This window comes from Orcinus orca, chromosome 16 (genome assembly GCF_937001465.1).
Source record: "Orcinus orca chromosome 16, mOrcOrc1.1, whole genome shotgun sequence".
NCBI classification, from domain to species: domain Eukaryota; kingdom Metazoa; phylum Chordata; class Mammalia; order Artiodactyla; family Delphinidae; genus Orcinus; species Orcinus orca.
This window is the reverse complement of record NC_064574.1, coordinates 29,764,366-29,836,454: the sequence shown is the minus strand read 5'-3', so window position 1 is coordinate 29,836,454 and position 72,089 is coordinate 29,764,366. Positions and strand designations below refer to the sequence as shown.

The 72,089-nt window shown below is 41.3% G+C and overlaps 1 protein-coding gene across 1 annotated transcript; it reads right to left on the bottom strand.

Annotated features, from left to right (window-relative positions):
- Positions 1-27,381: 27,381 nt before the first annotated feature.
- On the bottom strand, positions 27,382-66,431 carry TGM6 (transglutaminase 6). Its single transcript, XM_004285344.2, is given in 13 exon segments — positions 27,382-28,444; positions 29,629-29,750; positions 30,029-30,185; positions 44,458-44,570; positions 44,572-44,783; positions 56,958-57,206; positions 57,285-57,388; positions 61,238-61,391; positions 61,929-62,106; positions 63,568-63,711; positions 65,215-65,289; positions 65,291-65,335; positions 66,126-66,431. Coding segments are annotated over 13 exon segments (2,118 nt in total). The 3' UTR covers positions 27,382-28,185.
- Between the last annotated feature and the right edge of the window lie 5,658 nt (positions 66,432-72,089).

Genomic DNA, 72,089 nt, shown 5'->3' with positions numbered 1-72,089 from the left:
AGAATGACTATAGAAAGAAATTACTCGAGTCCCAAAATTCCATATATTCATTGTTAGTCTTGTCTCCTTTGTGGGGTTTTGTGAGCTTACTATGTACTCAGCTTTCTATTTATTTTAACATCAAAACACATTCTGAATCTTTGCAAACATTAGAATGACTTTAGTATCTCATTAAGTATCTCACTATTTACTTAGCCAGTTTTCTGTAGTTGGACATTAAGATTAGTTTTTTCATTAACAAATAATGTGATGACCATATTTTTGCATAAGGATTATTCTATATTTTGATAATTTAAAAAGGAATCTCTGAGTCAAAGGATGTCAGTGTTTTAATTAACACTTGAGTCGATTTACTCTGTTATAAAACAGGCACAGCTACACTTTTCACAACATGCTCCTTGGAACTGATGATTATCATTCAGAAGAAAAACACTTTTCTAGTTTGACAGCTGAAAAATGATATATCATTGTTTTAAAAATTTTAAAGTAGGGATGTATTTTTAAGTTATTTCCTCTTTTGTGTATTGTCTTCAAAATAAACTTCTGTGATAGACATTTTTCCATGTTATTACATAAATCTTCATAATGATGACCGAATGTACATTTAGTGAGTGTAACATAACGTGGTCATTCTTCCTATTTGGGAAATTCATAGTATCTCTGATTTTCTATGACTTCAAATCAGGCAGTAATGAATATTTTATGTAGAAATATTTTTTCTTTGGATTTTCTAAGTTTTTAGGAGCAATATTCATGATTCAAAGGCAGGCAATAGAAAGAAAGAAACTCTCACCAAATGAATCCAGGTGTATGCATAAAAGATCTCTGGAAAGCTATGTATGAGGAATTGGCCAGTTCAGTTGCCTGTGGGGAAAGGACCCCAGTTCAAGGGGAAAAGGAATGGATGGGAGAGTTTCCACTCTATTCCATTTAGAACTTTAAAAATATTGAACTGTGTGAGTGCACTACCTAGTTAAAAAAATTAAGTACATTTAAAAAATCAAAAATGGTAAAATAATGAATGTACTTAAGAAATAAATCCACCAGGAGGCAGCATTTCTCTGTCAGGAGGAAGGAACCGCAGCAAATGTGTGGGCTCAGTCTTATTCAGGGATGCTCGGATTGTGGGTTGGATTTTTTCTTCCTAACCTTCTGTATTTTCTAATTTTCTACAAACACCTATACAGAAATAAAATACACTTTAAGGAAAGAAGGAGGTGTCAAGCCCTGCCCCTCTTTAGCTGTAGGGACATACCTTTGTCCATGTTTATAAATTCCTAAAAGTAAGGTTACAAAGGGAGGGGGGGGCTACATTTAAAATGTTGATAGATCTACCAGGTAGCCTTCCAGTGGTATCACCCTACACCACTTATAATGGTGTATGCAGGTGCCAACACAGTGTATTGTTACAGTGTTAGAGCTTGTTCAATTTAATTTTAATTTAAGTTAAAAATATCTCCTTGTTTTAATTAGTATATATTTAGCTATAAGGGATGTTAGTTATGTTTTCATATATTTAAAAGCAATTTACATTTATTTTTCTGTGAACTACTTCCTTCACCCTACCGAGGGCTGGGAATTTGTCCATGTTTTTTTCCCACTGCTCTGTGCACTGAACACCTGTTGTTGAATAAATGAATGATGAGTAACTTTTCTGAGCTCACATTCCTCATCTATAAAATGGGGATGTGTCTTCTTGTTGCTTTATGGGGCGCAGGATTGAGCCTTCCGCCAAGTTCAGTTTGGATATCTGAGACTGATGACCCTATAAATGCACCACAAGTGTTTGAAAGGATTTATTATAGCCAAAATGAGGCTTTCTGGGGAGAGCAGGGCAGGGTCCCAAGCAGGCCTGAAAATGGCTTGAGAGAGTCAGGTGGGGCGACTGTCCCATTTCGCTGTGCTTGCTGGGGTGGGGGGCTGTGGTAAGGTCCTATAGAAGGGCCAAGGCATGTATGGCTTGGACATCCCACAGGTGCCAAGAGAGAGCACCCACAGCTTTCTTAAGAGCTTGAAAGCTGTCAGCAGTCAAAGAGCAAAAAAAAGTGGGCTCTGGTGTTACAGAATGAAGAACCTCATCTCACTGAAGATTAAATGAGGTAATATACACAGTAAGGTTGCTGCAGAGGAAGTGGTTAATGAATGTTTGCTATTTTTATTGTTATTCTTGAGTCTTTCAATTCTAGGTTTTTGTTTTGTTTTGTTTTTGCGGTACGCGGGCCTCTCACTGTTGTGGCCTCTCCCGTTGCGGAGCAGAGGCTCCGGACGCGCACACTCAGCGGCCATGGCTCACTGGCCCAGCCGCTCCGCGGCATGTGGGATCTTCCCGGACCGGGGCACGAACCGGTGTCTCCTGCATCGACAGGCGGACTCTCAACCACTGCGCCACCAGGGAAGCCCTCAATTCTAGTTTTGTTTTTTCTTTTGAGTATAACCTTAGAATTTTTTTTTTTCTGGAGTGAGATCTATAGTTACAGAGTTTGTTTACTCTTACGTATCACATGGCTTACTTGTCTTTGTTTCATCCCACTGAACCAGGTACAGGGCTTTGCATGAAATCAAAGAAAGGGCATGCCCGTTTCCAGAATCCTCATATTGAGGGCCATGCACAGTGCTGGGTGCTTCATATAGGTCATGTCAGGGAATGCTAGTTGACAGGAATGAAAGAGAATATTCCTGGGGTATGGGCTGGGGAGGCTGATGGGTAAAGCTGAATATGTGCATATCCACTCTTAGATATATACCCAACAGAAATGCTGACATATGCTCACAAGAAGACACGTACAGGAAAAGCATATAGTGATTCTCTTCATAATAACTGTACAAATATCCATCAACAGTACAACAAATAAATTGTAGTATATCCACACATTGGAATATTGCACTTCAAGGAGTAGGAAAGATACACACAATAACACAAATATGGATGAATCTTCTATAAAAATGTCAAGTGACAGAAGCCAAGACCAATCACAAAATACATACTGTGTTATTCCACTCATATGAAAGGCAAAAACTAATCTCTGCTTCCACAATCTAGGAGAATGGTTACATTTAGAGGGGGCACAAAGGGAGATTCTAGGTTGCTTGGTAATGTTCTATTTTTTGATTTGGGTGCTGGGTGGGTTTAGTTTGTGAAAATTCAGCAAGCTGCACATATGAATGCATTTCTGTGTGTATGTTAAGATCCTACAAAAAATTAAAAAAAATCCTTATTGGGGAAAATCTGAAAGGAAACTTGTCATGTTAACTGTGGTAGTGTCTCAATGATGAGATTCTGGCAGGTATTTTTCCCTTCTTTTCCTGTATGTTCCTAATTTACAACAATTTATTCAAAATTTTTAATTGAATGCCTACTATGTACTAGGCACTGTTCAATTCAGCTCTGCTGGATATAAAAAAGTGAACAAAATGGAATTCTCTGTACTTGATGAGCTAACATCCTAACTAAAAGGGGAAGATGGACAATAAATAATAAACATGCAAATAAATAATTGCTTTGGAGAAAGGAAATCAGGACGAGGGAGATGGTGAGTGCTACGAGTATGGTGCTATTTAATTAGGTTGGTCAGAAAAGGCCTACTGATAAAGAGCAATTTGAGCAGAAATCTGTTGGTTGTAAGGGAGCAAGTCATGCAGAAAATGTTGGGGATTGAGAAGGATTCTAGGTGGAGGGCACAGCAACTGCAAAGTCACTGAAGTGGGAATGTATTTTTCAGAGACTATCAAGAAAGTCACAGGCCACTTATCAATTGACTGCATCTCAAGTCCTTTTTGACAGCTAGCATGATTTTAAGGTTTGTCAGTGGAGGGTGCTGGAGAGACATTGCAGGAGAAGAGGGCTTTCTGTTCTGGTTCTGCTGTGCTCTCAGCCCACTTCTGCAGGGAAGATGGCTTCTTTAGCACTGCCACCTGCAGTGCACATTGGCCATCAGCACCCAGCGACCAGCAGCTTCCCCTGGCACCTATCTTGGGTGGTTCTGTACAGAATGCCTCTGGGGAGATACCTCACCATGAATAGCTTTCCCTGGCCATTGCTAGAGGGCAGATCCCCAGCAGCTTCCACTAGTGAGGACCACGGTGACTCCTCTGCCATCTGTAGAGCCACAGCATGCCCTCTCCAGCTAAGCCTGATCTCAATCTCGTTTGGGGCTGGGGGGTGGGCTCTTTTTGGGCTCTCTCAGGCCTAGGGTTAGAAGCTGCTCCTTAAATATGAAACCCCTGTATTTTTTGGTGTTCTCCAACCCCTGATTACTCCACCCCCCTGTTATGGTCTCTTTGTATGCTCTTTGTATTAAACTTTCCCCATGCACATTACTGATGGTTTCTGTCTCATGAATAGACCCTGACTGACACAGTCAGCCTGGCTCTAAAGGAGTGGGCGAGTAAGAGGATGGAGGGGATGAAGTTAGAGAGCAGCTAGGGGCCCTGAAGGACACTTGTTTTCACTCAGTGGGAGGGGATCGGAGCAAAGGAATGACAGGACATGACAGATTTTGGAAAGTTCCATCTGGTTGCTTAGAGGAGAAGGGACAACTCATTGTTTTGACTTGCATTTCTCTAATAATTAGTGATGTTGAACATCTTTTCATTTATCTGTTAGCCATCTATATGCCTTTTATTCAGGTATTCTGCCCATTAAAAATTTCTTTTTCGTATTGAGTTGTATGAACTGTTCACATATCTTGGATATTAACTCCATGTCAGTCATATCATTTGAAAATATTTTCTCCCATTCCATTGGTTGTCTTTTTGTTTTGTTGAAACCATCAACAAAACAAAAATCAAAAAGCTTTTAAAAGCAAAGGCTTTTAAGTGTAATAATGTCCCATTAGTTTATTTTTGTTTTTATTACTTTTGCCTTAGGAGACAGTTCCAAAAAATGTTGCTATGATTTTGTGTCAAAGGGTGTCCTGCCTATGTTCTCTTCTAGGAGTTTTATGGTTTCAAGTCTTACATTTACTCTTTAAACCACTTTGAATTTATTTTTGTATATGATGTAAGGAAATGTTGTAATCACATTGTTTTACATGTAGCTGTCCAGTTTTCCCAGAACCACTTATTGAAGAGACAGTCTTTTCTCCATTATATATTATTGCCTCCTTTGTTGTAGATTAATTGACCATAGGTACATGGGTTTATTTCTGGGCTCTATTTTGTTCCATTGATCTATGTGTCTGGTTTAGTGCCAGTACTATGCTGTTTTGATTATGGTAGCTTTGTAGTATAGTATGAACTCTGGGAAAGTGATATTCCAGCTTTGTTCTTTTTCTCAAGATTGCTTTGGCAATTCGGGTTATTTTTTGTGGTTCCATATGAATTTTAGGATTATTTGTTCTAGTTCTATGAAAAATTTCATGGTATTTTGATAAGGATTGCATTAAATCTGTAGATTGCTTTGTGTAGCATGGCCATTTTAACAATATTAATTCTTTGAATCTAAGGGCATGGGATATCCTCCCATTTCTTTGTATCATCTTCAATGTCTTTCATTAGTGTTTTATAGTTTTCAGAGTATAGGTCTTTCACCTCCTTGGCTAAATTTATTGCTAGGTATTTTATTCTTTTTGATGCAATTTTAAATGAAAATTTATAAAACTTTCTGATAGTTCATTATTAGTATATAGAAACAACAGATTTCTGTATATTAATCTTGTATCCTGCTACTTTGCTGAATTAATGTATTAGTTCTAATAGTTTTTGAGTGGAGACTTTAAGGCTTTCTATATAAAGTATTGTGTAATCTGCAAATAGTGACAGTTTTACTTCCTCCATTCCAATTTGGATGCCTTTTATTTCTTTTTTTGTCTGATTTCTCTGGCTAGGACTTCCAATATTATGTTAAACAGAAGTGGTGAGAGTGGGCATCCTTATCTTTTACTAAATTTAGAGGAAAGGCTTTCAGCTTTTACCATTGAGTATGATACTGGCTGTGGGCTTGTCATAAATGGCCTTTATTATGTTGAGATATGTTCCCTCTATGCCCACTTTGATGAGAGTTTTTATCAGGAATGAGTGTTGAATTTTGTCAAATGCTTTTTCTGTATCTATTGAGATGATCATGTGATTTTTATCCTTCCTTTTGTTAATGTGGTGTATCACATTGATTGATTTGTGAATTTTTAAAAATAAATTTATTTATTTATTTATTTATGGCTGCATTGGGTCTTCATTGCTGTGTGTGGGCTTTCTCTAGTTGTGGCGAGTGGGAGTTACTCTTTGTTGCAGTGGGCGGGCTTCTCATTGCAGTGGCTTCTCCTGTTGTGGAGCATTGGCTCTAGGCACACGGGCTTCAGTAGTTGTGGCATGCAGGCTCAGTAGTTGTGGCTCACAGGCTCTAGAGCACAGGTTCGGTAGTTGTGGCACCCGGGCTTAGTTGCTCTGTGACATGTGGGATCCTCCCTGACCAGGCTCAAACCCGTGTCCCTTGCATTGGCAGGCAGACTCTCAACTACTGTGCCACAAGGGAAGCCCAATTTGTGAATGTTGAACCATCCTTGTGTTCCTGGAATAAAACCAACTTGATCATTATGTATCATCCTTTTTATATTTTGTTGGATTTTATTTGCTAATATTTTGTTGAGGATTTATGCATCAATATTCATCCAAGATGTTGGCCTCTAATTTTTTTTTTTAATAGTGTCTTTGGTATCGGGTAATGGTGGTGTTGTAGAATGATTTTGGGATTGTTCTGTCCTCTTCAATTTTTTGGAATAGTTTAAGAAGGATAGGTATAAGTTCTTCTTTATATGTTTGGTAAAATTTCCCTGTGAGGGGCTTCCCTGATGGCGCAGTGGTTAAGAATCCGCCTGCCAATGCAGGGGACATGGATTCAAGCCCTGGTCTGGGAAGATCCCACATGCCGCAGAGCAACTAGGTCTGTGTGCCACAACTGCTGAGCCTGTGCTCTAGAGCCCGTGAGCTACAACTACTGAAGCCCACATGTCTAGAGCCCATCCTCCACAACAGGAGAAGTCACTGCAATGAGAAGCCCGTGAACCACAATGAAGAGTGACCCCTGCTCACCACAACTAGAGAAGGCCCACGCACAGCAATGAAGACCCAATGCAGCCAAAAAAAAAAAAAAAAATTCCCTGTGAAGCCTTAAGTCCTGGACTTTTGTTTGCTGGGAGTTTTAAAAGTTTTTATTTATTTTTTAATTACAAATTCAATTTTACTACTAGTGAGTGGTTTGTTCAAATTGTTTGTTTATTCTTGATTCAGTCTTGTCAGGTTGTATGTTTCTAGAAATTTGTCCATTTCTTCTAGGTTGTCCAATTTTTTGGCATACAACTGTTTGTAGTATATTCTCTTATGATTTTTTGTATCTCTGTGATATTGGTTGTTATTTGTCCTCTTTCATTCTTATTTTATTTACTTGAGTCCTCTCTCTTTTCTTCTTGGTGAACCTGGCTAAATGTTTATCAATTTTATCTTTAAAAAAGAACAGGGGGCTTCCCTGGTGGTGCAGTGGTTGAGGGCCTGCCTGCCAATGCAGGGGACATGGGTTCGAGTCCTGGCCTGGGAGGATCCCACATGCCGCAGAGCAACTGGGCCCATGAGCCACAGCTGCTGAGCCTGCACGTCTGAAGCCTGTGCTCTGCAACGAGAGGCCGCGATAGTGAGAGGCCCATGCACTGTGATGAAGAGTGGCCCCTGCTCGCCGCAACTAGAGAAAGCCCTCGCGCAGAAATGAGACCCAACACAGCCAAAAATAAATAAATTAAAAAAAAAAAGAACAGATCTTGGTTTCACTGATCTTTTCTATTTTTTTGATCTCGATTTTATCGATTTCCATTCTGATCTTTATATTTCCTTCCTTCTGCTGATGTTGGGCTTTGTTCATTTTCTAATTCTTTTAGGTGGTAGGTTATGTTGTTTGAGATTTTTCTTGTTTTGTGAGGAAGACTTGTATCACTGTGAACTCCCCTCTTAGAACTGATTTTGTTGCATCCCATAGATTTTGGAATGTTGTGTTTCCATATTTCTTGAGGTATTTTTCTGATTTCCCCTTTGATCTCTTCATTGACCTATTGGATTTTTAGTAGCATGTTGTTTAGTCTTCACGTGTTTGTTCTTTTCCCATTTTTCTCTCTGTAGTTGATTTATAGTTTCATACCATTGTGATTGGGAAAAAAATGCTTGATATAATTTCTATCCTTTTAAATTTGTTGAGACTTGTTTTGTGGCCCAGCATGTGATCTATCCTGGAGAACGTTCCATATGCACTTGAAAAGAATGCATATTTTGCTGCTTTTTGATGTAATGTCCTGTAGTTATCTATTAAATCCAGCTGGTCTACTGTATCATTTAAGACCAATCTTGCCTTTTTGATTTTCTGTCTGGATGATCTGTCCATTGATGTAAGTGGGATATTAAAGTCCCCTACTATTATTGTATTATTGTTAGTTTCTTCCTTAATGTCTGTTTGTATTTGCTTTACATATTTAGGTGCTCCTGTATTGGATGCATATATGTTAAGGGGTGTAATATCCTTTTCTTGTATTGATTCCTTTATTATTACCTAATGATTTTCTTGGTCTTTTGTTATAGCCTTTGTTTTAAAGTCGGTTTCGTCTGATATGAGTATTGCCACCCTTCTTATCATTTCCATGAAATATTTTTTTTCATCCCCTTACTTTCAGTCGTGTGTGTGTGTGTCTTTGACCCTGAAGTGAGTCTCTTGTAGGCATGATATTGAAGGGCCTTGTCTTTTTTTTTTTTTAATCCAATCAGCAACCGTATCTTTTTTTTTTTTTTTTTGCGGTGTGTGGGCCTCTCACTGTTGTGGCCTCTCCCGTTGCGGAGCACAGGCTCCAGACGCTCTGGCTTAGCGGCCATGGTGCACGGGCCAAGCCGCTCCGCGGCATGCGGGATCCTCCCAGACCGGGGCACGAACCCTTGTCCCCTGCATCGGCAGGCGGACTCTCAACCACTGCGCTACCAGGGAAGCCCAGCAACCGTATCTTTTGAGTGCAGCATTTAGTCCACTAACATTTAAAACAGTTATTGGTGGGTCTGTACTTTTTGCCATTTTATTACTTGTTTTCAAGTTGTTTTTGTAGTTCTTCTTTGTTCGTTTCTTCTTCTTTTTGTTCTTCCAAACAAAGACGATTTTCTTTGGTAGTATGCTTGTGTTCCTTTGTTTTCGGTTTTTGTGTATCTATCATAGGTATTATTTTTTCTTTTGTATTTTTGAATTTTATTTTATTTATGTTTTTATACAGCAGATTCTTATTAGTCATCAATTTTATACACATCACTGTATACATGTCAATCCCAATCACCCAATTCATCACACCCCCACCCCTACCCACCTGCTGCTTTCCCCCCTTCGTGTCCATATGTTTGTTCTGTACATCTGTGTCTCAATTTCTGCCCTGCAAACCAGTTTATCTGTACCATTCTTCTAGGTTCCACATATATATGATAATATATGATATTTGTTTTTCTCTTTCTGACTTACTTCACTCTGTAGGACAGTCTCTATATCCATCCATGTCTCAACAAATGACCCAGTTTCATTCCATTTTATGGCTGAGAAATATTCCATTGTATATACGTACCACATCTTCTTTATCCATTCATCTGTCGATGGGCACTTAGGTTGCTTCCATGACCTGGCTATTGTAAATAGTGCTGCAATGAACATTGGGGTGCATGAGCCTTTTTGAATTATGATTTTCTCTGGGTATATGCCCAGTAGTGGGGTTGCTGGATCACATGGTAATTCTATTTTTAGCTTTTTAAGGAACCTCCATAGTGTTCTCCATAGAGACTGTATCAACTTACATTCCCACCAACAGTGCAAGAGGGTTCCCTTTCCTCCACACCCTTTCCAGCATTTGTTGTTTGTAGATTTTCTGATGATGCCCATTCTACCTGGTGTGAGATGATACCTCATTGTAGTTTTGATTTGCATTTCTCTAATAATTAGTGATGTTGAGCAGCTTTTCATGTGCTTCATGGCCATCTGTATGTCTTCTTTGGAGAAATGTCTATTTAGGTCTTCTGCCCATTTCTGGATTGGGTTGTTTGTTTTTCAATATTGATCTGCATGAGCTGTTTATATATTTTGGAGATTAATCCTTTGTCCATTGATTTGTTTGCAAATATTTTCTCCCATTCTGAAGGTTGTCTTTTCATCTTTTTTATGGTTTCCTTTGCTGTGTAAAAGCTTTTAAGTTTCATTAGATCATATTTGTTTATTTTTGTTTTTATTTCCATCACTCTAAGAGGTGGATCAAAAAAGATCTTGCTGTGATTTATGTCAAAGAGTGTTCTTCGTATGTTTTCCTCTAAGAGTTTTATAGTATCCGGTCTTACATTTAGGTCTCTAATCCATTTTGAGTTTATTTTTGCGTATGGTGTTAAGGAGTGTTCTAATTTCATTCTTTTACATGTAGCTGTCCAGTTTTCCCAGCACCACTTATTGAAGAGACTGTCTTTTCTCCATTGTATATCCTTGTCTCCTTTATCATAGATTAGTTGACCATAGGTACGTGGGTTTACCTCTGGGCTCTCTATCTTGTTCCATTGGTCTATGTTTCTGTTTTTGTACCAGTACCATATTGTCTTGATTGCTGTAGCTTTGTAGTATAGTCTAAAGTCAGGGAGTGTGATTCCTCCAGCTCCGTTTTTTCCCCTCAAGACTGCTTTGGCTATTCGGGGTCTTTTGTGTCTCCATACAAATTTTAAGATTTTTTGTTCTAGTTCCGTAAAAAATGCCATTGGTAATTTGATAGGGCTCGAATTGAATCTGTAGATTGCTTTCAGTAGTATAGTCATTTTTCACAATATTGATTCTTCCAATCCAAGAACATGGTATATCTCTCCATCTGTTGGTATCATCTTTAATTTCTTTCATCAGTGTCTTATAGTTTTCTGCATACAGGTTTTTGTCTCCTTAGGTAGGTTTATTCCTAGGTATTTTAGTCTTTTTGTTGCAATGGTAAATGGGAGTGTTTCCTTAATTTCTCTTTCAGATATTTCATCATTAATGTAAAGGAATGCAAGAGATTTCTGTGCATTAATTTTGTATCCTGCAACTTTACCAAATTCATTGATTAGCTCTAGTAGTTTTCTGGTGGCATCTTTAGGATTCTCTATGTATAGTATCGTGTCATCTGCAAACAGTGACAGTTTTACTTCTTCTTTTCCAATCTGTATTTCTTTTTCTTCTCTGATTGCCATGGCTAGGACTTCCAAAACTATGTTGAATAATAGTGGTGAGAGTGGACATCCTTGTCTTGTTCCTGATCTTAGAGGAAATGCTTTCAGTTTTTCACCATTGAGAATGATGTTTGCTGTGGGTTTGTCGTATATGGCCTTTATTATGTTGAGGTATGTTCCCTCTATGCCCACTTTCTGGAGATTTTATCATAAATGTGTGTTGAGTTTTGTCAAAAGCTTTTTCTGCATCTATTGAGATGATCATATGGTTTTTCTTCTTCAATTTGTTAATATGGTGTATCACATTGATTGATTTGCGTATATTGAAGAATCCTTGCATCCCACTTCATCATGGTGTATGATCCTTTTAATGGGTTGTTGGATACTGCTTGCTAGTATTTTGTTGAGGATTTTTGCATCTATATTCATCAGTGATATTGGTCTCTAATATTCTTTTTTTGTAATATCTTTGTCTGGTTTTGGTATCAGGGTGATGGTGGCCTCATAGAATGAGTTTGGGAGTGTTCCTTCCTCTGCAATTTTTTTGAAGAGTTTGAGAAGGATAGGTGTTAGCTCTTGTCTAAATATTTGGTAGAATTCACCTGTTAAGCCATCTGGTTCTGGACTTTTGCTTGTTGGAAGATTTTAAATCAGAGTTTCAATTTAATTACTTGTGATTTGTCTGTTCATATTTTCTATTTGTTCCTGATTCAGTCTTGGAAGGTTATACCTTTCTAAGATTTTGTCCATTTCTTCCAGGTTGTCCATTTTATTGGCATAGAGTTGCTTGTAGTAGTCTCTAGGATGCTTTGTATTTCTGCAGTGTCTGTTGTAACTTCTCCTTTTTCATTTCTAATTTTATTGATTTGAGTCCTCTCCCTCTTTTTCTTGATGAGTCTTGCTAAAGATTTATCAATTTTGTTTATCTTCTCAAAGAACCAGCTTTTTGTTTTATTGATCTTTGCTATTGTTTTCTTTGTTTCTATTTCATTTATTTTTACTCTGATCTTTATGATTCCTTTCCTTCTGCTCACTTTGGGTTTTGTTTGTTCTTTCTCTAGTTCCTTTAGGTGTAAAGTTAGATTGTTTAGTTGAGATTTTTCTTGTTTCTTGAGGTAGGCTTGTATAGCTATAAACTTCCCTCTTAGAACTGCTTTTGCTGCATCCCATAGGTTTTGGATCATCGTGTTTTCATTGTCATTTGTCTCCAGGTATTTTTTGATTTCCTTTTTGATTTCTTCAGTGATCTCTTGGTTATTTAGTAACGTATTGTTTAGCCTCCATGTGTTAGTGTTTTTTACATTTTATTCGCTGTAATTCATTTCTAATTTCATAGCGTTGTGGTCAGAAAAGATGTTTGGTATGATTTCAATATTCTTAAATTTACTGAGGCTTGATTTGTCACCCAAGATGTGATCTATCCTGGAGAATGTTCTGTGCACACTTGAGAAGAAAGTGTAATCTGCAGTTTTTGGATGGAATGTCCTATAAATATCAGTTAAATCCATCTGATCTCTTGTGTCATTTAAAGCTTGTGTTTCCTTATTTATTTTCATTTTGGATGATCATTTTGGATTGGTGTAAGTGAGGTGTTAAAGTCCCCCACTATTATTGCGTTACTGTCGATTTCCTCTTTTATAGCTGTTAGCAGTTGCCTTATGTATTGAGGTGCCCCTATGTTGGGTGCATATATATTTATAATTGTTATATCTTCTTCTTGGATTGATCCCTTGATCATTATGTAGTGTCCTTCCTTATCTCTTGTAACATTTTTTATTTTAAAGTCTATTTCATCTGATATGAGTATAGCTATTCCAGCTTTCTGTTGATGTCCATTGGCATGGAATATCTTTTTCCATCCCCTCACTTTCAGTCTGTATGTATCCCTAGGTCTGAAGTGGGTCTCTCTTTTTTTTTTTTTTGGGTACGTGGACCTCTTACTGCTGTGGCCTCTCCCATCACGGAGCACAGGCTCCGGACATGCAGGTTCAGTGGCCATGGCCCATGGGCCCAGCCGCTCCGCGGCATGTGGGATCCTCCTGGACCAGGGCACGAACCCGCACCCCTTGCATTGGCAGGCCGACCCCCAACCACTGTGCCACCAGGGAAGCCCTGAAGTGGGTCTCTTGTAGACAGCATATATATGGGTCTTGTGTTTGTATCCATTCAGCAAGACTGTGTTTTTGTTGAAGCATTTAATCCATTGATATGTATGTTCCTATGACAATTTTCTTAATTGTTTTGGGTTTGTCTTTGTAGGTCCTTTTCTTCTCTTGTGTTTCCCACTTAGAGAATATCCTTTAGCATTTGTTGTAGAGCTGGTTTTGTGGTGCTAAATTCTCTTAGCTTTTGCTTGTCTGTCAAGATTTTGATTTCTCCATCTAATCTAAATGAGATCCTTGCTGGGTAGAGTAATCTTGGTTGTAGGTCCTTCCCTTTCAGCACTTTAAGTATATCATGCCACTCCCTTCTGGCTTGTAGAGTTTCTGCTGAGAAATCAGCTGTTAACCTTATGGGAGTTCCCTTGTATATTATTTGTCATTTTTCCCATGCTGCTTTCAATAATATTTCTTTGTCCTTAAAATTTGCCAATTTGGGGCTTCCCTGGTGGCGCAGTGGTTGAGAGTCCACCTGCTGATGCAGGGGACGTGGGTTCGTGCCCCAGTCTGGGAAGATCCCACATGCCGTGGAGTGGCTGGGCCCGTGAGCCATGGCCGCTGAGCTTGTGCGTCTGGAGCCTGTGCTCTGCAACGGGAGAGGCCACAGCAGTGAGAGGCCCGTGTACTGCAAAAAAAAAAAAAAAAAAAAAAAAAATTTGCCAATTTGATTACTATGTATCTTGGCGTGTTTCTCCTTGGGTTTATCCTGTTTGGGACTCTCTCTGCTTCCTGGACTTGGGTGGCTGTTTCCTTTCCCATGTTAAGGAAGTTTTTGACTATAATCTCTTCAAATATTTTCTCTGGTCCTTTCTCTCTCTCTTCTCCTTCTGGGACCCCTATGATGCAAATGTTGTTGCACTTAATGTTGTCCCAGAGGTCTCTTAGGCTGTCTTCATTTCTTTGCTTCTTTTTTCGTTATTCTGTTCTGCAGCAGTGAATTCCACTGTTCTGTCTTCCAGGTCACTTATCCGTTCTTCTGCATTAGTTATTCTGCTTTTGATTCATTCTAGTGTAGTTTTCATTTCAGTTCTTGTATTGTTCATCTCTGTTTGTTTGTTCTTTAATTCTTCTAGTTCTTTGTTAAACATTTCTGCATTTTCTCAATCTTTGCCTCCATTCTTTTTCTGCGGTCCTGGATCATCTTCACTATCATTATTCTGAATTCTTTTTCTGGAAGGTTGCCTATCTCCTCTTCATTTAGTTCTTTTTCTGGGGTTTTATCTTGTCCCTTCATCTGGTACCTATCCCTCTGCCTTTTCATCTTGTCTATCTTTCTTTGAATGTGGTTTTTGTTCCACAGGCTGCAGGATTGTAGTTATTCTTGCTTCTGCTGTCTGCCCTCTCTCTATTGTAGGTTTTGATTTGTGGCTTCCATGGTGTTCATATATGTTGATCCATAATTATATCTACTTGTTTTAAACTGGTAGTCATTTAAGTTCAAACACATTCTAAAAGATCACCTTTTTTACTTCCCTCCCCACATTTTCTGCTTTAGTTGTCATATTTTACATTTTCATGTTTATCCCTAAACTGTTTATTGCAGATATAGTGGGTTTTATAAAAAGCAATTTTTGTCTTTTAATCTATGTACTGGCTTATTTAAGTGACCTTCAATCCTTACTATATATTTGCCTTTTCTATTGGGATTTTCCCTTTCCTACAGATTCTTATTTCTTTTCCATTTAGAGAAGACGCTTGAATTCTTTTTGTTCTTGCTTGTCTGAGAAGTTCTGTATTTTTCCTTCTATTCTAGATGATAATCTTGCTGGGTAGAGTATTCTAGATTGCAGATTTTCCCCTTTTAGCCCTGACAGTATATCTTGCCACTCCCTTCTGGATACAAAGTTTCTGCAGAGAAACCAGGTGATAGCTTTATAGGGATTAACTTGTATATGACTCTGTTTTTTCTTGCTGCCTTTAGAATACTCTCCTTATCTTTAACTTTTGCCATTTTAATTATGATATGACTTTGTGTGGGTCTGTTTGGGTTCATCTTGCTTGGGAAACTCTGTACTTCCTTTACCTGGATATCTGTTTCCTTCTTCAGTTTGGGAAGTTTTCATTCACAATTTCTTCACATACATTTTTGAAGATATATGATTTTTACTCTTCAATTTGTTAATGTGGTATATCACATTGATTTATTTATGAATATTGAACCACCTTTGCATCACTGGGATAAATCCCACCACTTGATCATGATGTATGATCCTTTTAATGTATTGTTGAATTCAGTTTGCTGATGTTTTGTTGAGGAATTTTTGTGTCTATGTTCATCAGGGTATTGAGCTGTCGTTTTCTTTTTTTTTTGTGGTGTCTTTCTCTGATTTTGGTATCAGGGTGATGCTGCCCTCATAGAATGGGTTTGGAAGCATTCTTTCCTGTCCAATTTTTGGGAATAGTTTGAGAAGTATAGGTTTTAACTGTTTTGTTAATGTTTAGTAGAAATTACCTGTTAAGCCATGTGGTCCTGGACTTCTGTTTTGGGGAGTTTTTTGATTACTGATTCAGTTTCATTACTGGTAATCAGTCTGTTCATAATTTTAATTTTTTCCTATTTTGGTCTTGGGGGACAGTACATTTATATGAATCTATCCATTTCTTCTAGGGTATCCATTTTATTGGCATATTATTGTTTTGTAGTAATCTGTTATGATCTTTTGAATTTTTGTGATGTCATTTGTAACTTCTCTTTCATTTCTGATTTTATTTATTTGGGCCCTTTCTCTTTGTTTTTTGATGAGTCTGGCTAAATGTTTATCAATTTAGTTTATCTTTTCAAAGATCTAGCTCTTAGTTTCATTAATATTTTTTCTATTTTTAAGTCTCTATTTCACTTGTTTCTGCTCTGATCTTTAAGATTTGTTTCCTTTTACTAATGTTGGATTTTGCTCATTCTTCTTTTTCTAATTCCTGTAGGTATAAGGTTAGATTGTTTATTTGAGACTTTTCTTGTTTCCTGAGGTAGGCTTGTACTGCTATAAACTTCTCTCTTATAACTGCTTTTACAGTGTCCCATAGATTTTGGACCATTTTACTTCCATTTTCACTTACATCAAGGTATATTTTGATTTCTTCTTCACTTTCTCCAGTGACCCATTGGTGTTTAGTAGCATATTATTTAGCCTCCATGTGTTCATATTTTTTGCAGTTTTTTTCTTGTAGTTGATTTCTAGTTTCATATTGTTGTGGTTAGAAAAGATGCTTGATATTTCAATATTCTTAAATTTATTGAGACTTGTTTGTGGCCTAGCATGTGATCTATCTTGGAGAATGTTCCATATGCACTTGAAAAGAAAGTTGTATTCTGCTGCTTTTGGATGAAAAAAAAATATGTATACATACATTACCTATATCTATATCCACATCCATCTCTATCTATATCTCTATCTATCTGATCTGTCATTTAAGGCCAGTGTTTTCTTATTGATTTTCTGTCTGGATGATCTGTCAGTTGATGTGAATGGGGTGTTAAAGTCCCCTACTATTATTCTGTTACTTTCAATCTCCCTTTATGTTTGTTAGTATTTGCTTTATGGATTTAGGTGTTCCTATGTTGGGTACATGTCTCTTTACAATTGTTATATCTTCTTGTTGCATCAATATCTTGTTGGATAAATCACTTTATCATTATGTAATGTCTTTCTTTGTCTCTTGTTATAGTCTTTATTTTAAAGTCTATTTTGCCTGACATGAGTATTGCTATCCCAGCTTTCTTTTCATTTCCATTTGCATGGGATACATTTTTTCCATACCCTCATTTTCAGTCTGTCTGTCTTTAGATCTGCAGTGAGTCTCTTGTAGGCAGTCTTGTTTTGCTTTTAGCCATTCAGCCACTCTACGTTTGTTGATTGAAAGCATTGAGTCCATTTACATTTTAAGTAATTATTGATAGGTATGTTTTTATTGCCATGTTGTTCATTTTTTTGTTTGTTTTTGTAGCTCTTTTTTGTTCCTTTCTTCTTCTTTCACCCTCTTCCCTTGTGATTTGATGACTATCTTTAGTGTTATGTTTGGAATCTTATATCTTTTTTGTGTGTATCTGTTATAGGTTTTCAGTTTGTGGTTACCATGAGGTTCATATTTAACAACATGTATACAAATATACATACATATATGTAATTATTTTAAGTTGATGGTCTTTTCAGTTTGAATGCATTCTTACAACCTTGCATTTTTATTCCTCCCCACATTTAATGTTTTTTAATTTACTTATTTATTTGGCTGTGTCACATCTTTATTGCAGCATGTGGGCTCTTCTTTACAGCATATGGGCTTCTCTCTAGTTGTGGTGTGTGGGCTCCAGAGCATGCGGGCTCAGTAGTTGTGGCATGCGGACTCTCTAGTTGTGGCATGTGGTCTGTAGAGCAGGTGGGCTTAGTTGCCCCATGGCATGTGGGATCCTAGCTCCCCAACCAGGGATCAAACTCATGTCCCCTGCATTGGAAGGCAGATTTTAAACCACTGGACCACCAGGGAAGTCCCAAATGTTTTTGATATCATATTTTACATCTTTTTGTTTTGTGTATCTCTTAACTGCCTATTGTGGATATAGATGATTTCACCAACTTTGTCTTTTAACCTTCCTACTAACTTGATCTACTACATTTACTGTATGTTTGCCTTTACCAATGAGATTTTTCCTTTTGTAATTTTTATATTTCTAGATTTGGTGTTTTCTTTTCTGCTTAGAGAAGTCCCTTTAACATTTCTTGTGAAGCTGATGTAGTGTTGCTGAACTCTTTCAGCTTTGCTTGTCTGTAAAACTATTAAAGTCTGAATGATAGACTTCCTGGGTAGAGTATTCATGATTATAGGTTTCTTCCTTTCATCATTTAGAATATATAGTGCCACTACTTCTGGCCTTCAAAGTTCTGCTGAAAGGTCAGCTGATAGTCTTATGAGAGTTCTCTTGTACATAACTAGTTGCTTTTCTCTTGCTTCTTTTAAGATTCTCTTTCTATCTATATTAATTGCTATTAATTAGTTGTTATTTTAATTATAATATGTCTCAGTATGAACCTCTTTGGGTTCACTTTGTTTGGGACTCTGTACTTCCTGGACCTAGATGTCTGTTTCATTTCCCAGGCTAGGGAAGTTTTAAGCTATTATTTCTTCAAATAGGTTCTCTGCTCTCTTCTCCTTCTGGGACCTCTATAATGTGAATTTTATCATGCTTGATGTTGTCCCAGAGGTCTCTTAAACTATCCTCATTTTTTTTAAGCCATCCTCATTTTCAAAAATTCTTTTTTCTGTTCAACTTGGGTGACTTCCACTACTCTGTCTTCCAGTTCACTGATCTGTTTCTCTATATCATCTAATCTACTGTTGATTCCTTCTAGTGTATTTTTTTTATTACAGTCTTCACCTCTGATTTTCTTCTTTATATTTTTTAACTCTGTTAAACTTCTCACTGTGTTCATTCATTATTCCCCAATGTTCATTGAGCATCTTTATGATCTTACCTTGAACTCTTTATCAGGTAGACTGCTTATCTCCACTTTACTTAGTTCTTCTGGGGTTTTGTCTTGCTCCTTCCTTTGGAACATATTCCTCTGTTTTCTCATTTTGTCTAATTCTCTGTGTTTATTTCTATGTATTGGAGAGGTCATTTATGCTTCTTGATCTTGGAGAAGTGGCCTTATGTAGGAGACATCCTATGCGGCCCAGAAGCACACTCCCCTATGGTCACCAGAGCTATATGCTCTAGAGGTGCCCCCTATGTGGGCTGTGTGGGCCCTTCTCTTGTGGCAGGGTCAACTACTATGGGTATGCTGGTAGGTGGGGCTGACCCTCAGGTCAGTTGGCTGCCAGGCCCTGCTTCATGTGGTGGCTGCCAGCTCCCTGGTGGGCAGAGCTGGGTCCCAGCATGGCTGATCGTGTGGCTCTGCTGTGTGTGGGATATCACTGGACTGGTTCTGGCCAATGGGTTGGCGAGTAAGAACCCAGCATTAATAGGCTAGAGGGAGTTCTCCAAAATGACACCTGTCAACACTAGTGTCCTCGTAGTAGAACAAACTCTCAAAAATGGCTGCCACCAGCATATTGCTTTCATGTTACTCACCTGAGCTGGGACTCAGAGTGTGAGATTTTGCATGCACACTTTAAGAGTGTCTTGTTCCTACAGCCCTGGCTCTCCCATACTCAAGCCCCACTGGCCTTCAAATCTAGATGTTCTGGGAGCTCATCTTTCTGGTGCAGGACCCCCAGACTGGGGAGCTTGATGTGGGGCTTGGACCCCTTCTCATTGGGGAGAACCTGTGGAATTGTGGTTATCCTTCTGTCTGTGCGTTACCTACCCAGGGGTGTGGGTCTTGACTATACTGCATCTCCACCCCTTCCTTCTCTTCTTATTGTGGTTCCTTCTTTGTGTCTTTAGTTGTAGAAAATCCTTTCTGCTATTTTCAGGTCATTCTCAGAGAGAGTAAATAGTTGTAATTTTGGTGTGCTCATGGGACAAGGTGAGCTCAAGGTCTTCCTACTCCATCATCTTGGCCACACTGAATAATTCCAAGGTTTTTGATCTGAAAAGCTGGAAGGAGGGAGATTCCAATTACAGTGGGAGGGGATAGGAGTCATGGATTCAGTTTTGGATGTGTTACATTAGACACAACAAACTGAGAAGCACATTTACCAAGCCTTAATATGAATGATGGGAATTCATGGCATGTTAGCTCCTCTCCCACTACCCACTGCCCACAGCTCTGTAGTCCTATGAGGACTGCAGCTCTGCTAATAAAGGGGACAGACTTTATTGGAAAAGAGTACAGAAAATTACTTGCCAGGGTGGTTGTAAAAATCAACAGCGATATCAGTGTCAAATAATTAGAGAAGGACAACATCACAGCTAGCCTAAGGTCTCTAATGGTTGGAGCAACACATAGGTAGACCAGCCAGAAATTTAACAAGGGAGATCTAGGAAGGAAACAGCCAGAGTGGGTCTTGATAAAATCTTTACTTATGCCTGGTGGTCTGGAAGGCTGTGCTCATGTTCAAGGCTGTGAGCACCTAAGGAGAGACCAGAGAGGACACCAGCCAGCTTACTCCTTCCTTGCTGAATGTGAGGTGTTGTAAACATAGAACATAAAAGGTCGAACCTACTTGTAAGTTGCTTGAATGTATTCCCTAAACCACCCACAGATCCATCAGCAAAGGATGGATGCCTTACTGGATAAAGGTGCTTTAAGCACAACCTCTGACTAATCCTATGCTGCCCAAGGGTGACCTCTAGGAAGTCAGGCTTAAAAGTAAAAACAAGAATTAAAAAAAAAACCCTAAGTAGAGATACTAGCCACCACACAATGTGAGGGAAATAGACTCCATGGAATTAATCCAGGCAAACAAATCCAGGACACAAAGAAACAAGTAAACAATACTAACAACCATCCCTTCTGGGGGGGATCAGAATTCAGAGTTTCAGTGATATATAAAATGTCCAATCTTCAACAAGAAATTATAAGACATGCAACACATACACACACACACACACACACACCCAGGAAAGTGTAACTTCCACAGAGAAAAAAAGCAGTCAATACACATAATCTCTGAGGGGGCCCAGATGTTAGAGTTAGCAGAACAAGACTTCAAAGCAGCTGTTATCATTATGTTGGCCTAACAGGTCTATAGAACACCCAACAGCAACAGAATACACATTCTTCTCAAACACACACTGAACATTCTCAAGGATAGACTAAATGTCAGACAACAAAAGAAGCCTCAATCAACTATTTTTTACATTAAACTTCTTATTTTCAGATAACTATAGATTCACATGCATCTGTAAGAAACAATATGGAGAGATTACACAGACACTTTACCTAGTTTCACCCAGTGGTAACATCTTGCAAAACATCTTGTACAGTATTACAACCAGGATATTGACAATGATACAGTCAAGAGAGAGAACATTCCATTACAAGGACCCTTGTTGTGCCCTTTTATACCCACACTCACTATTTCTCCTTCAACTACCTCCTTAACATCTGGCAACCACTAATCTGTTCTCTATTTCTATAATTTTGTCATTTCAAGAATGTTGTATACTGTTGGCTCTCTGCATCTACGGGTTCCACATTCATGGATTCAACCAACTGTGTATTGAAATTCTGCGACTAGTTGAATTCATGGATGAAGAACCACTGGATGAAGACAGCTGACTATATGATGTCATTTTTATATAAGAGACTTGAGCATCCTTGGATTCTGGTACCTAAGAAGGGTTCTGGAACCAATCCCCCATAGATACTGAGGGATGATTGTACATGGGATTGTACAGAAGGTGACATTTTAGAATTGGCTTTTTTTACTTGGCATAATTCTAGGAGATTCCTCCAGGTGTTGCATGTGTCAATAGTCTGTTCCTTTTTATTGCTGAGTAGTATTCCACAGTATGGATTACTCACCAGTTGAAGGACATCTAGGTTGTTTTCAATTTGTGGTTACTACAAATCAAGCTGCTATAAACCTCTATGTACAGGTTTTTTTGTGACCACAGGTTTCGTTTCCTGGAATAAGTGCCAGGAGTGCAATTTTTGGGTTATATGTTGGTTGTGTGTGTGTGTGTGTGTGTGTGTGTTTTACTGCCAAACTCTTTTCCAGAGTAGCTGTAACATTTACATATATACCAGCAATGTAAGAGTTATCATGTTTCTCAGTATCCTTCCCAGCATTTGGCATTGTCACTATTGTTTTTTAAGCCTTTTTGTTGATATATAGTGCTATCTCACTGTGTTTTTAGTTTGCATTTCCCTAATGTTTAATAACATTAACATCTTCTCATGTGCTTGCCATCTGTATCCTCTTCAATGAAAAGTTTATATATTTTGCACATTTCCTTAATTAGATTGCTCTTTTTTTTACTGTTGAATTCTGAGAATTCTTTATATATATATTCTGAATACTAGTTCTTTGTCAGATATGTGGTTTGCAAACATTTTCGCCCAGTTTGTAGCTTGTTTTTTCATCCTCTTAACAGGATCTTTTGCAGAGCAAACGTTTGAATTTTGATGAAGTCTAATTTATCAATTTTCCTTGCTGGGATTTTGATAGGAATTGCGTTAAACCTGTGTATCATTTTGGGTAGAACTGACTTTTTAACTACGTTGGGTCTTCCAATCTATGAACATGGTATGTCTCTCCATTTATTTAGATATTCTTTGATTTCTTTCACCAGCATTTTGTCATTTTCAGCATATAAATACATGTGTTTTGTTAAATTTACATCTAAGTTTTTTTTTTTTTTACCATTGTGAATATGTTTTAAATTTTGGTTTGGATTATTCATTGATAGTACATAGAAATGCATTTGATTAAGGAATTGGCTCACACAACTATGGAGGCTGACAAGTCTGATATCTACATCCTATAGGTTCTATTTTTCTGGAGAACCCTGACAAATACAAGCACCACCACTACCACAATCATCCCTTTGTCTTTTTTGCTTCGATTTAAAAAGAGTCATAAATTGAGGGAAGGGGACTGACTACAGAGAGGCATGTAAAAATTTGGTGGAGATAAAGAAAAAGAGTCTTAAAACCCACTCTGCCAGACCAATAAATAGAATGCCAAGGATCTTTCTGAGGGACAGCCTTTTAGGCATACAGAAACTGCAAAGATGACACAAATGAGAAGCTATTGAAGTGGTCAGAGTCAAGGTACTGGCCTCTGAATCCCCCTTGTTGGTTGATATCTAGGAATTGTAGGTCAGGGCCACTGACTTATGTCAAGAAGAAGGTATTGAGCTGCAAGTCACTTTGGGTACATTGGCTTTCACTTTGTCCCTTGGATTCATCATGCTTTTTTCCACCTCACTGCTTTATGAGTCAGGGTTCTTGGTTGCAAGCAAAAGAAACTGACTTTTGTTGGCTTAAGCAAAAGGGGATGGAGTAGAAATTAGAGAGGATGCTAACAGACAGACCAGACAGAGGGCAATATGGGATTCCATGAGTCTCCAGAGAGTTAGGAAGCAGGCAGCAGGAAGCAGTATGGCAGATCATGTATTTCCAAAAATATCTACAGCAGTATTTCCAGCCCTACAAGCTCTTCCAGAATCTTTCCACTTTTTATTATGGATTGGGTCTACTTCCCCTCCCTTTGAACTTCTCTGATGAACAGAGCATGTGGCAGAGGTGACACTGGTGACTCCCAATCTTAGATCATAAAGGCAACATGGCTTCCATCTGACTCTGTCTCTTGAGATGCTCCCCCTTGCAATCCAGCCATCATGTTGTAAGGAAGCCCAGGCCATGTGGAGAGGTAGTAGGTAGGTGTTCCAGCCCACAGCCCAGCTTAGGACTCAGCCAACAGCCAGCATCGACCACCAGAAGTATGAGTAAACAAGCCTTCAGATTATCCCAGACTTAGCCTTTGAGCTGTAAAACCTTAGCTTCACTAAGTTGAGCAGAGATGAGTTATCTCTACCTAGCCCTGCCTGAATTGCAGATTCATGAGCAAAATAATTATGGTCATTATTTTAAGCCTTAAGGTATGGGTTGGTTTGTCACACAGTGACTGGTAACAGGAACATACAGCAACTATGTCATAGCAGAAATCACCTGGTTAGGACACTGCCCAGGGCTCTACCACCATTAAATAAATTAATATGTGCAAAGCCCTTGAAACAGTTTCTGGCATATAAGGAACTCTCCAGGAAACACACTAATTTGGCTTTTAATCATTATTTTATTGTCATTATTGAAATTTCAGCTTAAACGTCACTTCCTCAGAAAGTCTTTCTCTGATGCCACAATCTAACTCCCCACCATTTGGGGAGAGGTGGCCTTCCGTTTTATTTTCTTTTTGTCATGTGTCACTAAATTGAATTAACTTATTTATTTACGAATTTGCTTGTTTACTTGTATTTCTCATTTTACTTTTTATACCTTTAAAAATGTATTGAATACCTCTGTATACCACCTGGAAGGTAATCCCCATGAGTGCAGGGAACTTGGAATCTGACTGCTCTGTCCTTGCATTGAACAGATCGCAGGTGTGGTGGACATGCAGATGTGCTGTCCAGACTTTCCTTCAGTGAAGGGCTTGTTGCTCCAACTGCTAGAAGTGCTTCCCGCAGATGACCCTCAGCTGTCGGTCACTTCAGGGATGGCCTTGGCTGTAGAGTCGCCAAAAGTCACGCCCCTTCTGAGGCGAATTGGTGACAGATGGAAGCATAGAAAGGCCCAGCCATCTCAGCTAAGCCTGGAACAACTCTAACAGGTCATTCTAGCTTCAGAGCTGCCCGTGGGTGTGCGCCCAGGCTGTCACTGGACCTGCATCATGGGCCGACTTCTCCTCTGGCCCCTTCCTCCTTCTTCCTCCCCTTCCCTTCCTTGGGGGTTGATCCCAAGGTCACCCCTCAGTCAATACCCTGCACCCTAAGCTCCATCTCAGATTCAGCTTCCTGAGAAGCTCAGCCTGCGACAGCCAAGCTTAAGGAAGACAGGGAGTTGGTGTTCGCAGGGAGAGTGAGGTGTCTGGGGCTCCCACAAGGGGAGACCATCTTGGATGACATATGGAGCCTCCCTGCTGACAGGAGTGTGCTTTATACTAAGAGCAGGAGATGACCTCCTGCTCTGGTATCAGGTGCTTAGCAGAGCTCCTTCCACTCTTGGCAAATGCGTAAGAGAAGTGAATGCACAGGGGTGGAGAGAGGGCCCTGGTCAGCTGCCAGGCCTTTATATTTACTCCTGGAGAGCTGGGCTGTGAGTGCAGACTCTCACAGCATGACACAGATGTGAGGATCCAGTGGTTCACCATGCTTCTCAAATATTTCTGCCCAAGTACCTCAAAGGGAAAGGAAGGTGAGTTCAGATCCCTGGTGCAAGAAGACAGGTCATGTTTGCCCAGTGACATCAAATATCCTGGAGGGATGTGTGGGCCCCCATTTGAGAAACTCAGATCTGGATGAGAAATCCAAGGCATAGAGCTCAATCTGTCTGGGGTCTGATTGAGATCAGGACTTGGAATGAGACTGGATCAGAGCTCAGGGTGGGGTCAGAGCTCAGTCCGGTACCAGAGTTCTGTTTGGGACCAGGGTTCAACCTGGGTTCAGGGCTCAATCAGATATCAGGATTGAAGCTCAGTCTGGGGCCAGGAATGTCTGGGGCTGGGTCAGGGCTTGATCTAGGGCCAGTCAAGTCATGGGTTAGCTGTGGTAGGAGCCAGGACTTAGTGTGAGGTCAAGGTATAGGACTTATTCTAGCATCATGGTCATGACTAAGTCTAGGCAGTCACGGATAGTGATGGCTCTATCTAAGGTCATGAGCACAAGCTGGAACCTCATCTGAGTTTCCTTGTGGGGTTTGCTCAGGGCTTGGCCTCAGTTCAAGTCTGGGCTTGATCCTAGGCTTGGTATACCCTGGCATCAGGACTCAGTCCTGGAGCAAGCAGCTGAACCAACATGTTGTTCTGCAGCAGGGTCAGAAAAGCCCAACCTGTGGGCCAAACCTGGCCTGTTGCCTGTTTTTGTAAATAAAGTTTTATTGCAACACATCCACACTCATTTGTCTACCCCTAGTCTATGGCTGCTTGCACACCATGACAGCAGAGTGGAGTAGTTGGAACAGAGACCATATGGTCTGCAAAGCCCCAGATATTTACTATCTGGTCCTTGACAGTAAAAGCTAGCCAACTGCTGTTCTAAAGGCTTCTCTGGCATGTGAAAGCCAGATTATGACCTAACTCAGTGTCAAGAGCTTCCCTGAAGGCAGCATTTAAGAGACCAAGGGGACTTAAAGGAAGCAGGGGGGGGCCTGAGTCTCAGGTTGCTGGTGTCGTTCTGGGTCCCCATGGCCAGCTGACTCTAAGGTTTTGCAGTCTTAAACTATGTGTTCTGCCTTCCTCCATGAAGGGCACTATCAAGGTGTTGCCCTATCAACTGACAGGTAATCCCTACCTGCACATTTTTCTTTGCAGCTTCAAAAGTAGCATTTCCATCCACAGTCCCCCTTGGGCTATCTTCGCTCAACGTCCCCACCTATCCCAGTCCTGACCAGGGTATTCTCACTGGCTGCTGCAGTGGCTTCTGCTTTCAGCTGGAGCTAGAAGGACCTGTGAGGCCAGTTTGGTCCCAGTGAAGTGCTACCTCGGCCCAGCTGAGAGGTGTGAGGGCAAGGGGGCTGAACTGGAGCTGTAGCTACCCGGCAGGTGACCCCATCACCTTCAGCTACTTTCCCTTATTCAAATACACACACTCTGACAGGCCATACAAGCTTCAGAGCTGCCCGTGGGGTGCACCCAGGCTTCACTGGGCCTGAATCATGGGCCGATTTCTCCTCTGGTTCCTTCCTCCTTCTTCCTCCCCTCCCTTACATGGGGGTTGATCCCAATGTCATCCCTCAGTCAACACCCTGCACCCTAAGCTCCATCTCAGACTCAGCTTCCTTGGAAACTCAGCCTATGACAGCCGAGCTTAAGGAAGACGGGCAGTTGGTGTTTGTGGGGAGAGTGAGGTGTCTGGGGCCCCCCCAAGGGGAGACCATCTCAGTCTCCCTCCTGACAGGTGTGTCCTTTGTACTAAGAGTGGGAGATGGCCTCCTGTTGACTTCAGCCACCAAGGCCCCTTCCTGTTGCTCAAATTTGAGGAAATGGCTGCCTGCTCTGAACCTCCAGCTGCCCTTTTTATACAGGATCAGCAACCAAAACCTTTGGATGGTTTGGAGAGGAGTCCTGGAGCTGAGGGCCTGACTCATTAAATGCATCCACTCATCTGGATTCTCCAAGCTGTCCCCATGCTGTGTGGAATCATCACAGAAATGTCTTCATTAAGGCTTAGGTCACAAAGGTCATGCAAAAGTCTGTGTGTTTGCCTGACCCCCTTCATGAATTGTTCTCACCTGAGTCATGACCAGGAGACGTCTCACTGCAGATGTGCCTGTTTTGTTGTCGTTCAGATTATTTAAATTGCATGCTTAGTTATAATTCCTTGGCTATCTAGAGCATTTCGGAGCTGATTTCTATGTCTGATGCAGTTATCTTCAGGGCCTGATGGTCTCCACTCTTGTCCTCATCCTAGTAGTCTCTGTTCTGCTTTGATGCTAAGAGAGTGATTGTGTGTAGGGTAAGCTGCTGGGGATGTTTTTCAAAGGCAACACTGTTCTGGTTCCAAAGAAGTAAATGAACATTGGGTGTAGCTGGGTTGGTTGTAGGAGATCCCTGATGACCATAGCTAGATCAGATTTGGGGCTCTATCCCCAAACTCAGCTGGGCTTGATGGTCCTTCCTCTTTCTTCAGCTTCTTTCAGGCAGCAGTAACCACTCCCTTCCCCACGCGTTCCCCCTCCCCACCTCCAGTTGCTGGGCCTGTGTCTTCATTGAGGGAAATTCTCCCATCACTTTAAACCCAATGTTTTTCAGGAACATGACTTTGGGGTAAAACTTTGCTGATGTAAATGGCATGCACAAGGGCCCCAGCTCTGTCTCTAGCTTACCCCGTGGCCATAGGCTAGACTGTCCCCTCTGTGTAAGACAGGAGTGTTGAGGGATATTTAGGTGTCAGTGCCAAAACTTTTGGGTTCTCTGTCAGAGCTTGGAGAATATTCTTGATCTTGCTGTGGTCAGAGCATTGAAGAGTTGAGAGACAAGCAAGGATAGTGCAGGGGTCAGCCAGGGTGACGGTGAACTGGCTGGCAGGAGGTGGCACAGCCGGGTGGGCCAAGGTTACTGTGACTCTCAGTCCATTAGTCCATCAGCAATGAGGGTGATGAGATGAAGGTGGTAGTGGCTCCTTATATCATCCATCATTGTCCAAAAGTTTAAGGGTTACTGAGTCTAACACCTCATTTTACATATAGGGACACTGAGGCCCAGGAGGGGAAGGACTTGCCCAAGTTCACAGAGTAGGGCAGAAGCTGAATCAGGACTGGAACCCAGACCTCCTGGCTCCCATATGGGAAGGGCAGAGAGGTGGACAGGAGGAGAACAGGGGACATCTCCTCCACTCTTGGCCCCCCATGGCCCATAATTTGGCTGTGGCCACGTGGATGATCACAAAGACCTTGATGTCTGGGAAGTGGGAGCTGACAAGGTCCACCTGCAGCTGCCGTGGGCCACTCTTGGAGGGGATGATGTTGAATTGGACTGAGGCCCTCTCTTGGGGCTGCAGGCTGGGCACACTGGGGAGATGGGAGAAAGGCAGACCTTCAGCTCTGTCTCCTTCCTGAACCTGGTCTGCCAGTCCACAGCTCTCCAGAGCACTTAGGATCAAGGTCACACCTTGTGGCTTGACATTCAAACCTTTCAATATGCTTCAGCTTAGTTATCCCTTTTACCACTTCTTGCTTCTTTCAACCAGTCAGGCTAGTCTCCTCCCTGTGCCCTGAACATACCTTACACTTCCCCTCCTCTGGGCTTTTGTCTGGTCTGTTCATCCTACCTAGAGTGCCCTTCCCATTCCAATTACATCTGAGGCCCAGATTAAGTTTTTCTTCTTCCAGGAGACCTTCCCTGACTATACCAGCCATGGAGACCTCTGACTGGGAAGTTCTCCATCCTTCTTGATCCCTGAAAATCTCCTCAATTCATCACTTAAGCCCCAGCTTAAATACCAGCTCCATTGGGGCTTTCCCCTGGTCCCACCCAATCCCAACTCAAGGGCTATCTCTGAGCTTTTGGACCTTGAGGGTCCATCCCTTTGCACAAATCACACTGTCTTCATTTGAAGAGCCATATATTGCTGAGAGTCCTTCTTCAGGCGGAACCGCATCTGTTCATCTTGGTGTTCCCAACAGTTGACAGGTGGGTCAGAGCACAGGCCAATATGATGAAGGACCAGATGAGTGTGAGTGAGTGAATGAATGAATAAATGAGTGAATGATTGAGAATAAGTAAATAAATGAGTACACTGATAAATAGAATATGTGTGAATGAATGCATACATGAATGAATGAGTGAATGAATAGGTAAATGAGTGAGCAAATTAAAGGAAGAATGAGTGGATGAATGAACCAGTCAAAACTGAGCTGAGTAGATAAATACATGAATGAATGAGTGAAAACATGAAAAAAAGTGTGAATGAATGAGTGAAGGAGAGAGTAAATGAATAAGAGTGAGTGAATGAATAAGTAAATGGATAAATGAAAGAAAATATGAATGTGAATGAGTGGACAAGTTATATGACCAAATAAGTTAATTATTAAATAAAGAAATGAATAAATGAAGAAAGGCTGATGTGTCTAGGCAGTGGGCTGGTTCCTGGGGATCCAGAATCTCTCCCTCCTCCCCCTGCTGGCAGTGTCTTTATGGCCCATTTTATAAGGAAGGGCTACAAGCAGCCCTCCCACCCCAGGCTGACACTTACTCGATGCTGAGCTGTCCCTGGAGAAGGCCACTGCCCTCCACCATCAGCATACAGTCCTGCACTCTCTCCGAGAGGGGGTTGACCACCATCACTTCCACCCCCACCGCGGCTGGGCCAAGCACCTGGAGGGGCAGTACCCATAAGTCAACTCCCATCCTCCCCATTCTCCCAGGAAACCCATGATCTTGGCTGGGTCAGAGGATGGGGAGTTAAACTTGTCTACCCCTTGCTTCCACCTACCCCATTACTGAGATCTATCATTATATCCATACTCCTGCATCCACACCACTTATTCCAACCTTTGAGAGCTGAAGCCAGAGCTAAAAGTACAAACCCCCAGCCTCTGATGCCCTCCCCCAGCTCTGACGGAGGCCTGCCAGGAACAGCTTACAGGAGTCACCTTAATAATGATGAAGTTCTCCAGAGTAATGTCCTTCTCCACCAGGAGCTTCTCTCCCTTGGTGACAAGGTACATGGCAGCCAAAAGGATCTTCTTGTCCTCTGTCAGGTCTTCCTTATATTGAGAGTAAGATATTGCAATTGGGATCTTTTTCTCTGGAAGGGAAAGCAGAGGTGGGAACTGGGAGTCTGATGTTCTTTTTCAAAGAACCTAGAAAAGGAAGGGAAGGCTAAATTCATAGTTATACCCTCTATGATCCTTGCAACCAATCTGAGATAGTAATTACTATCATCAGTTCACAGATTAAGAAAGCTAAGGCTCAGAGAAGGTAATTTCTTGTCCAGTGTCACATAGCAAGTAAATCAAGGCTCCAAGATAAGGTCGGATTCAAATTCAGGCCAGTCAGCTATGATGACAGCAGACTGTCTCTCTAAGAGCTTCTGGAGATGTGTTTAAAATCCCCCCAATCATTCCAAAAGGAAATCTCTCACTCCATCAACAATTTATCCCATCAGGAATTCACTCACTGCTTAATGAGCACCTACTATGTGCTAGTGCAGAGAAGAGGGAGGCCAAAGGCCTACCTCAAGCTTCCAACTCAGTGAGGAGGCCAACTTCCTCACAGCTTCTCCAAATCCTCTCTCCCCATTAAGGCGCAGTTCCAGTCAGGCTCACCAACTGTGGAAAGGCTTCACTGATGCCCTTACTCAATCATCTTGTGCCCTTTGCCTACTGAGCTCCTGTGGTTCTGGCCATTTCCATCTCTCTCTCATCAGCCACAAACAACCTGCCTATGCAGTCCCTTCTTTTTTTTTTAAAAAATAAATTTATTTATTTACTTGTATATACATTTTTATTTTTGGCTGCTTTGGGTCTTTGTTGCTGCATGTGAGCTTTCTCTAGTTGTGGCAAGCGGGGCTACTCTTCATTGTGATGTGCAAGCTTCTCACTGCGGTGGCTTCTCTTGTTCCAGAGCACGGGCTCTAGGTGTGTGGGCTTCAATAGTTGCAGCATGGGGGCCCTAGAGCGCGTGGGCTTCAGTAGTTGTGGCACACGGGCTTAGTTGCTCCACAGCATGTGGGATCTTCTCGGACCAGAGCTCAAACCCATGTCCCCTGCATTGGCAGGCAGATTCTTAACCACTGCACCGCCAGGGAAGTTGCATGCAGTCTCTTCTTTTGAGCATGGGTCACCACAGGCCATAGGTGATTGTTAGTCACATATATATATTTGACCACTATACATTTTTTTCTTTTAGGTACAACATGTCATTTCCAGTTTGCCCAGGCTCTACCATCCCCTACTGCCTTATTGCTACTGCTTCCTTTATTTCTGTTTCCTTCCTGCCTCCAAAGGCATCTGAGTTTTCAATCTGTGGGAAAGATCCTTAAAGGATTCAAACTCTCTGTTCCCCAAGAGCTTTGCATATAGTCGATGCTTCTTGAATGCCCATAGCTGATCCATGTGTCAAAGTTCTACCATGTTTTTATGGGTTCCCTTAGTCCAGCAGGCCATTACTAGGAGAACTCTTACTACAGTACTAGTAATAATCATTTTAAAAGCTGACTTTTACTGAGGGATTAAAGTGTCTGGGGCACTTGGAAGCACATTCATGGATTAACTCATTTAATCCTTACAACAATCCCATGAGCAAGTATTATTATCCCCAGCTTATAATAATACAAACAATACTGACAATCACTACCATAAATTTAATGTTCATTAGTGGTAGGAATTATACCAAATATTTTATATATGTTATATCATTTACTCCTTGCATGGTGGGAGATGAGTGGTTCTCAAAGTGTGGTCCTGGGACCAGTAGCATCAGCATCTCCTGGGAACTTATTAGAAGTGCAAATTTTAAGGCTCCAGAGTGAAGAACCACCAGATGCTCCCAATTATGCACATGGACAGAGCTTTGGACATTAGTTCAGACCACGGGAGAAGGGAGGAGAAAGACTACTCCTTACAATATTCAGAACAGAGCTCCTTGAAGTTCTGTAGGTCATGGACTCCACCAACAATCTAATAAAAACTGAGACCCTTTTCTTAGAATAAATGTTCTCAACAGCACCATCAACCACTAGATATAACTGATAACTATAGACTACTTCATCCAACAAGAGCAGAATACACATTCTTCTCAAGCTCATATGGAATATTTCCCAAGAAAGACCACATTCTGGGCCATGAATAACACATTAACAAATTTAAAAGAATAAAAATTATACAATGTATGCTCTCAGACCACAAGAGAATTAATCTAGATATCAGTAACAGAAAGATAACTGGTAGACTCCAAAATATTTGGAGATCAAACCACACACTTGTAAATAACACTTAGGCTAAAGAAGATATCTTGAAAGAAATTTAAAAATATTTTGAACTAAATGAAAATATAACTTAAAATTTGTGGGATGCAGCAAAGCAGTGCTTAGGTAGAAATTTATAGCACTGAATGCATATATTAGAAAAGAAGAAAGATCTAAAAGCAATAAATCTTAAATTTCCATCTTAAGAAACTAGAAAAAGAACAAATTAAATCCAAAGTAAGCAAAAGGAGAGAAATAAAATTTAGAAAAAAGCTAGATGAGAAATCAATAAAATTGAAAACAAGAAATCTAAAGGGAAAGTCACCAAAACCAAAAGCTGTTTTTTTTTCCCAAGATCAATAAAACTGATAAGCCTCCAGCCAGGCTAAATAAGAAAAAAAGAGAGAAGACACAAATTCCTAATATCAGAAATGAAAGAGGGACATCACTATAGATCCCATGGACATTAAAAGGATAATAAAGGAATATTTTGAACAACCTTATGCCCACAAATTTTATAACCTAGATGAAATGTACCAATTCCTTGAAGACAGAATCTGCTAAAAGTCACATAATAAGAAACACACAATCAGAACAGGTCTATATCTATTAAAGAAATCAATAGTAAATCAAAGAATCAATAGTGAATAACCTTTCAAAACAGAAAACACTGTGCCCAGATGAGTTCAGTGGTGAATTCTACCAAGCATTTAAGGAAGAAATGACATCAATTCTCTACAATCTCTTCCAGAAGATGGAAGTAGAGGGAATACTTCCTAAACGATTTCATGAGGGCAGCATAACTCTAATACCAAAACCAGACAAAGACATTACAGGACAAGGAAATTACATACCGATATCGCTCATGAACATTGATGCAAAAATCCTCAACAAAATATTAGCAAATTTAATCCAACAATGTATAAAAATAATTCTATACCTCGATCAAGTGGGATTTATTCAGGTATACGAGGTTGCCTCAAAATTCAAAAATCAATTAATGTAACCCATTACATCAATAAGCTAAAGAAGAAAAGTCACATGATCATATCAGTAGATGCAGAAAAAGCATTTGACAAAATCCAATACCTATTCATGATTAAAATTCTCAGCAAACTAGGAATAGCTGAGGAATTTCCTCAACTTGACAAAGAACATCTACAAAAAACTGATAGCTAACAACATACTTAACAGTGAGAAACTCAAAGCTTTCCCACTAAGAACAGGAAAAAGGCAAGGATGTCTCCCTCACCACTCCTTTTCAACACTGGACTGGAAGTCCCAGCTAAGGCAAAAAGACAAAAAAGGAAATAAAAGGTATACATATTTGGAAGGAAGAAATAAAACTGTCTTTGTTCACAGATGACATGATTATCTATGTAGAAAATCTGAAAGAATCAATAATAAAAAACTCCTGGAAGTAATCATACTAATTACTAATTATAGCAAAGTCACAGGATATAAAGTTAATTTACAAAATTCAATCACTTTTTAAAATATACCAGCACTAAACAAGTGGAATTTGAAATTTAAAATACCATTTATATTAGCACCCCCACAGTGAACAACTCAGGCATTAATCTAACAAAATATGTAGAAGATATGTATATACATGAGAAAAACTATAAAAAACTCTGATGAAAGAAATAAAAAAGTAACTAAATTAACGCAGAGATATTCCATGTTCATGGATAGGAAGACTTGATATTGTCAAGATGTCAGTTCTTCCCAACTTGATCTATAGTCAAGGCAATTCCATCAAAATCCCAGAAAGTTATTTAATGGATATCAACAAATTGATTCTAAACTGATTTATGAAAAGAGGCAAAAGACCCAGAAGAGCCAACAAGCCAACACAATATTAAAGGAAAAGAACATCAGAGGATTAACACTCCCTGACTTTGACTTACTATAAAACTACAGTAATCAAAAGAGTGTAGTATTGATGAAAGAATAGACAAATCAGTGGAACAAAATAGAGCCCAGAAGTAGATCCACACAAATATAGTCAACTGATCTTTGATAAAGGAGCAATGGAGAAAAGATTGTCCTTTTAATAAGTGGTGCTGGAACAACTGGATATCCACACTAAAAAAAAGATTCTAGACACATATATTATACCCTTTACAAAAATGAAATTAAAATGGATCATAAGCCTAAATGTAAAGTGTGAAACTATAAAACATCTAGACAATAACATAGGAGAAAACCTAGATAATATTGGGTATGATGATGACTGAATTTTTAGGTACAATACCAAAGGTATGATCCGTGAAATAAAAAATTGATAAATTGCACTTTATTAAAATTAAAAACTTCTGCTCTGTGAAAGAACTGTCAAGAGAATGAGCAGGTGAGCCACAAACTGGGAGAAAATATTTGCAAAAGACACATCTGATAAAAGACAATTATACAAAATATACAAAGAACTCTTAAAATTCAACAATAAGAAAATGAACAACATGATTAAAAAATGGGCAAAAGATCTATACAGACACCTCACCAAAGAAGATGTACAGATGCATATGAAAAGATGCTCACATCATACATCATTATGAAATTTCAAATTAAAACGAGATACAACCACATACCTATTAGAATTACAAGAATCCAAAACACTGACAACACAAAATGTTGGAGAGGATGTGGAGCAACAGGAACTCTCATTCATTGATGGTGGGAATGCAAAGTGTTACAGCCATTTTGGGATACTTCGACAGTTTCTTAGAAAACTAAACATATTCTTATCACACCATTAGCAATCATGCTGCTTAGTATTTACCCATATAAATTGAAAACATGTTCACAAAAAAACCTGTACATGGATGTTTATACCAGCTTTATTCATAATTGCCAACACTTGGAAGCAATTAAGGTATTCTTCAGTAGGTGAATGGATCAATCAACTGTGGTATATCCATATAAAGGAATACTATTCAGTGATAACAAAAAATGAGCTATCAAGCTATGAAAAAATCATGAGGAATCTTAAGTACTTATTTCTAAGTGAAAGACACCAATCTGAAAAGGCTACACACTGTATGATTTCAACTCTATGATATTTAGGGAAAGGCAAAACTTTGGCGACAGTAAAAGGATCAGTGGTTGCTAGGGGTTTGAGATGAGGGAGGGAGAAGTGAATAGGTGAAGAACAGGGAATTTTAGGGCAGTGAAACTATTCTGTATGATACTCTAATGATGGATACATGTCATACATTTGTCAAAACCCACAGAATGTACAATACGGAGTGAACCCTAATGTAGACTATGGACTTTAGTTAAGAATAACATGTACCAGTATTAGCTTGTCAACTGTAACAAATGTACCACACTAATGCAAGATGCTAATAATAGGGAAATATGGGAGGTGGTGAGGGGTATATGGGAACCCTCTGGACTTTCTGCTCATTTTTTCTGAAACCAAAACTGCTAAAAAAAAGCCTATTAATTTAAAAAATTATAAATTTTAATAAATTATTTATATTTAATAGCTATACAATTTGTTTTAGTAATTCCATTTTTGTGAATGTATTCTAACAAAACAGTCCAAAATCTAGATCAAAAAAAGGGAATTTTTTTCACCAAGATGTTTACTTTAGTGCTTTTTAGAAATAGCAATAGCTGATAACTACCCAAAAGAAGGGAAAAGATGAAATAAATCACCATATATTTGTTTACAGATTATACATCCATTCAAATGATGTGAATGAAGAGCTTATAAAAATATTTAAATTACAATGTAATATGAAAGGAGCAGGGCACTAATGAGTGTTTGTGATATCATTAGAACTGTTTTTCTTTTTTCTTTTTTTGGCAGGCTTTTACAAACTGCCAACAAACACATGAAAGAATGCTCAACATCATTAATCATTAGAGAAACGCAAATCAAATCTACAATAAGATATCATCTCACACCAGTCAGAATGGCCATCATCAAAAAATCTAGAAACAATAAGTGCTGGAGAGGGTGTGGAGAAAAGGGAACACTCTTGCACTGCTGGTGGGAATGTGAATTGGTTCAGCCACTATGGAGAACAGTATGGAGGTTCCTTAAAAAACTACAAATAGAACTACCATATGACCCAGCAATCCCACTACTGGGCATATACCCTGAGAAAACCATAATTCAAAAAGGGTCATGTACCAAAATGTTCATTGCAGCTCTATTTACAATAGCCGGGAGATGGAAACAACCTAAATGCCCATCTTCAGATGAATGGATAAAGAAGATGTGGCACATATATACAATGGAATATTACTCAGCCATAAAAAGAAACGAAATTGAGCTGTTTGTAATGAGGTGGATAGACCTAGAGTCTGTCATACAGAGTGAAGTAAGTCAGAAAGAGAAAGACAAATACCATATGCTAACACATATATATGGAATTTAAGAAAAAAAATGTCATGAAGAACCTAGGGGTAAGACAGGAATAAAGCCACAGACCTACTAGAGAACGGACTTGAGGATATGGGGAGGGGGAAGGGTGAGCTGTGACAAAGCGAGAGAGAGAGGCATGGACATATATACACTACCAAATGTAAGGTAGATAGCTAGTGGGAAGCAGCCGCATAGCACAGGGAGATCAGCTCGGTGCTTTGTGACCGCTTGGAGGGGTGGGATAGGGAGGGTGGGAGGGAGGCAGATGCAAGAGGGAAGAGATATGGGAACATATGTATATGTATAACTGATTCACTTTGTTATAAAGCAGAAACTAACACACCATTGTAAAGCAATTATACCCCAAAAAAGATGTTAAAAAAAACCTAATTCATTGATTAATCAACTCTTTGAGAAGCATACACAAATATATTTTTATGTTCCTAATATCTTAAACATTATATAGAATGTGTGTGTGTGTGTGTGTATTTACTGTGTCTATGTCTCTATCTGTGTGTATATTTGACTGAAAGCAAATTGATTATAGATTTTGGTGACCATGCATAGAACCAAACATTTTAACAGATTCTTTTCTTTTGTTTAATTTTCCTTTTTTAATTAAAAAAAAGGAAATTTTACTGGACTTATATTCTGTAATATCTTTTATTTTAATAAAAATATAAAGACCCTATTTTGGAACCAAAAAAATTTATTTATTTTGCTGCACTGGATCTTAGTTGCGACACATGGGATCTTTGTTGCCACGTGCAGGATCTTTAATTGTGGCATGTGGAATCTTTAGTTGCAGCATGCGAACTCTTGGTTGTGGCATGTGGGATCTAGTTCCCTGACCAGGGCTCAAACCCGGGCCCCCTGCATTGGGAGCACAGAGTCTTAGTCACTGGACCACCAGGGAAGCCCCAGAACTGTTTTTCAAAAAGCAACAGGCATTAAAAATTTGGAAGGAAAACGTTAACAATTTGTAGGTGGGTGGCAGGATCATAGGTGATCTTTCCCTTCTGCTCTCTAAATCTTTAATGAATATGTATTATATTTTTTTGAATTTTATTTTATTTTTTTATACAACAGGTTCTTATTAGTTGTCCATTTTATACATATTAGTGTATATATGTCAATCCCAATCTCGCAATTCATCACACCACAGCCCACACCCCCGTCACTTTCCCCACTTGGCGTCCATACGTTTGTTCTCTACATCTGTGTCTCTATTTCTGCCCTGCAAACTGGTTCATCTGTACCCTTTTTCTCAGTTCCACGTATATGGGTTAATATACGATATTTGTTTTTCTCTTTCTGACTTCACTCTGTGTGACAGTCTCTAGATCCATCCACATCTCTACAAATGACCCAATTTCATTCCTTTTTATGGATAATATTCCATTGTATATATGTACCACATCTTCATTATCCAATCAGCGGTTGATGGGGATTTAAATTGCTTCCATGACCTGGCTATTGTAAATAGTGGTGCAAATGGACATTGGGGTGCATGTGTCTTTTTGAATTATGGTTTCATCTGGGTATATGCCCAGTAGTGGGATTGCTGGGTTATATGGTAATTCTATTTTTAGTTTTTTAAAGAACCTCCATACAGTTCTCCATAGTGGCTGCATCAATTTACATTCCCACCAACAGTGCAAGAGGATTGCCTTTTCCCTACACCATCTCCAGCATTTGTTGTTTGTAGATTATCTGATGATGCCCATTCTAACTAGTGTGACGTGATAATCATTATAGTTTTGATTTGCATTTCTCTGATAATTAGTGATGTTGAGCAGCTTTTCATGTGCTTCTTGGCCATCTGTATGTCTTCTTTGGAGAAATGTCTATTTAGGTCTTCAGACCATATTTGGATTGGGTTGTTTGTTTTTTTAATATTCAGCTGCATGAGCTGTTTATATATTTTGGAGATTAGTCCTTTGTCCATTGATTCATTTGCAAATATTTTCTCCCATTCTGAGAGTTGTCTTTTCGTCTTGTTTGTAGTTTCTGTTGCTTTGTAAAAGTTTTTAAGTTTCATTAGGTCCCATTTGTTTATTTTTGTTTTTATTTCCATTACCCTAGGAGGTGGATCAAAAAAGATTTTGCTGTGATTTATGTCAAAGAGTGTTCTTCCTATGTTTTCCTCTAAGGATTTATAGCGTCCAGTCTTATATTAGGTCTCTGATCAATTTTGAGTTTATTTTTGCGCATCGTGTTAGGGAGTGTTCTAATATCATTCTTTTACATGTAGCTGTCCAGTTTTCCCAGCACCACTATTGAAGAGACTGTCTTTTCTCCATTGTACTTCCTTGCCTCCTTTGTCACAGATTAGTTGACCATAGGTGTGTGGGTTTATCTCTGGGGTTTCTATCCTGTTCCATTGATCTATATTTCTGTTTTTGTGCCAGTACAATATCGTCTTGATTACTGTAGCTTTGAAGCATAGTCTGAAGTCAGGGAATCTGATTCCTCCAGCTCCGTATTTTTCCCTCAGGACTGCTTTGGCAATGCGGGGTCTTTTGTGTCTCCGTAGAAATTTTAAGATTTTTTGTTTTAGTTCTGTAAAAAGTGCCATTGGTAATTTGATAGGGATTGCATTGAATCTGTAGATTGCTTTAGGTACCATAGTCCTTTTCACAATATTGATTCTTACAATCCAAGAACATGGTATATCTCTCAATCTGTTTGTTTCATCTTTAATTTCTTTCATCAGTGTCTTATAGTTTTCTGCATACAGGTCTTTTGTCTCTCTAGGCAGGTTTATGCCTAGGTATTTTATTCTTTTTTTTGCATTGGTAAATGGGAGTGTTTCCTTAATTTATCTTTCAGATTTTTCATCATTAGTGTACAGGAATGCCAGAGATTTCTGTGCATTAATTTTGTATCCTGCAACTTTACCAAATTCATTGATTAGCTCTAGTAGTTTTCTGGTGGCATCTTTAGGATTCTCTATGTATAGTATCATGTCATTTGCAAACAGGGACAGTTTTACTTCTTCTTTTCCAATTTGTATTCCTTTTATTTCATTTTCTTCTCTGGTTGCCATGGCTAGGACTACCAAAACTATGTTGAATAATAGTGGTGAGAGTGGGCATCCTTGTCTTGTTCCTGATCTTAGAGGAAATGCTTTCAGTTTTTCACCATTGAGAATGATGTTTCCTGTGGGTTTGTCATATATGGCCTTTATTATGTTGAGGTAGGTTCCCTCTATGCCCACTTTCTGGAGAGTTTTTATCATAAATGGGTGTTGAATTTTGTCAAAAGCTTTTTCTGCATGTGTTGAGATGATCATATGGTTTTTATTCTTCAATTTCTTAATATGGTGTATCACATTGATTGATTTGCATATATTGAAGAATCCTTGCATTACTGGGATAAACCCCACTTGATCATGGTGTATGATCCTTTCAATGTGTTGTTGGATTCTGTTTGCTAGTATTTTGTTGAGGATTTTTGCATCTATATTCATCAGTGATATTGGTCTGTAATTTTCTTTTTTTGTAGTATCTTTGTCTGGTTTTGGTATCAGGGTGATGGTGGCCTCATAGAATGAGTTTGGGAGTGTTCCCTCCTCTGCAATATTTTGGAAGAGTTTGAGAAGGTTGGGTGTTAGCTCTCTTCTAAATGATTGATAGAATTCACCTGTGAAGCCATCTTGTCCTGGACTTTTGCTTGTTGGAAGATTTTTACTCAGAGTTTCAATTTCCTTACTTGTGATTGGTCTGTTCATATTTTCTATTTCTTCCTGGTTCACTCTTGGAAGGTTATACCTTTCTAAGAATTTGTCCATTTCTTCCAGGTTGTCCATTTTATTGGCATAGTGTTGCTTGTAGTAGTCTCTTAGGATGATTTGTATTTCTGCAGTGTCTGTTGTAACTTCTCCATTTTCATTTCTAATTTTATTTCAGTCCTCTGCCTCTTTTTCTTGATGAGTCTGGCTAATGGTTTATCAATTTTGTTTATCTTCTCAAAGAACCAACTTTTAGTTTTATTGATGTTTGCTTTTGTTTCCTTTGTTTCTATTTCATCTATTTCTGCTTTAATCTTTATGATTTCTTTCCTTCTACTAACTTTGGGTTTTGTTTGTTCTTCTTTCTCTAGTTCCTTTAGGTGTAAGGTTAGATTGTTTATTTGAGGTTTTTCTTGTTTCTTGAGGTAGGCTTGTATAGCTATAAACTTCCCTCCTAGAACTGCTTTTGCTGCATTCCATAGGTTTTGGATCGTCGTGTTTTCATTGTCATTTGTCTCTAGGTATTTTTTGATTTCTTCTTTGATTTCTTCAGTGATCTCTTCGTTATTTAGTAACGTATTGTTTAGCCTCCATGTGTTTGTGTTTTTTACCTTTTTCCCCTGTAACTGATTTCTCATCTCATAGCGTTGTGGTCAGAAAAGATGTTTGGTATGATTTCAATATTCTTAAATTTATTGAGGCCTGATTTGTCACCCAAGATGTGATCTATCCTGGAGAATGTTCTGTGCGCACTTCAGAAGTAAGTGTAATCTGCTGTTTTTGGATGGAATGTCCTATAAATATCAACTAAATCTATGTGCTCTATTATATCATTTAAAGCTTGTGTATCCTTATTTTCTGTTTGTATGATCTGTCCATTGGTGTAAGTGAAGTGTTAAAAGTCCCCCACTATTATTGTATAACTGTCGATTTCCTCTTTTATAGCTGTTAGCAGTTGCCTTATGTATTGAGGTGCCCCTATATTGGGTGCATATATATTTATAATTGTTATATCTTTTTCTTGGATTGATCCCTTGATCATTATGTAGTGTCCTTCCTTGCCTCTTGTCACATTCTTTATTTTAAAGTCTATTTTATCTGGTATGGGTATTGTTACTCCAGCTTTCTTTTGATTTCATTTGCATGGAATATCTTTTTCCATCCCCTCACTTACAGTCTGTATATGTCCCAAGGTCTGAAGTGGGTCTCTTGTACACAGCATATATATGGGTCTTGTTTTTGTAACCATTCAGCGAGCCAGTGTCTTTTACTTGGAGCATTTAATCCATTCACATTTAAGGTAATTATTGATATGTATGTTCCTATGACCATTTTCTTAATTGTTATGGGTTTGTTTTTGTAGGTCTTTTTCTTCTCTTGTGTTTCTCACTTGGAGAAGTTCCTTTAGTGTTTGTTGTAGAGCTGGTTTGGTGGTGCTGAATTCTCTTAGCTTTTGATTGTCTGTAAAGCTTTTGATTTCTCTGTCGAATCTGAATGAGATTCTTGTTGGGGACAGTAATCTTGGTTGTAGGTTCTTCCCTTTCATCACTTTAAATACATCATGTCACTCCCTTCTGGCTTGTAGAGTTTCTGGTGAGGAATCAGCTGTTCATCTCATGGGAGTTCCCTTGTATGTTACTTGTCATTTTTCCCTCGTTTTCAACAATTTTTCTTTGTCTTTAATTTTTGCGAATTTGATTACTATGTGTCTTGGCATGTTTCTCCTGGGTTTTTCCTGCCTGGTACTCTCTGTGCTTCCTGGACTTGAGTGGCTATTTCCTTTCCCATGTTAGGGAAGTGTTTGACTATAATCTCTTCAAATATCTTTTTGGGTCCTTTCTCTCCCTTCTCCTTCTGGGACCCCTATAATGCAAATGTTGTTGCATTTAATGTTGCCTCAGAGGTCTCTTAGGCTGTCTTCATTTGTTTTCATTCTTTTTTCTTTATTCTGCTCCATGGCAGTATACTCCACCAGTCTGTCTTCCAGGTCACTTATCCGTTCTTCTGCCTCAGTTATTCTGCTATTGTTTCCTTCTAGTGTATTTTTCATTTCAGTTATTGTATTGTTCATCTCTGTTTGTTTGTTCTTTAATTATTCTAGGTATTTGTTATTTAATTCTTCTAGGTCTTTGTTAAACTCTTCTTGCATCTTCTCGATCTTTGCCTCCATTCTTTTTCTGAGGTCCTGGATCATCTTCACTACCATTATTCTGCATTCTTTTTCTGGAAGGTTGCCTATCTGTACCTCATTGAGTTGTTTTTCTGGGGTTTTATCTTCTTCCTTCATCTGGTACATAGCCCTCTGCCTTTTCATCTTGTCTGTCTTTCTGTGAATGTGGTTTTTTTCCCACAGGCTGCAGGATTGTAGTTCTTCTTGCTTCTGCTGTCTGCCCTCTGGTGGATGAGGCTATCTAAGAGGCTTGTGCAAGTTTCCTGATGGGAGGGACTGGTGGTGGATAGAGCTGGGTGTTACTCTTGTGGGCAGAACTCAGGAAAACCTTAATCTGCTTGTCTGCTGATGGGTGGGGCTGGGCTCCTTCCCTGTTGGTTGTTTGGCGGGAGGCAACCCAACACAGGAGACTACCTGGCTCTTTGGTGGGGCTGATGGCGGACTCTGGGAGGGCTTACTCCAAGGAGTACTTCCCAGATGTTCTTCTGCCTGTGTCCTTGTCCTCACGGTGAGCCACAGCCATCCCCTGCCTCTGCAGGATACCCTCCAACACTAGCAGGTAAGTCTGGTTCAGTCTCCTATGGGGTCACTGCTCCTTTCCCTGCGTCCTGATGCGACCACTACTTTGTGTGTGCCCTCCAAGAGTGGAGTCTCTGTTTCCCCTAGTCCTGTCAAAATCCTGCAATCAAATCTCGCTAGCCTTCACCGTCTGATTCTCTAGGATTTCCTCCTCCTGTTGCCGGACCCTCAGGTTGGAAAGTCTGATGTTGGGCTCAGAACCTTCACTTCAGTGAGTGGACTTCTGTGGTATAAGCGTTCTCCAGCTTGTGTGTCACCCACCCAGCAGTTACGGGATTTGATTTTATTGTGATTGCTCCCCTCCTACTGTCTCACTGTGGCTTCTCCTTTGTCTTTGGATGTGGGGTATGGTTTTTTGGTGAGTTTCAGTGTCTTCCTGTCTATGATTGTTCAGCAGTTAGTTGTGATTCACGCGCTCTCACAAGAAGGAATGAGCGCACGTCCATCTACTCTGCCATCTTGCTCCTGCTTTCCACTACGTAGCTGTATTACTTTTAATATGAAAAAAACCAGGAGAAAGTGTATGTTAATTAACATTTCCTTGTGAAGTGTTATTTTGTGATTTAGACTGTGTGAAAAATAAGTGACAGAAAAGCAAAAAGTATGTGACACCTCCTTCACATACTTTCACATCCTGTCAAAACACAGAAGGTTTCACTTAGCTGAAACTGGTTCAGAGGAACAATGTCTTTATTTAATCAAATCCTTCAGAATGTATGTGCTGGTGGGGCAGGGGAGAGAGAAAGACAGGGACAGAGGAAGAATATGGGAGGAAAGGGGAAGGGAGAGGACTGAGGGTGGTTGTGGGTTGTAGCTGATGCCTGCAGAATTCTTGGGACAGGGCCTGGCACATGTAGGCACTTAATAAACATCTCTTACTGGTCCATTCCTCTCACATCAAACACCTGGAGCCAGATGAGCTCTGAAATTTGTTGGATTTTAGAAAGGTAACACAGGGCATATTCCACATACTATGAAATGCTCCCAGCAGGTATTTATTCAGTGTGTGAATATTCATACTAAGTGGGATCACCTGAGCATTATATGTTTGCCACTAGATGATTGTGTACTTTTATTACTATCTTCATTATTCAGCCCCTCTGAACCTCAGTTTTCTCATCTGCAAATGCTCAGAAATATCCCTTTCTTTCCTGGGAATGAATGTAGGATGACGTGAAGTCTGCCCCCAACCTCAACCCTCCTGGAAAAGGAGCTGGGCCAACCAGGTCCCACCCAGCTGTGGTGTTCTTATCCTCTTCTGGCCCCAGCTTCACTGCATGGGATTCGTGCAGGATCTCTGCCACCTGCTTGTGGGTGTAAAGTATGGTGACTTGGACCCACTGGACCCAGGATGTGAGGTTAGCCAAAGCAAAGGACCAGCCTCAGGTCATGGCCCAGCACGGGCGGCTCCAGCACCTTGAACTTTCCAGGGATGCTGGGCTTATTGGCAGGCTCCAGGAGTTCTTCATGCCAGAGACCATGGCTGCCCACACTGTGGACCTGGGCCCTCCTTCCAGAGGCTTCCACTCTTAACAGCTTCTTCATGGTCTTGCTGTACATCTATCTCTCCTTCTGGGATCCTGCAGGGCATCGGACATCATGAGACAGGCATTCTCTCCTCTGCCACCTGTCCCAGGGCCAGCTCTTCTCATTTTCCCTTTTCTCTAGGTAAAACCACCACTCGATCCCCACTTTAACTTACCATGGCTGTCGGAGGTCTCAAATTGGAAGCTCAAGAGCCATATGCAGACCTCATCCATATGCATTGTGTTTGATTCTGGACTATTTAAATAAAATTTTAATCAGTTGCCAACAACTTCAGGTTAGTAAATTTCACATAACATTATAGATGTGTAGCCCCTCTGACAGCTGGATCTGAAGTCTCATATGATAATGATAGCTGACACTTTTGTAGACTTGCTATATGCCATACACACATATGTATACACACACACACACACACACACACACACACACACACATATATATATATATATATTTTTTTTTTTTTCCTAGGAGGAAGGTACTATATTATCATCCCCATTTTACAGATAAAGAACCCAAGGCACAGAGAAGTAAAGCAACTTGTAAGGGAGCTGGAATTTGAACCCAGGCAGTCTGGCTCCAACTTCCATGTTCTTAATCATGCTCCCTTCCCACTCTCTACATGGCAGTTATAGTCTAGAGCTGAGTAAGGGGTGCTCTCTCTGGAAGGGAGTGTACTTGCTTGTTCTCCATGGTCTCCACCTGTAATTCTCCCACTGGCCTGCTGCACTCATGGCTTGCCATCTGCAAGCTCCTGAAGACATGTGAATTTAGGAACCCTGATCATCCACTTACCCTGTTGCTAGCACAGACTTCTCTCTCTCTTTTTTGATCTCCAGATCAATACACAACCTGACAGCCCCCACTTCACCCCCAGGATGTGCCACAGGTGCCTCCAACCCAACCAAGCATGCCATCTTCTGCCTGGCAGTATTCCCCATTTCAGCAAACAGCTCCATCATTCACCCAATATACAAACTGGAAACTGGATGTGTCCTTGACTCTTCCCTCATCTTTACCGCTCACAGCTGATGAGACAGCAAGTTCTGCCAAGCATCCTCATTGATCTCTGGAATCTTCCCCCTTCTCCCATCATTCTTTTCCCCTCATACCACTGTACAAAACGTCTCACCATCAGATCAATTTGCCACCAGGTGACTGTGGACTTTTTCTTACTATTATCATTACCCAGTCCCTCCCAGTCTCAGTTTCCCATCTATGAAGTGAGGACAAGAGGTGCAAAGGCTAGGCCCCAAGCACAGTGCTCAAGAATGCCCCTCCCTTCCTGAGGACATGGGCTGTATGCCCACTCTAGTCCTTTTTCCACCCTGATCCTTCCAAGATCCAACTCTGATAGTTCTGATTCCCTCCTTGAACCCTGTGCTGTGCTGCTTCTCAAACGTTCTCCCAAGTACCTCTCTACTGTGTGACCTGGGCTTGAAGGGACACATGTGGACCTAAAGGTTCTTTAACATATCATGTTTTATTATTAAAATGTATGTGAATTGTTCATTCTATTCCATAATGTACTCATAATATATTTTTACTAAGAAAATGTTTCATTTCCCTGCCAAAACTTCTAAAGTCAGTTTCTCAGGGAGGGCTTCTCTGGCCACCTGATTTTTTAAAACAGCTTTATTCAGATATACGATAATTCCATAACAAGCAATCCACCAGTTTAAAGGTTACAAGCCAGTGTTTTTTAGTACATTCATAGAGTCGTGCACTCATCACCACAATCTAATTTCAGAACAATTTTTGTCACCCCAAAGAAACTCTGTAACCATTAGCAGTCACTTCCTGTTCCTCCCTGCCCCACCCATAGCCCTAGGCAACTGTTAATTTAATTTCTAACTTGCCTATTCTGGGCATTTCATATAAAGAGAATCATACAATGTGTGGTCCTTTGCGACTGGCTTTTTTTTCACTTAACATAATATTTTTAGAGTTCATTCATGTTGTAGCCTACATCAGTACTTGATTCCTTTTTATTGCTAAATAATACTCCATTGTATGGACAGACCACATTTTATTTATCCACTGACAGATGTTAGGGTTGTTTCCACTCTAGCTATTTTGAATAATGTTGCTATGAAGGTTCATGTACAAGTTTTTGGGTGGATTTTTTTTTTCATTTCTTTTGGGTGTATACCTAGAAGTGCATCTGCTAGGTTGTTATGTTAACTCTGTGTTTAATATTGTGAGGAAGTGTCAAAGTGCTTGCACCATTTTACATTCCCACCAGCAATGTACGAGTGTTCCAATTGCTCCACAATCTCACCAACTCTTACTGTCTGTCTTTTTGCTTATAGCAGTTCTAGTGGATATGAAGTGGTATGTTGTTGTGGTTTTGATTTGCATTTCCCTGATGATTAATGATGCTAAGCACCTTTTCATGTTTATTGGTCATTTGTATATTGTCCTGGGAGAAAGGTCTTTCAAATCCTTTGCCCATTTAAAAATTGGGTTATTTATCTATTTATTACTGAGCTATAAGAATTATTTATATATTATGGATACAAGTCCCTTATTAGATACATGATTTGCAAATATTTTCTGTTCTGTGGGCTTTTCTTCTTTCTTGATGGTGTCATTTGTAGTACAAGTTTTTAATTTTGATGAAGTCCGATTTATCAATTTTTTCTTCTGTCCTTTATGCTCTTGATGTCATATCCAAAAACGTTCTGTTTAACTCAAGCTCATGAAGATTAACTCCTGTTTTCTTCTAAAAGCTTGTAATTTTAGCTCTTCGATATAGGTCAATGATCCATTTGAGTTAATTTTTGTGTACTGTGTGATGTAGGAGGCCCATTTTATTCTGTGCATGGGGATAATTAGTGGTCCCAGCACCATCTGTTGAAAAGACTGTTCTCATTCTTTCCCCACTGAATTGTCTTGGCACTCTTGTCAAAATCAATTAAACATAATTTTAAGAGTTTATTTCTGGATTCTATTTCATTGATCTATATGTCCATTCTTATGCCAGTATCACACTATCTGGGTTATTGTATATTTATAGTAAGTTTTGAATTTGGGAAGTTTGAGCCCTCCAACTTTGTTCTTCTTTTCCAAGATTGTTTTGGCTATTCTGGTTCCCTTGAATTTCCAAGTGAATTTTAGGAACAGCTTGTCAATTTTGGAAAAAACTTAGCTGGAACTTTGATAGAGGTTTCATGGATTCTGTAGGTCAATTTTGGGGCATTGCCACCTTAAAAAAATAAAGTCTTTCAATCCATGAAAATGGGATGTCTTTCCATTTACTGAAGTCTTTAATTTCTTTCAACAATGTTTTGTAGTTTTCAGTGTACTAGACTTGCTCTTTTTTTGGTTAAATTTATTGTTAAGTATTTTATTATTTTTGATGCTATTGTAAATGGATTTGTTTTCTTAATTTTATTTTCAGATTATACATTGCTACTGTCCTGAAATACAATTAATTTTTAAAAATTGATCTTGTGTTCTACAATTTTTCTGAACTCATTTATTGGCTCTAATAACTTTTAGTGGATTCCTTAGGATTTTATATATACAAGATCATATCATGTGCAAATAGAGATAGTTTTACCTCTTCCTTGCAAATGTGGAAATTCTTCTATTTCTTTACTTTCCCTCCCACCTTACCCTCCTACCTTCCTTCCTTTTCTTTCTTTTACTTTATTTTTTCTTCTTTCTTTTTATTTTTTAAAAAATTATGGTAAAATATACATAATATAAAATTTACCATCTTAACCATTTTTAAGTGTGCACTTCAGTGGCATTAGGTACATTCCTATTGTTGTGCTATCTTCACCATCATCCATTTCCAGAACTATTTTCATCTTGCAAAACTGAAACTCTGTGTTCATTAAACAATAACTTCCCATCCCTCCTCTCCCAGCCACTGGCATCCACCATTCTACTTCTTGTCTTTAAGAATTTCACTACTCTAGATACCTCATACAAGTGGAATTGTATGGCATTTGTCCATGTGGGACTGGCTTATTTCATTAGCATCATGCCTTCAAGGCTTCATCCATTTGTAGCATGTGTTAGAATTTCTTTCCTTTTTAAGGTTGAATAATATTCCGTTGTATGTATATACCACATTTTGTTTATTCATTCATCTCTTGATGGACACTTGGGTTGCTTCCATGTTTTTTTAGCTATTGTGAATAATGCTGCTATGAACATGGGTGTAATATCTCTTCAAGTCCCTGTTTTCAGTTCTTTTGGATATATATTCAGAAGTGGAATTGCTGGATTATCTGATAATTATATTTTTAATATTATGAAGAACTTCAATACTGTTTTCCACAGTGGCTGCACCATATAAAAATCCCAGCAACAGTGCACGTGTTCTAATTTCTCCACATCCTTATCAACACTTGTGCTTTTCTTACTTTCTTCTTCCCTCTCCTCCTCCATCCCTTTATTCCTTTCTTCTTTCCTTCCTTCCTGACTTCTTTCCTTCTGTGATAGTAGCCACCCTAATTGTTATGAGGTGGTATCTCATTGTGGTTTTCATTTTCATTTCCATAATGATCAGTGATGTGAGCATATTTTCATGTGCTTATTGGCCATTTGTATACCCTCTTTGGAGAAATGTCTATTCAATCCTTTGCCCATTTTATTTTTTTTGCGCTGTCGAGTGTTTAGAGTTGTCTATATATTCTGGATATTAACCTCTTTTCAGATACATGACTTGAAAATATTTCCTCCTATTCTACAGGTTTCCTCTGTTGATAATGTCACAAAAGTTTGATGAGGTCCAATTTGTCTTTCTTTTTTTACCTTTGCCTTTGGTATCATGTCCAAGAAATCACTGCCAAATTCAATGTCATGAAGTTTTCTCCTATGTTTCCTGTTAAGAGTTTTATAGTTTTAGGTCTTACATTTAGGTCTTTGATCCACTTTGAGTTAATTTTTGTGTATGGTGTAAGGTAAGGGTCCAAATTCATTCTTTTACATGTTGATATCCAGTTTTCCCAACACTGTTGAAAAGATCTCTATTTTTTTCTTGACTGATTTCCTTGGCTAATACTTCCATCACAATGTTGAACAAAATGGCAATGGTGTACAACATTGTATTTTCCTCATCTTAGGGGGAAAGCATTCAATCTTTTACCATTAGATATGATGTTAACCTGTAGAAGACTTTTATCAGGCTAAGTTCACTTCTATCCTTAATTTGTTGAGAACTTTTTATCATGAAGGTGTGTTGGATTTTGTTAAATATTTTTCTGCATCTATTGAGATGATCACGTGGTTTTTGTCCAGTTTTTCTATTGATATGGTATATTACATTAATTAGTTTTCAATGTTAAACCCATCTTGCATTCCTGTAATAAACCCTTGGTCATGGCATATAATCTTTTTTATGTGTTGTTGGATTCACTTTGCTAGTATTTTTGTTGACAATTTTTGCTTCTATGTTCATAAGGGATATTGATCTCTAGTTTTCTTTTCTTGTGATGTCATTATCTGGTTTTGCTATCAGGATAATACTAACCTCATAGAAAGAATTGGGAAATGTTCCCTCCTATTTTTTTGGGAGGAGTTTGTGAAGAATTGGTATTAATTCTTCTTTTAATGTTTGGTAGAATTCACCAGTGACATCATATGGGCCTGGTCTTTTCTTTGTGGGAAGTTTTAAATTACTACTCCAATCTCTTTACTTATTATAAATCTATTCAGATTTTCTAATTCTTCCTGAGGCAGTTTTGGTAATTCTTAGAGGAATTTGTCCATTTTATCTAAAGTTATCTAATATGTTGGTAAATAGTTGTTCATTCTGTCTCCTAATGAACTGTTTTATTCACAACTCTTCTGACACAAAATGTGTGGGAGTTTTCCACACCAACCAACTCTCCAACTCTCTGGTCACCACCTGGCTGTCCTGCATTTGAATTCAATCCAGACTCTAACTACCTGGAGTTAGTGTCAGATTCCACAGATTTAAAGGCTCAGTCCAAGACTGCCCGCAATTTAGATACCAGTCACAAGTATTGGGTGCCCAAGTTACCTACACTTCTGTTTGACTTGGTTACAAATTGGGGGTTACCATGACTATGACGGCCCCAGGTTCAGTAATTTGCTAGAGCAGTTCACAGAACAGAAAAACAGTTTAGTTACTATTACCAATTTATATTAAAGGATATAACTTAGGAATAGGCAAATAGAAGAGATAAACAGAAGAAACATAGGGCAAGGTAGAAGGAGCGGGGAGGTAGCATGGAGCTTCCATGCCCTTTTTGGGAGGGTAACCCTCTTAGTTCCTGGATGTGTTCACCAACCTGGTAGCTCTCTGTACCCTGTGTTTAGGAGTTTTTATGACAGTTTAATTATATAGGCATGATTGATTAAATTATTGGCCATTGGCATTTAACTCAATCTCCTGTCCCTTTCCCATCCCCAGAGGTTCAGGTGAAGTGTAAAGTTCTAATCTTCTAAGCATGGTTTTGGCCTTTTTGGTAACCAGCCCCATCCTGAGCTACCTGGGGACCCCCAGCCACCTGTCATCTCATTTCCATACAAAAGACACTCTTATCACTCCAGAGATTTCAAGGGTTTTTAGGAGCCATGTCCAGGAACTGGGGACAAAGACCAATTAGTTATTTTTTTTACCACACCCCTTATAATTTTTTTGTAAGTTTAGTAGTGATGTCCTCTCTGACTTTAGTTATATGAGTCTTCTCTCTGTCTAGCTAAAGATTTGTCAGTTTTGTTGATCTTTAAAAAAAATCAACTTTTGGTTTTATTGATTTTCTTCATTGTTTTTTATTTATTTCTCCTCTAATCTTTCTTATTTCCTCTTTCTGCTTTCTTTGGGTTTTCTTTGCTCTACTTTTTCTAATTTCTACTTTTTCTAGTTTCTTAAGGTGGAAGGTTAGGTTATTTACTTGAGATCGCTCTTCTTTAATATAGGTATTTACAGCTATAAAGTTCCCTCTAGGTACTGCTTTATCTCACCTCATAAATTTTGGCATGTTGTGTTTTCATTTACTTTCATCTCAAAATATTTTCAATTTCACTTGTGATTTCTTCTTTGACCCACTGATTATTTAGGTGTATGTATTGCTTCATTTCCACATATTTGTGCATTCCCCAAATTCCTTTCTGATTTTGATTTCTAATCTTATTCCATTGTGATCAGAGAATATACTTTGTATGATTTCAATCCTTTAAAATTTCTGAGGTTTGTTTTATGGATGAGCATATGGTCAATTCTGGATTATGTTCTATTTGGACTTGCCAGGAATGTGTATTCTGCTGCTACTGAGTGGGCCTTCTATAGATATCTGTTAGTGATCACCTGATTTTAATGACAAATGTTCACTTCCTCCCAATCTGTTCCTAAAATCCTTCTCTGCTTTATTTTCCACCAGAATACTTATCACCATCTGAGATACTATTTATTTTACTTTTTCCTAACTTCTAACTGCCCCACTAGAATGTTAGCCCCTTTAAGGCAAGGGTCATACATGTTTTGTTCTCTGGGCACCTGGCACACAGCAGATGTTCAATAAATATATATCAATACAGAGAAATGTGAAAATGTGCCTCATGTATCTCAAAACATAAGCCAGTCTTACAATCAATAAAGCAAGGCCCTCCGACATATGGATCACAGTCCTTAGGCATTCAAAGCCCATTATGTGCTATCAGCCTGCATTCATTCATTCATACGAATCCATATTGAGCATCACTATGTGGTAGATGCTGAAACAGGAGCTGGAGATACAGCAGAAGACAAAATAGTCAGGTTTCCAGCCATACCAGAACTCACAGTCTAGTTGGTGGGGAAAGAATAAAGATTCAAGCAAATATCAGATTGTGATATGTACTTAGAAGGAAGCCAGTAGGGTCCTGAGACCCCTGGTCAGGCAGACTTGGGATGAAGTCAGCAGGACCTTCCCAGGCAGAGAAAGCATCCTGTGCAAAGTCCTTTAGGTATAAAAGAGCCTCCAATGACCCTTTCACACTTGCTATTGCCTGAACAAGCTGTGCCTTCCCCCATGCTGTTCCCTTGGCCATTTTGTACTTTGGCAGGCGGACAGCAACACGCTGTGCTGGGACTGTCTGCTTTCCTGTTCATCTTGCCCACTCTCCTACCTGACACTTGGGGGACCCACTAAATGCAAGAAGGAAGGGCACAGCAGAAAAGTGTAGAAAGAGACAGACAGCAGAGTAACAGAGAGGGAGAGAGAGGGTGGAAGGGGAGTTCCCTGGGGTCTGGTCACTGGGTCTCTGTGGATCAGCCTCTGAGCTCCAGCCCCACAGCCACTGGATGTGCTGGCTGGCCAGGCCCTGATCAACAGGTGCATGGTCTTCCCCGCTCACAGGCTGTAGTGGGCAGAATAGTGTCCCCCTAAATGGTATGTCCAAGTCCTAACCCCTGGTACCTGTGAATATAACCTTATTTGGAAATAGGGCCTTTGCAGATTAATTAAGTATCCTGGGATAAGATCACCCTGGATTTACGGTGGGACCTAAAGTCAATGATTGATGTCATTGTAAGAGAAAGGAAATGGAGATTTGAGACACATAGGAGGAAAGAAGGCCACGTGGAGGCAGAAATTGGAGTGATGCAGCCACAAGCCAAAGAATGCAGGGGCCATCATCAGCTAGAAGAATCAAGGAAAGATTCTCCCCTAGAGCCTTTGGAGGGAGTATGGCCCTGCTAAACCTTGATTTTGAACTTCTGGCCTCTAGAACTATGAGAGAATAACTTTCTGATGGTTTAAGCTGCTACATTTGTGGTAATTTGTTATGGAAGCCCTAAGAAGCTAACAGGCAGGGCCAGAGGCAGATGGCTGAACTGCCAACCTGGCTCCCCTGCAAACCCCTGGCACCAGCCTCTGACTAAAATCTTGCCTCTGTGTTTAGTGCCTCTGTCTGAAGGTTAGCGGGGGAAGCTGCCTTCCTCCACTCTACTCTGAAGCCTGTTGCAGAAAGCCCACCTGAATCTGAGGATGGCCAGTGCGTTTTTTGTACACAGTTTCCTTTGCTTGGAAGGCTGGTTCCTCTTTGCTCAGCATCCAGGCTGACTCAGTGGCAGGGGCAAAGCACATTGTCCCCAAGGACTCTGAATCTGCTCTATCATGTATCCTCCTTCAGTGGACGGAGCAAGCAGACAGGCCCTGCCATTTCATCCACAGAATGGGATGCCCATGGCTTGGATGAACAGCACTGCTTACAGTGAATCTGGAATCAAGATGCATAGGGTCCTCTCCTGGAATGCCTTCCCAACCCTTCATCTCCTGGCTAAATCTACTCCCTTCAGGATCCCTTCCCATGGATGTTCTTCTTGCCCTCTCCTCCCTGGCTGGTTAGCAACCTGTCCTCTGGGCTTCCTCAGCCTTCTGGCCTCCCCAACACAGTACAGCTGATCACCCTGTACTGTCCTGATGCTGTCCGCTCACCAGATGGTGAATCCTCTGGGCACTTCTCTTTCTCCCCTGCCTCTAAATCATGCCTGACACTTAGGGGTGCTTTATTTCTTGAGCACATAAAAGAACCTGGCATGGTACATGGCACATTGTGGGCACTCATGGAAGAGAGGAGCAGTCTAGCAGAGTGGAGAGGCAGAGGCTCTGAGATTACACAGAGGCTTTGGTTAGCATTCCAGCTCTTCTAGGTTTTGGAAACTTGGGGAAGTTACTTAACCTTCCTATGCTTCAACTTGCTTATGTAAGACGGGGTTTTTATGAATATTAAATGAAATAATGTGCAGACATTGCTTATCACCATGCTTAACAATATTTAGATGCTATTATTATTATTAACCTAGATGTAAAATCACTTGCCCCACAGTGGGCAATCAACAGTAGATAATATTATAATTAGATAGCGCAGCCAAGCGTAAAGGAATAGCATGGGCTCCGGAGCCAGACTCGCTACTCACTGGCTGTGTCCCTTCACTGAGTCCACTTCCCTCTGTGCACCTCTGCTTTTTCCTCTATCAAATAAATGTTATACCAGCATCTACCTTACAAGCTTGTGGGAACTGCTTTGTAAGCATTTGTTAAATAATAGAATTAAATAACATGTGAATATGGCCAGCCCACAGTGGGACTCAGCAGTGGTGACTACTGTTATTCGCATCTTGTAACAGGATGTTGATTTCTCATGTGGCCATGGCTAAAGCTTAGGATAAGAGACCCCAAAGACCCCGTATTCTAAGTTTTAGAAACTCCCAGCAGATGGGACCAGGCATCAACCTGAAGGACTTATGAGAGAAGTAGTAGTTTGGAAGAGGCCTTACCACCTACCGTCCCTCACTGCCCACCCTGAGACAGTGAAGAAGAGAAGGTCATCAACATCAAGGGCCATGTTCCTAGAGAAGGAACTGGGGGAACGTGTGTGTGTGTGTTGGGGGGTGTTTAAAAGAATCAATGTTAAAGTTTAGGGGTGCCTGCAGGAAGGAGCTGGCCGGTAAAGACTGGCAGAGTGCCTACAGGAAGGGGAAGCTGGCATTTCATCCTTGTGGGAGGTCTGCTTATTGAGCCGTGTGTTCCCTGAGCACAGAGGAGAGAACTGAAGGGAGATGGCAGGTGGGTAACAGCCCATCAAGAACTCTCCCCACCAGGTTTGGAGGTGGTCACAGCATCTAGATGAGTGTGGGGGCCACAGCCTTGCAAACCCCCTCCAGAATCTGGGGACAAAAACTTCCATGCATCAGAGGGAAGCTGTGTGACTGCCAGTGGGGTGGGAGGGGCTCCACTGCAAGAGGGGGCAATGTCTCAAGAAATCAGCAGTGCCTGGGGACAGCACAGGAGTGAGTCCCAAGGCAGCAGGCTGTAACGGAGACACCACCTGTCCTCCCTGAGCTACGGAGTAAGTAGGGCAGCAGCACCCGCCTGCCTTAGGGCACTGAATCCTCGCTCCCTGAAGTCAAAGGCATTTCCATTCTTCTGTCCTCCTCCTTCTTGGCCTAACACACCAGAAGACTTAGACCGGTGTTCTCAACATTGGCTGCACGTTGGAATCGCCTGGGGAGCTTTTATAAGTCCTGATGGCTGGGCCACACCCTCTAGAGACTGCAATTCACTTAGGGTGCAATCAGGGCTGCTGTGGTAGATTAAAATGGCCATAATACTTTCTTTGCAACTCTTCCTATTAAGATGTAGAGTGTGCTTCCTGCCCCTTCAATCTGGGGTGGTGTTTGTTGCTTGACCAACAGAATGTGGCAAAGGTGACATAGTAAGTTCTGAGTGAGGCCTTGAGAGACCTTGCAGCTTTCATTCTGACCTGCTGAGCACGTTGCTGCCATGTGGACAAGCCGGGGCTAGCTACTGGAGCATGAGAGGCTCCAGTAGCCAGCCCAGCAGTCCCATCTGAGGCCCCAGATAAATTTGAGATACCAGCAGACACCACGTGCGAACCATTGCAGCTGAGCACAGCCCACATAGCTGATCCACAGAATCCTGAGCAAAAAGTAATTGTTGTTCAATCTGTGCCCCAGGTGACTCCAGTGCATTGTAAACCACCACCCTAGAGGGTAAACTGCAGGGGCTGGAGGAAGCCAGAGCTGGTGCCCCTCGATTACAGCAAACTTCTGGGGTCACCGCTCCAGTTCGTGCTCAGAGGAGGGGAGGAGACTAGCTCTGATTCAAGTTTGAACTTGAAGTCTTGATTACCCAAATAACATTCCTTTAACAAGCAGGAGTAGCTGAAAGTGTGTGATCAGATCACAGCACTGCTAAGGGACCTGTTATTTAGGGGGAGGGGAAAAGGGTGACTTTTTATAGCTAGAGGCAGTGACCAGAAAAAATACATGTTTTGTTTTTGTACCCCCGACAAGTACAGGCTCTTCAGTAAACCAGTGACCATTAATTAGTGACCATGGCTTAGCTGCTATATTATTATTATTTTGCGTGGGGCCTATTGTTGTGTATCCTAGGTGTTCAATAAATAATACCTGCTACTAACATCACTATTATTAGTAATTATTGTTATCACATGTGAGCATACCTGATACAGTACCTGGAACATATATGTTAAAGGAAATGTAGCTATTGATATTGTTAGATGTGGAAAATCTACTTGCAAACAGAGGAAGTTGTTAATATAAGCTAAAAGTACTTGGCTCAATCTCAGAGGCAGTACTGAAGGAGGCTATCACCACCACATCACATGGGAAAGGGCCTGGCGCCGGGGCGGCCCGTGGTTGTCCCTCTGCAGCAGCCGGGTCACTGGGGAGGCTGATGGAGGCCGCTATACGCCCTTACCTTCCGGATACTTGTAGAGGCTGGTGATGTCCACGTGGGAGTCGCTGCCCACTGCCTTGGTGCTGAGGCACCTCCCGATCTTCTTAGTACTTAATGTCTGAGGACACACGCTCCCGGCTTTATCCTCATTCCAGAGCCAGGTGATGTAGTCCACGTTGACCTCCGCAAACACAGAAGGACTGTCGTGGGCCAAGTGCGCGTCGCCCTTGCGGATGGCGGTGACCGAGGCCGGGCCGCACTGGAACACATCTGCGCAGGAGGGATGGGCGTGAGCAGCTCCAGGGGAGCAAAAGCGGGGGTCTGGGACCTGCCCCCCTAAGCCTGTACTTTCACTCTCCTCCCTGGGGGTGGCATACAGAACCTGCCAACCATTGTAAGCGGGGCCCAGGTCCTGCCGGACAAACCAGCTCTCATTCCAGACATGGAAATTCCTCCCACAGGAGAGGATGGGGCAGGGTGGCCTCCGGTGAGCAGAGAGGAGCCCTCGGAGAGGGAAAGTTCCTGTTGCCAGCTAGGCCCTGGGCCCTGCTCTGTGGCTGAATTTTTTTTTTTTTTTGCGGGACGCGGGCCTCTCACTGTTGTGGCCTCTCCCGTTGCGGAGCACAGGCTCCGGACGCGCAGGCTCAGCGGCCATGGCTCACGGGCCCAGCCGCTCCGCGGCACGTGGGATCTTCCCGGACCGGGGCACGAGCCCGTGTCCCACTGCGCCACCAGGGAAGCCCTGGCTGAATTTTTTGAACCGTTCATCTACTGTAATGATAGAGCACCTAGCATTCATATACCTACAGGCAGACTTTTTAAAATTGCACTTCACTTATTGCACTTTATAGATATTGCATTTTTTACAAATTGAGAGTTTATGGCAACCCTTCCTTAAGTAAGTCTATCTGCCCTGTTTTCCCAATAGCACTTGCTCACTTCATGTCTCTCTGTGCCACATTTTGGTAACTCTTGCAATATTTCAAACGTTTTCATTATTATTGTATTTATTATAGTGATCTGTGATGAGTGATCTTTGATGTTACTAGTACAACATGCTGAAGGCTCAAATGATAGTTAGCATTTAGCAATGAAGTATTTAAAAATTAAGGTATGTAGATTTTTTTTAGACATAATGCTATAGCACGCTTAATAGACTATAGTATAATATAAACATAACTTTTATATGCTCTTTTGGATTAAAAAATTCATGTGACTCACTTTACTGTGATATTTGCTTTATTGAAGTGGTCTGGAACTGAACTGGCACTATCTCCGAGGCCTGCCTGTATGTATAAATATACGTGTGTATATCTATATCTATATATCTATATCTATATATCTAGAACCTGTTGTTCAAGGTCCAGAAATACAACAGCAAATAAGACGGAAGATCCTTGTTCTCGTGCAGCTTACATTCTAACAAAGGAGACAGATAGGGAGACAGGGAAAAGTAAGTAAGCAGATAAATAAAACAATAAAGTAACAATAAATAAACAAATAAATAAAACAATAAAGTAATAATAAATGCCGTGAAGAAAGAGAGGAGCTTTAGTTAGGGAATAACTGCAGGAGACCTACTCTAGGTAAATGACATCTAAGATGAGACTTAAAGTGAAAAGAATTAGCCATAGGAAGAGTGAAGGGAACAGTGTTTCAGACAGAAGGAACAGCATGTGCAAAGGCTCTTGAGACAAGAAAAAACTTAGTGTGTTCAAGGAAAAGAAAGTGTATCTCTGGGCTACGGCAAGCACGGGGGTAGGTAGGTTTCATATTATGCAGAGTTCTGTAGGCCTTCGTTTAGGCTTTAAGTCTCTTATGTTAAAGATGAGAATATGAGATTAGGAAAAGTGACATCATTTGCACAAGGTCACACAGTAAGGAAGCAGCACAGAGAAACGCTTCTTGGCCTGGGTTGGCGTCTTTACTCTGACCTCCAAACTCTTCTTTGGGAAAATATTGTGAAAAGCATTGGGGTTGAAAGGGAGAACATGGACAACCTGTATGGCAACAGAGATCCCCAAAACAAAAAGAAGGGTCTGTCTGTTCTGCATAAAGAGAAGAATGCAATTTTTTTTGGAGTTCCTGTATCTACAAGGCTTCCATGAATAACCTTGTCTGAATGTCTGCTTATACATGTGCAAGTTGTCAAGAAAAGCCGACTTTCTAAAGAGCAGGGGAATAGTGAAGAGCACATAGTACAGAAGGAAACACAGCCAGCCTCAGCAGCCCTCTTCTTAAAATGTCCTTCAGCCACGCCCAGGGGAATGAGCCCAGGACTCCTTCCTCCCAAGCTGATGTCCAGCCTCAGACCATCTCTCTGCCTCTCTTCTCCCCTTTCCTTCTCCTCTTTTTGGTTTTCCAAAAGCTTTGTTTGTAAAGGCAAATATTTGGTCCAGCCATGTGAGGTGGTTAGATAAACAATGGTTTTGCTGTACAATTGAAAGGCAGGACAGGTTTGTAACTTCTCATCCACTCACTAGCTGTGGAGCCTTAGACAAGTTACTTAACCTCTCTGTTTCCTCATCTGCAAAATAGAGATAACAATACTAGCTTGCTTACAAGGTTGTTTAGAGGAATGAATTAGTACACAGGTACACCTTGGAGATATTGTGGATTAGGTTCCAGACCACTACATGTGGATAAAATGTGGATACAGCAATAAAGCAAGCCACACAAACTTTTTTGGTTTCCCAGTGCATATAAAAGTTATGCTTACAGTATGCTGTAATCTATTAAGTATGCAATAACATTACGTCTAATAAAACAATGTACATACTTTAATGAAGCTGTTGGAAAAATGATGCCAATAGACTTGCTTGCCACAAGATTGCCACAAACCTTCAATTTGTAAAAAAATGCAATGTCTGGGGCTTCCCTGGTGGCGCAGTGGTTGAGAGTCCGCCTGCCGATGCAGGGGACGCGGGTTCGTGTCCTGGTCCGGGAGGATCTCACATGCCGCGGAGCGGCAGGGCCCGTGAGCCATGGCCGCTGAGCCTGCGCGTCTGGAGCCTGTGCTCCGCAACGGGAGAGGCCACAACAGTGAGAGGCCCGCGTACCGCAAAAAAAAAAAAAAAAAAAAAAAAGAAAGAAATAAAAATGCAATGTCTGTGAAGCACAATAAAAAGAAGAGTAATAAAATGAGGTCAGCCTGCATGTGCAGCACAACTGGGTCTGGCATAGACGAGGTGCTCACTGGGCACGGTGTTACTACTTTTTAAACACTATAAAAAATAAGGGGACTTCCCTGGTGATGCATTGATTAAGAATCCACCTGCCAATGCAGGGGACACAGGTTCGAGCCCTGGTGGAGGAAGATCCCATATGCCGTGGAGCAGCTAAGTCCATGCGCCACAACTATTGAGCCTGCGCTCTACAGCCCGCGAGCCACAACTACTGAGCCCGTGCGCCACAACTACTGAAGCCCGCGCGTCTACAGCCCGTGCTCTGCAAAAAGAGAAGCCACCTCAATGAGAAGCCCGCACACCGCAACGGAGTAGCCCCCGCTCGCCGCAACTAGAGAAAGCCCGCGTGCAGCAACGAAGACCCAACGCAGCCAAAAATAAATAAATAAATAAATAAATAAATTAGAAAAAAAAAGAAAGGAAACCTTGTATGTACCAATATGGAATTGTTTCATGCAGAGCAAAATGAACAGTTTACATTATGCTGCCGATATTAAGTGAGGGGAAGTGGGGGTGGGTGGGGATTGTGCATATGTGTGCCCCTGTAGCTGCAGGGCTTCTCTCTGATGTTGTGTCCAGAAGGAGGAGGGGGAGGCTGGCAATGGAGAGAGGGAGACTTACACTGTAGCCCATTCTGTACCTTTTGAATATTAAAGCACATGAATGTATCTCCTACTTTAAAAAATCAAATCAAAATGAATTTTGTAAAGCTTTGTGCAAAGAGTTTTGCTTGAGCTGAGAAAGGAGCTTGTTTCCCACCTGAGACACAGCTCAGTGCACAGGCAGCTGACAGACAGCAGGAGCGGGATACAGAGGTGACTCTGCAGGGGCGGGACTTGGCCCCACCTGCAAGTCACAGGTGTCTAGGGGAGGGCTCATAGCCCTGCAGAGCGGAGAGCCAGGGGTACAAGGCTGTCAAATCCTGAGCCCACCTCTTGGCTTCTGAGTCATGTGTCCAAAGACCCCTGTATCTCAGAAGAGGAGTCACCCTGCCAGGGACCACCCCCTCTGCTGGGCACCTGTCACCCCTTCCAGAACTGGCTCAGACTCAGTGGAGCTGAGCTCCATCTGGGAGGGCCTCAGGGTGCCCCTGGGAGCCAGCGGCTGAGGACCCACCACATGCTGTCCTCCATCAAGTCCTCCAGTGTCCACCCGAAGGAGTCCATGTACTTGTCCACACTAAGGTTTCTGCCCGTGTCATGTGCCAAGTTAAATTTGGACACAATCCGTGTCGAAATCCCCAAGCACCCAAGGAGTGAAGAGCAGGATGCTTGCAAGATTCCAGGACAGGCCGGGACCCCAGACTCAGGGAGGAGTGGTGTGGCCTCCCCTAGCAGGCCGCCTGCCTCAGGTCTGGCCACAGCCCCCTCCCTATCTTTGCCAGGGCCGACTCTCGTCTCCACTCTGAGAAACACCTCCATCTCCTGTACATTCTCTCAGGGGACTTCTAGAGTCACCACCACCCCCCCCCCCCATTTGAATAGATGGACTCTGAGGCTGGCAGGACCTTGGAAGCCATATAATAACCCTATAATAGCCATAATAGCCTGTAGGGACTGAGGACCCAGGACCACAAGACTCACTCAAGGGCACTCAGTGGGCTTGAGAGGTGGGACTCCTGTAAAATAAAAGACCAAAAGTCACATAAATGAGGGATCTGGTTTCTCTCTTCATTACCCAGACTTCTATTTCCCCATCACTAATAAAGAAAGATTTTTTTTGTTGGGGGAGGAATGCCTATGCAAATATATGGAAACAAATGCAAACTGAGCTGACTAGGGGTTGGGGAACTTCTTTCCCAGGGTACCTGTACACATGACTCCAGCAAAGACCCAGCACTGGCCGTATCTGACTGGCTTGAACCTGCCCTTGAACGACTTGTGCAGAATGGCCACGCTGCCACGCCAGTGCAGCGGGCTGGTGCTGCCACCGTACTTGCCCTGCCACTGGCCTTGTACCATGCCCTGGTCGTTGTTGCTGTTCACCTGGGTAGAGGAGGCCAAAAATCCACCACCAGGCAGGGCTTCCCTCTTCAGGAACATTGCCATCGTAAAATCATCTCCAACTTTGGGCCACCCATTTATTTGGGGCCACTGCTTGTTTTTAAACTGTCTGAAAATTGGGGCCATCTGCTGTTTTAAAATACCTACTTTTTGGTACCATTTATCATTTTCAGTTACCTTCCATTCGGATGCTCTATTGCTGAAAATCGTATTCAGTTTTAGAGCATTTCCTGTTTTAAGTAATCTGTTTTTTTGGGACTGTTGGTGGTAATGATAGTTATAGAGATGCTTAACATTCATTAAATGTTTACCGTGTGCCAGACACTATTCTAAGGGTTTAGCACACATTATATTAATCTATGTTAGTCTATGATGTAGGTTCTATTACTTCCTTTTTTTTTCAGATGAGGAAACTGAGATTCATAGAGGTTAGGGCACTTGCTCAAATCGCACAGCAAGTTAGCAAAAGGGGTTCAGGAGTTCAGGACTTTGACTTGGGAGCCTGTATCGCTATCCTACAGGGTTGTACCACTCTACTGTTCGGGACTGGTCACTGCTTTTGATTCTCTGTGCTCCAACATGTCTCTGAAGTCTTGAGGAATTGAGAGTATCAAATATGAGAAAAACAGCTTTGCCCATTTTGGGAATCACAGTTACCCACCCACTGATCTTAACACCTACTTGCTATAGAGAGAGCTAGTAGGCCCTCTGGCTACCTTCCAAGGAGGAAGCACTGGCATGTAATAGATTAAAGATGGTACTCCTCTCACAGCGAGGTGGTTCTGTGTACCCTTTCCCTGAATCTGGGTTGGCCTGTGACTACTTTGATTAATGACATGGTGGAAGTGATGTTGTGCCTGTTTCCAGGCCCAGGCTTTATGAGACTGGCAGCTTCCACTTAATTTTAGAATAATCGCTTGGGGAGAAGCCAGCTGCCTTATCTGATTACCCTGAGACTGCCATGCTTTGAGGAAGCCCAACCTAGCCATGTGGAAAGGCTGCATGGAGACACAGAAAAATGACTGGCCAGACCCAGCTCTTCCAACCATCCCAGCCCAGGGGCCAGACATGAGAGTGAGCAAGCCACCTGGGCATTCCAGTTCCAGCAGACACAGCATGGAAGAGAACCAAGGAAACATTGACTGTTGGAACAAATGCCCTAGATATATGGTCCCGTCAAACCATCACAGACATCTGCAGCCATTCAGACACACCCAGCTGAAGCAGCTTGGAACAGAGGTGTTCTGTCCTCACGTTGCCCTCACCAAGTCCCTGATTTGCAAAGTTGTCAACATAGTAAATGGCTGTTTTATACCACTGAGTTTTGGGGTGATTCGTTATGCACCAGTAGAGAATTAAAACAAGAGGTGATGGGAAAAATCTTAGGGTGTGGCCCTGGAGTTGGCCCGGGGACCCACGAGGGAGTGAGCATGCAGGCATAGCTGGGCTCCTTATCATGGCGCTGATGGCTCCAGTGACGTAGATGGGGTCGTAGTGGTGGGACGCTTTGGTGGTGGCTGGGTCATCTTGGTGACTAGGGCTTCGGTCCAGGATGCAGAAGCAGATGTCCAGGATGTCCTCCTCAAACTGTCCCCAGAGAGGCTGCTCTTAGAGGCCAGAGCCACACCTGCACTTCAGACCCTCTCACAACCCTCCCCTAGTCAGTCACTGTATTGTGCAGGGAGTTTGCCTACCCCACTGCCCACCCGTCCAGCCCCTCCAGGGACACAACAGAGCACACCCAAGTCTCAAAAACCCTCTTTCAAAGAGTCACTGGGAACCAGAAGCTCAGCCTTAATCACCTCCCTTCCCTGTTCAGTAGGCCCATGGCTCCCCACGAACCACAGTAAAGTTCATGATAAACTGGGACTCTGGAGCCACATCGATCCCACTGGTTTACATAATGTTTTCAAATGACTTAGTTGACAACATTTAAAAACTGGGGGATTTTCACATACAAATTAAGATTTCTGGTCTTTGAAAATTGGGAAGGTCTGGGAACCCTGGGCTCACTTTCCTATGTGGCAATAAGAAGTGGATGCTGGGTTTCCCTGGTGGTGCAGTGATTGAGAGTCCGCCTGCCGATGCAGGGGACACGGGTTCGTGCCCTGGTCCGGGAAGATCCCAGATGCCGCGGAGTGGCTGGGCCTGTGAGCCATGGCCACTGAGCCTGCTCATCCGGAGCCTGTGCTCCGCAGCGGGAGAGGCCACAGCTGTGCGAGGCCCACATACCACACACACACACACACAAAACAAACAAAAAAAACGAAGTGGATGCTGAGATGGGGTTACCCTTAGATGGACCTTAAACTCTCTGGTATATCATCCCTGCCCAGCCCCTGAGCCCCAGATGCTTTCAAACCCCAGCTCCTCAGTCTGACAGTCAAGGCTCTCGACTTGCCCGGAGCCCGGGCAGACAGAGCTCCTCTACAGAACCTCCGCTACTCTCTGGCTCCCCTCCTCCACTGCTCTGTCTGCTCTTCCTTCTGCCTGTCCAGATCCTGCCCGACTTTGGGGGCTCCACCCCAATATCATGAAGCCTTCTGCAATCCCTGAGTTGGAGTTTCCCTTCATGACCTTCTGAACTCCCTCTGCTCCCATCTCTACCTTTCCAACCGCCTCCGCCCCCTCCCACAACATCTCACCTTGTATTGTAGCTACTTATCTAAGTCAGGGGCTCTCAAAATGTGGTTCCAGGCCAGCGACGGCAGCAGCACCTGGTAACTTGCTAGAAATACAGACTCTCAGGCCCCACCTCAGACCTAGTGAATCAGCAACTTGGGGAGTTGTGGCCCAGCCACCTGTGTGTTTTAACGAGCCCTCGGTGGCCTTCTGGTGCACACTCAAGATTGAGAGCCCCTGATCTAAGCTATTTATTTGTACCCAATGTACCACCCCTTCCCAAGGACCCAGCACAACTAGTAGTAGAGACTGGAGAAGTGGACTTGGTCTAAGAGTCAGCCCAGCTTGTCCCTCCTGGGAAGAAGAGGGCAGACATAATGGCTCCTGCACTGACTTTTCCCATCTCCCCAGCCCCCCTTCTGTCTCTTATGACTCTCAGTCCCCCTTCTGGCCTGGGTCCCTGGAGACCTTCCTGAAGTTCCAGCCTTGGGCTCAGATGTGCTTCTCCACTCCTCGGAAGATGATCCCGCTGTCATTGAGCATGTATGTACTCCTGTCTCTCTTCCTCTGTGGCCAGAAACACATCATCCTCTGAAAGGCAGTGGTTGGGTCTGGCGTGGGCAGGGAGTCTGGCCTCACTGGCCTGGGGAAAGGGCTACAGCAGGGCTCAGCTGCAGGATGGCGCCTAGAGGCTGCTGGGGCAGGAGAGGTCAAGAGGGGCTTGCTGGCTCCCAGGCTGCCTCCCGGCCAAGCCCTACTCTACCTGGCCGGTCTTTCCCCAGGCAGGGACCACCCCCAACCCAGCCCCAGATGGAAGGAATTTAGAAGTCCTGATGCTTTCGAGTGACCTGATTTAATGACAATGGCAGGTTCATATTTCTTAAACATTAATAAGAATACTGATCCAGGCTACTGCTTACTGACTTACCCCTTAATAAGAATACTTACCCCAGTACTCCTTAAGATGTGCCTTGCATATTACAAACATTAGTTCTATGGTTTCTCACCATAACACTAAGAGGTAGGCACTGTTATTCTCATATTACAGGTGAGGAAACTGAGACTCAGAGGGAAGAAACTTAGCAAAGCTGGGACTAAACCAAGGCTGTCTGGTGGCTGAAACCTGGCTCTTATCCAATCCTAGGCCTCTCCTGCCATTAGGCCCCCTCCTTGCCCACTGGCCTCCATACACCAGAACCCACTAATACCTGCCCTTCTGTCGCGGCAGGTTTGGAACATCTGCTACCAGCTTCCTCTGTCCCGTGCCTGTCTCCTCCTGGGCCCACTCTTGCCAAGCCCTTGGCATTCATCTCCCTGTCCCTAACTTGCCTCCCAGGACTTCCTGAAGGACAGCTTCCAGGAAAACCTCAGCCTTGGACTCAGGAGCTCGTATCTGGGCACCATGGGTTGAAAAGCAGAACAAACCCGCCCAGCTTCCTGTTACTGTGTTTGCAGCGAGAGGAAACCTTGGTGCTCAGCTGGTAGCAGGCAATGACAGCATCTGGAGGGTTGGTGAGGCTGATGGTCATGGTGTTCTCCATATGAGCCTCCTTCACTGCCATCCAGGCATTGCTCTCCAGCTCCGATGTCTGGAACACAGCTTTGGTGCGGAGGGCCTCAGAAGCCTGGGGTCCTGGCAGAGAGGAGAGGGAATCAGGAGACCCAGCCACCCACAGGAAGCTCATCTCTGGAGAAAGGGAAAAGCTACAGACCTGGAAGACCAAACTTCAGGCCTTGAGCTGCTGGGACACTGCTGTGGGGAAGGGCCTGACCAAGATGCAAGAGGGCCAGCTGTAGGGAGGGGTCCACTTTAGCTGTTCTGACTTCCACCCACTTCCTGGATCAAGGAGGAAGTGAAAGCACTCTTTGAAACCAAAGTGTGCCTTCTGTCTGATCAGCAAAGGAAAGCATGGACTCCAAAATGATGAACTTCCATACCCTTCCAGAGCTCTGGATTTCTTGGTGTGCCTAGGATTCCAGAGTTGTCATCTCATCTGTCCCACTGCCTGCTGGCAGCATCTTCCAACCATCCCCAGAAAGCTGTCATCAAAAGCCTCCAGGAGCCTGAACAAAGATGGCAGAGTAGAAAGACGTGCTCTCACTGCCTCTAGTGAGAACACCAGAGTCACAGCTAGCGGCTGGACAATTATTGACAGGAAGACACTGGAAGTCACCAAAAAAGATACCCCACAACCAAAGACAAATGAGAAGCCATAATTTGACGGTAGGAGGGGCACAATCACAACAAAATCTAAGACCATAACTGCTGGGTGGGTGACTCACAGACTGGAGAACACTTATACCACAGAAGTCCACCCACTGGAGTGAAGGTTCTGAGCCCCATGTCAGGCTTACTAACCTGGGGTCTGAAAACAGAAGGAGGAATTCCTAGAGAATCAGACTTTGAAGGGTAGCAGGATTCGACTGCAGGACTTCGACAGGACTGCGTGAAACAGAGACTCCACTCTTGGAGGGAACACACAAAATAGTGTGTGCATCAGGATCCAGGGGAAGGCCAGTGAACCCAGGGGAGACTGAACCAGACCTACCGGCTAGTGTTGGAGGGTCTCCTGCAGAGGCAGGGGATGGCTGTGGCTCATCGTGAGGACAAGGACACTGGCAGCAGAAATTCTGGGAAGTACTCCTTGGCATGAGCCCTCCCAGAGGCTGCCATTAGCCCCATCAAAGAACCCAGGGAGGCTCCAGTGTTGGGTTGCCTCAGGCCAAACAACCAACAAGAGGGAACATCAGCAGTCAAGCGGATTAAAGTTTTACTGAGCTCTGCCCACCAGAGCAACAGTCAGCTCCACCCACCACCAGTCCCTCCCATCAGGAGACCTGCACAAGCCTCTTAGGTAGCCTCATCTACCAGACAACAGACAGCAGAAGCAAGAAGAACTACAATCCTGCAGCCTGTGGAACAAAAACCACATTCACAGAAATATAGACAAGATGAAAAGGCAGAGGGCTATGTACCAGATGAAGTAACAAGATAAAACCCCAGAAAAACAACTCAATGAGATAGAGATAGGCAAACTTCCAGAAAAAGAATTCAGAATAATGATAGTGAAGATGAAACAGGACCTTGGAAAAACAATGGAGGCAAAGATGGAGAAGATGCAATAAATGTTTAACAAAGACCTAGAAGAATTAAAGAACAAACAAACAGAGATGAACAATACAGTAACTGAAATGAAAACTACACTAGAAGGAATCAATAGCAGAAAAACTGAGGCAGAAGAACGGACAAGTGACCTGGAAGACAGAATGGAGGAATTCACTGCTGCAGAACAGAATAAAGAAAAAAGAATGAAAAGAAATGAAGACAGCCTAAGAGACCTCTTGAAAAGCATTAAATGCAACAACGTTCGCATTATAGGGGTCCCAGAAGGAGAAGGGAGAGAGAAAGGAGGCGAGAAAATATTTGAAGAGATTATAGTCCAAAATTTCACTAACATGGGAAAGGAAATAGCCACTCAAGTCCAGGAAATGCAGCAAGTCCCAACAGGATAAACCCAAGGAGAAACACGCCGAGACACATAGTAATCAAATTGGCAAAAATTAAAGGCAAAGAAAAATTATTGAAAGCAGCAAGGGAAAAATGACAAATAACATGCAAGGGAACTCTCATAAGGTTAACAGCTGATTTCTCAGCAGAAACTCTACAAGCCAGAAGGGAGTGGCAGGTTTACCTAAAGTGATGAAAGGGAAGAACATACAACCAAGATTACTCTACCCGGCAAGGAACTCATTCAGATTTGATGGAGAAATCAAAACCTTTACAGACAAGCAAAATCTAAGAGAATTCAGCACCACCAAACCAGCTCTACAACAAATGCTAAAGGATCTTCTCTAAGTGGGAGACACAAGAGAAGAAAAGGACCTACAGAAACAAACCCAAAACAATTAAGAAAATGGTCATAGGAACATACATATTGATGGATTAAATGCTCCAACCAAAACACAGTCTTGCTGAATGGACACAAAAACAAGACCCATATATATGCTGTCTACAAGAGACCCACTTCAGATCTAGGGACACATACAGATCGAAAGAGAGGGGATGGAAGAAGATATTCCATGCAAATGGAAATCAAAAGAAAGCTGGAGTAGCAACACTCATATCAGATAAAATAGACGTTAAAATTAAAAATGTTACAAGAAGCAAGGAAGGACACTACATAATGATCAAGGGGTCAATCGAAGAAGAAGCTATGACAATTATAAATATATATGCACCCAACATAAGAGCACATCAATACATAAGGCAACTGCTAACAGCTATAAAAGAGGAAATTAACAGTAACCCAATAATAGGGGGGGGACATTAACATCTCACTTACACCAATGGACAGATTATCCAAAATAAAAAAGGAAACAGAAGCTTTAAATGACACAATAGACCAGATAGATTTAATTGATATTTATAGGACATTCCATCCAAAAACAACAGATTACACTTTCTTCTCAAGTGTGCATGGAACATTCTCCAGGATAGATCATACCTTGGGTCACAAATCAAGCCTCAGTAAATTTAAGAAAATTGAAATCATATCAAGCATCTTTTCTGACCACAACGCTATGAGATTAGAAATAAATTACAGGAAAAAAAAAACGTAGAAAACACTAACACACAGAAGTTAAACAATATGTTACTAAATAACCAAGAGATCACTGAAGAAGTCAAAAAGGAAATCAAAAAATGCCTACAGACAAATGACAATGAAAACACAATGATCCAAAACCTATGGGATGCAGCAAAAGCAGTTCTAAGAGGGAAGTTTATAGCTATACAAGCCTACCTCAAGAAACAAGAAATATCTCAAATAAACAATCTAACCTTACACCTAAAGGAACTAGAGAAATAAGAACAAACGAAACCCAAAGTTAGCAGAAGGAAAGAAATCATAAAGATCAGAGCAGAAATAAATGAAATAGAAACAAAGAAAACAATAGCAAAGATCAATAAAACTAAAAGCTGGTTCTTTGAGAAGATAAAGAAAATGGATAAACCATTAGCCAGACTCATCAGGAAAAAGAGGACACAAATCAATAAGATTAGAAATGAAAAAGGAGAAGTTACAACAGACACCACAGAAATACAAAGCATCCTAAGAGAGTACTACAAGTAACTGTATGCCAATAAAATGGACAACCTGGAAGAAACGGACAAATTCTTAGAAAGGTATAACCTTCCAAGACTGAACCAGGAAAAAATAGAAAATATGAACAGACCAATCACAAGTAAGGAAATTGAAACTGTGATTAAAAAACTTCCAACAAAAAAAAAGTCCAGGACCAGATGGCTTCACAGGTGAATTCTATCAAACATTTCGAGAAGAGCTAACAGCCAACCTTCTCAAACTCTTCCAAAAAACTGCAGAGGAAGGAACACTCCCAAACTCATTCTATGAGGCCAGCATCACCCTGATACCAAAACCAGAAAAAGATACTACAACAAAAAGAAATTACAGACCAAAATCACTGATGCAAAAACCCTCAAAAAAATACTAGCAAACAGAATCCAACAACCCATTAAAAGGATCATACAGCATGATCAAGTGGGATTTATCCCAGGGAGGCAAGGATTCTTCAATATACGCAAATGAATCAATGTGATACACCATATTAACAAATTGAAGAATAAAAACCATATGATCATCTCAATAGAAGCAGAAAAAGCTTTTGACAAATTTCAACACCCATTTATGATAAAAACTCTCCAGAAAGTGGGCATAGAGGGAACCTACCTCAACATAATAAAGGGCATATACGACAAACCCACAGCAAACATCGTTCCCAATGGTGAAAAACTGAAAGCATTTCCTCTAAGATCAGGAAAAAGGCAAGGATGTCCACTCTCACCACTATTTTTCAACATAGTTTTGGAAGTCCTAGCCACAGCAATCAGAGAAGAAAAAGAAATAAAAGGAATACAAATTGGAAAAGAAGAAGTAAAACTGTCACTCTTTGCAGATGACATGATACTATACATAGACAATCCTAAAGATCCCACCAGAAAACTACTGGAGCTAATCAATGAATTTGGTAAAGTTTCAGGGTACAAAATTACTGCACAGAAATCTCTTGCATTCCTATACACTAATGATGAAATATCTTTTTTTTAACATCTTTATTGGAGTATAATTTCTTTACAATGGTGTGTTAGTTTCTGCCCCATAACAAAATGAATCAGTTATACATATACATATGTTCCCATATCTCTTCCCTCTTGCGTCTGCCTCCCTCTCACCCTCCCTATCCCACCCCTCCAGGTGGTCACAAAGCACTGAGCTGATATCCCTGTGCTATGCGGCTGCTTCCAATTAGCTATCTACCTTACGTTTCTTAGTGTATATATGTCCATGCCTCTCTCTCGCCCTGTCACAGCTCACACTTCCCCCTCCCCATATCCTCAAGTCCGTTCTCTAGTAGGTCTGTGTCTTTTTTCCTGTCTTATCCCTAGGTTCTTCATTACATTTTTTCCCCGTAAATTCCATATATATGTATTAGCATATGGTATTTGTCTTTTTCTTTCTGACTTACTTCACTCTGTATGACAGACTCTAGGTCTATCCACCTCATTACAAATAGCTCAATTTCGTTTCTTTTTATGGCTGAGTAATATTCCATTGTATATATGTGCCAATCTTCTTTATCCATTCATCCAATGATGGGCACTTAGGTTGTTTCCATTGCCGGGCTATTGTAAATAGAGCTGCAATGAACATTTTGGTACATGACCCTTTTTGAATTATGGTTTTCTCAGGGTATATGCCCAGTAGTGGGATTGTTGGGTCATATGGTAGTTCTATTTGTAGTTTTTTAAGGAACCTCCATACTGTTCTCCATAGTGGCAGAACCAATTCACATTCCCACCAGCAGTGCAAGAGTGTTCCCTTTTCTCCACACCCTCTCCAGCATTTATTGTTTCTAGATTTTTTGATGATGGCCATTCTGACTGGTGTGAGATGATATCTCATTGTAGTCTTGATTTGCATTTCTCTAATGATTAATGATGTTGAGCATTCTTTCATGTGTTTGATGGCAGTCTGTATATCTTCTTTGGAGAAATGTCTATTTAGGTCTTCTGCCCATTTTTGGATTGGGTTGTTTGTTTTTTTGTTATTGAGCTGCATGAGCTGCTTGTAAATTTTGGAGATTAATCCTTTGTCAGTTGTTTCATTTGCAAATATTTTCTCCCATTCTGAGGGTTGTCTTTTGGTCTTGTTTATGGTTTCCTCTGTTGTGCAAAAGATTTGAAGTTTCATTAGGTCCCATTTGTTTATTTTTGTTTTTATTTCCATTACTCTAGGAGGTGGGTCAGAAAGGCTCTTGCTGTG